Raw genomic sequence first — 72,089 nt, forward strand, 5'->3', positions numbered from 1 at the left:
CAGTAGAAGCTGGACCGTGACGCTTCCCTGCCATGTCCTCTGGGCTCATGAATGGGGCAGCCTTCACGCTGAGCGCTGCCATGCCCCTCAGAGGCTCCTTGAGTGGCAGCCACACTGGGAAATGTAGACCTTTCCCCAGATAGAGAAATGAACAAAACACTTCCTGGTATTTGTCACCTCTTCTTGGCAAAACCATCCCCTGCACACATTCCAAATTAAGGAATCTCAATAGTCTTTTGAAAAAAATATTGTAAATTCACTTGTAAACACTCATCTACCGAACTCCATAAATTACAAAAACAAAAGGCAAGTTTTAAAATATGATTTCTCTTTTCTCCATTTTAAATGGGTTAAAGAGCTGTGATAAAACTCTTGAAAAAGTATAAGAACTTATACTACTCAGCGCCAGGAAGACAAACAATTCAATTGAAAAATGAGCAAAGGACCTGAATAGACACTTCTCCAAAGAGGACATACAGATGGCCAACGGACATATTGAAAGATGCTCAATGTCACTAATCATTAGAGAAATGCAAATTAAAATCACAATGAAATATCACCTCATACTCGCCAGAATGGCTACCAACTAAATCAGTAAACAACAAGCACAGCCGAGGATGTGGAGAAAGGAGAACCTTTTGCATTGTCGGTGGAATGCAGATGGTGCAGCCACTGTGGAAAATAGTATGGAGTTTCCTCAAAAAATTAAAAATGGAAGTCCCTTTTGACTTCGCAATCCCACTTCTGGGAATGTATCTGAAGAAACATAAAACACTAATTTGAAAACATGCATGCACCTCTATGTCCATGGCAGTGTTACTTACAATAGCCAAATCTGAAAACAGCCCAAGTGCCTGTCAGTAGATGAGTGGATAAAAAAAAACTACATGACTCAAAAAGAAGGAAATCTCACCTTCTGTGACAGCATGGATGGACCTCAATATTATTCTGCTAGGTTAAATAAGTCAGTCGGACAAAGATAAATAGCATATGATCTCTCTTATATGTGGAATCTAATGAACAATATAAACTGATGAACAAAATAGAAACAGAGGCATGGACGCTTGGGACAGACTAACAGCTGTCAGAAGGGAGCAGGGATAGGGGTATTGAATGAAAGAAGGTAAAGGAATTAGCCAAAGGACAGGCAGGCATAACTCACACTTACTGACAACAGTGCAGTGAAGGCCAGAGGAAAGGGGTGGGGGCGGGTGCTGGGTGTAGGTGGGCAAAGAGAGGGAAAATGGGACATCTGTAATAGTGTCAACAATAAAAATAAAAGGAAAAAGCCTCTTAAAATAACATCTGAGAAATATAGTCTTTATTATGTCACTGATCAACATGGCCCATAGACATGTTCTTAAAGAATTCTTTACAATATTTATGGCTGAATACCTGTTCTTAGAATATTTATTCTTCATTTCAGGCATGGAATTTGAGGACTGTTTCTCACAAACTAAAATTCAACACCTTTAATCTTGTTCTCTTGAAATGGGCTTAAAATAAAGACCTATCATAATGTATCAGAAATAGTTTGAACTTTTTTATTTTATTCTATTAAAATCAAACCTCTATACTTTTATATTATTTTCATTTTTCAAATCACATCCTATTTTTTTCCTTTCTTCATACAAATAAACAGCCTTTAATCTTTGCCCCCAAATTTAGTACTTGGATATCTTTTTTTTTTTTTTTCACTTTTATTGAAGTTACTGCTTTGAAAACATTGAATAAATCTGACATCAAACTCCTTCAATATATGGTCATATGTTTCCTCTGCCAGAGGCTACAGGCTTATATTAAAATATGGCTTAGGGTGTAGAAATTATTGCTAAGAAAAGTAAGTCATTTCTTTGCAATAAACAGTTGGTCTGAGTCTAAAGAAGACTATGAGAACTATTTTTTTCTATACAATTTTTTTTAATCTGTTTGATATTAAGGACACTCAGAGGAGATGACCCATTAGCCCCTTTCCCTAAGACAAAGGTCATTGCCCCAGCAGGCCAGACAGCTGAAGATCTTAACTCAGGTCGAATTTTGTTTATATAGGCTTCCTTTGGGTAAGTTTTAAGTGTCCCATATAGTCAGTTCAGGGTTATATAGCTTCATAAAAATCCTACAGCTCTAAGGGATCTTGGAAACCATCTAGTGTGCCTGATTTTAGAGGGGAGAGGAGGAAAGCACAGGAAAAAAAGGGGTAGCTTAGGGCCAGGAAACACTTTTGAGTATAGTCAGAACTAAAACCCGGGCCCCTTCCCTCTTAGTTTAGATTTCATTTCATTATATGGTATTTCCCATGGGACACAAATGGAAAGCCTCAGTATCTTCACCCAGAGATGACTATTGAGATGGTATGTGGGCAAAAAATGTAGCAGACCCCCTAGACAACAAACAGTAAGTATCCAGTGGAGGAGGCCAGCAGCGTGGGCACAGTGGGATCCCAGAAACCGCTCAGGAGAAGAAAGGTTGATTTCCTTTCCCATGGAGCTTGGATACATTCTCCATAAGTAACTTTCACCCCTAGGAGGCACTTCCACCATAAAGGGCTGGGGACGGAAAGCTTAATGTGAGGCCATGGTTTCTGGTTTTGTGTGGAAGGATAGCGGGAATTCCATCCTGGCAGGAGGTAGAGGGACTGCTAGTCCTGAAACTACTACTTCAGTACAACAGAGGTGAAGTTGGAGAGTGGCCAAAGATGGCGCCAACAGAGCAGAAATGGTAGCAGTAGCCACAAAGGACAGGAATTAAGTACGTAGGAGTTCAGCAGATTTGCCAAGGTTATAGAACACATGGGATTTGAACCTTAGCACCCTTACTTTTAAGCTAAATAACTCTCCAAGATAAAATGTCAGGAGAAGCAGATAATGAAGAAACAAAAATGGCTGAACTTTCAGAGATCTAGAAAGGAAGGAGCAAGAGTTTCCTGAATTTCTTTGCAAACTCACAGGTCATGGGTTGGCAAACCTATTTTTTTTCTTCTTCTGTCAATTGCCAGATATTAAACATTTTGGGCTTTGTGGGTCTTATGGTGTCTGTCACAATTCTTTTTTTTAATACAAAAGCAGCCATAGACAATACATAAAGGAATGGTTGTGGCTATCTTCCAATAACTTTATTTACAGAAACAGGCAGCAAACTGGAGTTTACTAACCTCCAAAAATACAAGGTCCAGCACAAATAACGCCCCTTTTTTAATTACAAAATCTTTTATTACAATATCATAAGCATGTGATTCTGTAACATAACAATAGCACACTCAAGCACACCATATGACATTTTAGGTGAAATGTTCAGATTAAAACTATAAAATATTACACCCATATTATTATCCTACCAAACACACTCAAGCAGCCTAAACATTTCTTCTGCTAGACCCTGTCAATCCTTGTATATCCAATGGTGAGAGCTGGAAAAAAGAATCAAGAGACTTAAAAAGAAATAGACTTTTCTAATTATTATTGAAGAAACTAATTTTATTTTTACCAGAAGACTTTCAAACACAGTTCCCTTTCTTTATACTATTTTAAAGGTAAAGTTGCAAGTTTACTCCAACATCTTATTTTCTAATCTCAGACTTTTCTTCCAAAAAGCCCTTTCTCCTTTCCAAGTAAAATTGTTTATATCAGAGTTCCCTCTGTTCCTTTTAGCTCCATTGAGTCCCCTTTCCTTGTATGTGTGACCCTACTTAAAGTTAACAGAATCTCAGACTTAAAATTCTAAGTATTACTTTTTTTCTGCTAAGTCTGTAGATTGAAAATGCAAATACAGCAGGTATTATCTAATAATTTTGGTCATCTTAATGATGAATAAATAGTTTGACTAGATTACCTTCAAACTAAGGATCACTTATTTTATTAGTGGAATTCATGACATCTAGTTTCTTTAGAGGGAAGTCTACAAGCAGGTAGCCTGGGTTCAAATCTCAGATCCACCTTTTACAAGTGTGTGACCTTGAGAAATTCATTTCAGCTCTTGGAATCTCAGTTTCCTTACCTGTAAACAGTCATAATAATAGCTAACCCATGGATTTTTTGGGAAAGTGTGTATGTATGATACTTTGTTCTGTGTAGAGTGTTAATGATCAATAAGTGAAAAATTATGATAACAGTAGGATTTATATACTGTTCCATTCACAATGCCTAAAACAATCTCTCCACATTAATGACTAAATACCAAAAATAGATATGCCCTAATGAACTGGTTGAAGACTGTCAGCATTGTTTTTATGTCTTTTTCTCCATTATTCTGGATAGTCTCCTTTGAAGTATTATTTTTAAAAATACTTATTTTATAGATACACTTCCACAGGACTGAAAACAGAATGCCACCAAAATTTTCAAGAGGCAGAGTTGGAATCTCTTGTTAGGTTTACCCCAGAGGTTTTATCTGTTCATTTTGAACATTTTTTTTCAGAGGTTGATCCCCAAACAGCAAACCTATGTAGTAGCTCAAATTCTACTTGCATATTTTTTTACCTGAAACATCACATCTCTCAAAACATACTTTGGCTGAAAAATCAAATTTCCAATTCAAGGTGACTCCTTTATTCAATGTTATTGTAAAGAACTGGCAGGAGTGATAGCTTTCAAAGGTTAAATTTTATAGCCTACCACATGGAACAAATGTTTAGGTTGCCTCAGAATTAACATAAACACATTAATAAATTTTAGAGACTTTCCCAGGGTTTCCACAGATTTCTAAGACCTTAGTAATAATGGACGGATTTTTATAGACAGCTGAGACCTGAGTGGTAATCTGAAAGACAAAGTAAGTTCTATTTTCCTCTTCCCTAAATTGCCAGATATGTAAGCTAAAAAACAAAGTACAGTTCTAAGCAAGACTGAAGAAACCACAAATTTTTCAATAAAAGAAATAATACATTGTGGTCTAAAAAAATCTTCCTCTAGAAGTTTAATTACAGTGTGCATATTGGCTGAGCATAAAGCATTTAGGGAACTGAGTCAATAATGCAATGAAAGCTGGTTAACTATGTTTCAGAAAATTTCAACATCTATGAAAATCTGTCTGTCATTTCCAACACCAGCCTAAACCACAGTTTAGTTTGTTTGAAAATCCCTACAACTATTTTGCACTTTGGGCGATGAGAGAAATTTACAGATTTTTAAAAAATATTGGCAGAGCAGTGTTGATCTAGAAGATAAAATAAAGTAAGATTCCTTGGTCATATGCAGCCCTCATCGACACACATTTTGTTTGGCAGAGTGTCTTGAACTATCTCCCCATTTATAGATGAGAATTGAGGCCCAGAGACTGAAAGGAACCTGTCAGAGGTCCTTGCTGAGTAGTGAGAAGATGGAATTCTAAGCACTTATTTACTATTATCATTTTTAATTAATTAAAAAATCTTTCATTTAACCCCCTCCCAAACATTCACTTAATATTATTTTGTTATTTTCTCCTTGGATAAATACCTTGAATACTCACTTTTAAAAAAATTGTGATAAGAAAAATTAACATGAGCTCTAACCCTTTAAATTTTTAAGTGCATGATACAACATTGTTAACTGTAGACACTGTTTGTACCACAGATCTCTAGAACTAATTTATGTTGTATAACTGAAGTTTCATACTCAGTAAACCACAGTTACCCTATTTATTTTTTTTCCTCAAGCCCTAACCACCACCATTCTCCTCCTTCTATGCGTTTAACTATGCTCGATATCTCCCGTTAGTGGAATTGTGCAGCATTTAGCCTTTTGCGACTGTCTTATTTCACTTAGCATAACGTTTGTCCATGTTGTCACATATGGCAGGATTTCCTTCTTTTTTTTTTAAGGCTCAATAATATTTCATTGTGTGTATCACATTTTCTTTAGCCAGTCACCCACTGATGCACATTGAGGTTGTTTTCCTATCTTGGCTATTGTGAATAATGCAGCAGTGAACATGGAAGTGAAGATATCTCGTTGAGGTTCTCAGTATTGGTTCTTTTGAATATATTCCCAGAAGTGGGATTTCTGCATCATATCATAATTCTAATTTTAATTTTTTGAGGGGCCTCCATGCTGTTTTCCATAGCGGTTGTTTTCCATTTTCCATCTCCACGAGCAGTGTATAGGGGTTCTGATGTCTCCCTGCCAATACTTGTTATCTTTTTTATTTTATAATAGTTATTCTAAAAGGTGTGAGGTAATATCTTATTGTTGTTTTGATTTGCATTTCCCTATTAGTTTGTGATGCTGAACATCTTTTCACATACTTGTTGGCTAACAGTATATCTTCTATGAAAAAAATATTTAAGTCTTTTGCCCATTTTTAATATTTTTTTTTGTTCGTATTTGCCATTGAGTTGCATAAGTTCCTTATCTATTCTGGCTACAGGGTTTGCAAATATTTTCTTCCATTCCATAGCTCTTTCATTTTGCTAATTGTTTATTTTGCTGTGCAGAATCCAAAGGATAAGAATAGAAAGAAGCTTCTTAAATTAGAATTTCCATAAGGTGAAATATTTCATTTCCTTTCCTTTTTATGAACTAGAGTTATAACATGAAAAGCCTGAGATGCTAGTGACCGGTCATCAGTGCATTCTCTCGCTGGGCAGCAAATCCGCATGGGAAGGCCAACCACCACCCAGAGGTTCTTTGGTAAAAGGGCAAGGAAAGTAAGCTAGTAGTTCTAGGGGTTGGGGTCAGTAAACATTTTCTCCTTAGAATAATACAAAAGGAACTTCTGAAAATAAGATCTAAAAAAAAAACAACTGAAATAATAGACAGTAAGTGCTTGTTTCTTTTAGAATTCTTTATTGGATATTGCTGCTACTGTATACTATCAGTTATGATCACGGCTACTACCACCAGGCTACTACTAATTATCAATTATTTTAAGCAGACAGCACAGATGACCTGCACTTCTATTCTTACATTTTATCCTTATAGTTTTAGTGTATTATCTTCCTGGGATTAATAACATAGTAGAAATTGGGAGGAAGAGTCAGCATAGTCCTGGATTTACCATTGGTAAAGGAGACCAAATTGACTCGAATGCATGAAACGTAAGCCTAGCTGAACTCAAGTGTCATGTACACAGTTTGAATGCAAGTACTGAGGGAGTGGAACGCATAAAAACAATTACCTTGGAAGTTGATTTTTAACAGTATCATATTATCATTAGCAGTAAAGGAGCAATTATCACAGTTAATAAAAATCACATTGAAACATATGACAGATAAAGAAAGCACAATGGGAGATATTTAATGAGCTGTATTTCCTGCCAGACTTTATATTGGGTGTTAGATTATTTATAGGACATATGTTCTAGAAAAGCAAATGTTTAAACTGGAAATGAGTGAATCTAAAGACATTTGCTTCTTTGAAGCATGGTGGTAGTATACTGTTTTGATGATTTACATGCCCTAGAAAATATGCTCTATCTTTCATTAAGGTATACGTGGCCTTCTAAATATATTTTTATATTGCATTATTTTATTGTGTAAATAGAAATTTCTATTTGAATTTAAAGTAACCCAATTTCATAGTATTAGTGGTAAGTGTCCCATCACCCCATGACACCTTTCTGACCGCCCGGCCCCACTCTAGCGCCTTGCTTACTTACTTCGCTCGTGCCACCAGCCCTCACCCTCTGGTCTGTGTCCCCCCTCAGACACTCTGTTATCTGTTCCCCCGCACCCCGTTAGCTGTTGCATTTGCTATTTTGCTGTTATCCTCAATTCAACGTTCCCCCATCCTTTGTTCCTACCACTTCCATTCATATATACTATAGTAGAGAGTCCAAGTGGTACTATGATTTAAACTGAGTTTTCAAGTTGAGTTTGGCCAGAGGAAAGACCCAGGTTGGAAGCCCTACTCAATTACTTACCAGGTAAATGACACTACACAGTAAACTTCTCTGGACCTGGGGTTTCTCATATATAAAATGAAGATAATATTAATAATAACTGTTTTGCAGGGCTATTGTGATGAGAAAATTAGAGAAAGTTTACACGTCCCGGGTATCACGCCTCATACAGAGCAGGTGCGCCACACCTGCTAAAGACATTGCTGAAGGAGAAGTCTTTTTATCGGGAAGGCGGGAAGGTCCTGCCTCTCCCCCAGAATCCCTGGTGCTCCACATCTGTCTCAGCTGGCAGCTTGCCCGGTACTCCTCCCTGAGTTATTTTTTATCTACGTTGCAAGTCTCCAGCCCAGGGTTTCTCCAACTCTCCTGTGCATACCTTACCTGGGAAGTGTGGTGAAAAGTATAGTTTCCACTGGCTCTGGAAAGATCCAGAAAGCTGTAGTTTTCCCACAAAATATCTCTAGTTCCAAAACAGCACTGAGGACTTCTATGTTCAAGAGCACCATAATGACCACAGAATCAGCAGTTTCTCTGGCCACATCATTCTGGTCTTGTTGACCACTATGGCAGCAAACTGGTTTTTCCACATTGATCTTGAGACTAAAATGGGTTTAGCATTAAGACTGGTTTCTCTCTCCAGCCCTTCTTCTTTCTCTTGCTTCTGGACTTAGCACTCTAGAAAGGGTTATTTATACTGATATTTTGGTTTGGAATGGGAAGAAAGGGTTTCTAGATAGAATGCTGCTTGTGGGTTTTTTTTGTTTTTCCTGGAAACAAAAATACCCCTTTCTCTTGAGAGAGTGGTTCTCAAAGTGCGTGGCTCCCACTAGCAGAATTGGCATCAGTTGGGCTGTTTGTTTTTTTAGAAATGCAGATTACCAGGCACTGCCTTACTGAATTAAAGCTGTTGTTGGAGCCTAGAAATCTGCAGTTTGTATACTTTTTATTTGGAGATAACTGTAGTTTCACATGCACCTGTAAGAAACAATACAGAGAGACCTCCTGCACCGTTTACTCAGTTTTTCCCAGTGGTAACATCTTGCAAAATTATCATACAATGTCATGATCAGGATGTTGGCATTGATACAAGATATTTCTATCCCCATTAGGGTTCCTCATGCATCCTTTACAGTCGCACACACTTCCTTTCTGCCCTCATCCCCTCCTTAACTCCTGGCAACCACTAAACTGTTTCCAATTCCATCATTTGTCATTTCAAGAATGGTATATAAATGGAATCATACAGTATGTAACCTTTTGCAGTTTTTTCCCACTCAACATGATTCTCTGGGGATTCATCCAGATTGCTGCAGCATTAATTCATTTCTTTTTATTGCTGAGTAAGAGTCACAATATGAATGGATCACAGTTTATTTAACTGTTCACCCATTAAGAACATCTGGGTTTTCTTTTTTGACTATTACAAATAAAGCTAATATAAAGATGTATGGACAGGTTTTTGTATGAGTACACATCTTCATTTCTCTGATAAATAGCCAAGGATACAGTTGTTGGCTTATGGTAGTTGCATATTAAATTTTTAAAGGAATTTCCAAACTAATTTCCAAGGTGACTATATCATTTTGTATTCTTATTATATGTAACTAACTTAGAATCTATTGGCATCATTTTAACCATTTAAATGAAATATAAAAATCTTACCTCCCTTTATGTTCTTTTACTCTCTTTAATTATAATTGTTGTATTTTTTCTACATACCCTTAGAACCACATCTATAACACAGACGATATGATTTTTGCTTCAATCATCAAACATAATTTAGAAAATTTGAGATGAGCAGGAAAGCCTATTGTATTTATTCATAATTTTGCTTACCTTGTTCTTTCTCCCTTCCAATGTTCCAAGGTTCTTTCTTTTATCAATTTCTTTCTTTTTTAGAGATAGATCTCCCTTTGGCTGTCCTTTGTAGGTCTGTTTGAAACAAATTAGTTTTCTGTCATCTAAGAATGTGTTCATTTCCTCTTAATTATTGAAGGATATTTTCTCTGGGTATAAGATCCTGAGTTGATATTTTGGTTTTTTAACCACTGAAAAATATTGTGTTACTTCTTCCTGACACCCAGATTTCTACAGAGAAATTTGCAGTTATTTGAATTGTTTTATCCCCATAGGTAAGGTGTCATTTCCCCTCCCAGCTGCTAGCAAGATATTTTCTTCAGCTCTTGTTTTCAGAAATTTAATTATGATGTATCTCAGTATGAATGTCTGTGGGTTTATCTTGTTTGGAATTCTTGCCAAATTTGAGAAAGTTTCTGCTATTATATTTTGGGGTACTTTTTTAAGCTCCTTCATGTTTCTTCTCTCCTCTGGGACTCCAGGGACACAAAAGTGATCTTTTCATCTGTTTCCATATTCTTCAGGCTCTGTTCCTTTATTTTCTCCCTCTTTCCCTCCTCTTTCTCTCTTTCTTCCCTCCTTTTTCTTTCCCTTCTTCCTACCTTCCTTTCACTTTCCTGTTCTTGTTCAGACTGGGTAATTTCTATTGCCCTGTCTTCTGTTCACTGATTTTTCCTTCTGTCCTTTCCTTTCTACTATTGATCCCTTCCACTGAACTCTTTAATTTCAGTTATTATAGTCCCCACTTCTATAATTTCTACTTGGTTCTTCTTTGTATCTTCTGTTATTTTACTGGGACTTTCTATTACTTTGCTGAGGCTGAGGCATTTGTAGGGGCCGCATGTCACGTTGTTGCTGACAGGTGGGAATGGAAGGTCGGGTTCCCTGCTTGGTCTCCACTGACACTCTCAGGAGGGGTCTTCTTACTTCTGGGAAGATGTGGGAATCTGAGCTCCTCACACGGTCTCCTCCAACACTGTGGTGAGGATGGTCTCATTACTGCTGGGTAGTGGTGAAAGTCCTGACTCCACTAGGCCTCCTCTGATAAGACTGCAGGCTAAGGAAGAACCTCTTTACTGCTGGATGGTGACAGCAGTCAGGATCTCCACACAACATCTGCAGTCATGGGGTGGGAGCTCATTCCTGGCTGGAGGGGAAGGAAGTCCTGGCTCCCTGATGGACCTCCTTTAATACCACCCAGCAGGGGGCTTGCTGCAGTTCATTACAACCTCACTAGGATGGAAGGCCAGGCTCCCCACTCAGCCTTTGCTGGCCTGGGTGAAGGTGTGGCCACAATTTTTTTCCCTGTGGTATTTTGCTGGAGTAAAACTATTATTTTCTAAAAGTTTCTGTCTGACTTCTGAGTCCTTCTGTGGAAATTTTTTTTGTCTGGTTGCTGGTTTCTTTCCATCCATGTCTGGGTTATGTGAGGGAAAAAGAAAACTCAGGAACTCACCACTGTGTCCTTCCCTGGGTCTCAAGATTCTAGTCAGTTGGCCTTCTTCTCTCTACCTTCCAGAGTGTGCACGTGTCTGTGGGGTGTGTGTGTGTGTGCATGTGTGTGTATTTCTGTGGGAAGGTGGGAGGAATAGGGGAAAGTGTGTTGGTTCCATCATCTTTGAAGCAGACATCACCCAGTCCATATTTTAATAAATCTTCCAGGTGACTGTGATGCATACTAACATTCTGAGGAATTGGTACCACCTTTTTTGTTTCCATACCTTCCTTTTTTCTACCACAGCTGTGAGGCAAAGAAATGAGCATCTGTGTATAACATGAAAACTTTTGGGTCACTGTTACTATCTTAGTAGAAAAAGCCTTTCCTTATCCGTAAATCCTTTTACAACTCCCTGCTGAGCGTGGGCCTAATAGCACTTTAAGCTGAAGGGTTTGAAATAGTTTCAGAGGTGAGCAGAGGGATCAAAGTGGGCTCCAGGGCCCCAGTTTAGGCAGAGAACGCAGTCCAGAGTGGCCTATGAACCTTGACTGGTGTGGCTCAGTTAGTTGGGCATCATGCTGTAAAGTGTAACATTGCTGGTTTGATTTTTGGTCGGGACACATGTCTGGTCTGCGGGCCCAGACCCAGGTTGGGGTGCATGTGGAAGGCAACTGGTCAATGTTTCTCTCCCTCTTTTTTCTCCCTCCATCCCCCCATAAAAATCAAAAATAAAAATATATTTAAAAAAAAAGTGGCCTTTGAGTGCAATGCCCTAGGCCAGATTTTGTGGTTCATACTGAATATGGGAAAACAGGCAGAAAATGTGGTTTTGATTTGAAAATTATTCATAAATGTGGCTGAACCTTCTCAAAAACAAAGGGAGAATGCAACAGTCATTCCCACCACAGGCATGCTTCCCCATTCGCCTTTCCTTCCCAGGAAAGGTAGGTTGGATATTAGCAGCAACTGGGAGTCCGCTGCGGAAGCTGTCTAGTTGGAACAATGGTACAGGAGATGGAAAAGACAGCCTTAATCATTGCCTTGATCATTCAGTCATTTCAAGAAGATATTTATTGATATAATTAGATCAATAAGATTGCCTTAGCAATATTTTTTTCCAGTTTACAATGCAATAGCTATTATTGGAATTTTCTAATAATACTGTGTATGGAGTCCCTTTCTTTTTTAAAGACTAATCATTAAGATATTCCTTTGCTGTTGACATACTATCATATCTTCCCTAACAGATGAAGAAATTGAGGAAGAGAGGTAAAGAGATTTATCATCAACAATTATTTGCTAAAGTCTATTTAAAATAACTGTGCACAAAATGATGTTCATAGGACTTTATATACATGAGTCCATTGTTAGGTCTTTAATCCTTGTCATAAACTATTATTACTGTTACCCTAATTTTCAATGTGGTCTCATTGATACCGATGGGGTTATAATGTGTGGAGAAGACTGAGAGATGACACTGAGAGGCCAATGCCATTGAAAGGAGAATTTATTACTTATGTTTCCCAGAGATGAGGGCTTGCCATGCCACACGCAGCTCCAGGGGAAGCGCCGGACTTGGGCAGGAAGCAGAAGCAGGAGCGAGAGGAAAGCCTAAAACAGAGCATTTACTGGGGTTCCACGGGAAAGTCAGGAAGGCAGAGTAAACAATTTAAGATTAGCAAGTTTGAATAATTTCAGTGGGTTTTGGGCTATAGCGGTGGACTCTTGTCTGGCCCTGGGACGCATTAAGGGAGGGGACATAGTGGCCTGGTGTGTGTTAGATAAAGAGGGTGGTTGGGGGTATAGACTCAGTATTGGTTGGTTTGCATACGAAAGGCGTGCTCCCAAGTAAGTTGTTTATTATCTTTAGAAATTAACTAGCCTTGAAAGAAACAATCTCTCCCCAGGTCTGTAAGGCCTCCCAGTATGTCAAAACATGATTAACGCAAATGTGCACACTGAGACATGGAGAGTTTAAAGGACTGGTCCAAGGTCACACAGCTGGGACGTGGCAGAGTCTAGATGTGAATCAGCTCCTGCTACCTCTGAAGATCCCTCACAACTTCAGCTTCAGGATTGTTCCCTGGTTCTTTTCATTATGCCACACCCCTTTAATGATCTCAGGCATGAATGGCTGATGGGATATGAAAATAGAAGTCCTTTAAAAGAGTATGAAGATAAGAGCAAAACTCTTGAACTTAGACATTGGAAGACAAAGCTAATAGAACAGGGATCATTTAGCCTGGTGAAGACCAGGGAGTGGGGTTGACGTAGTTTGTGAAGGAGAGTGATAGACTGAATTGTGAGGAGCTGGGGTTTTTCCTCACCTTCACACAAAGGACTCAGGACAGAAATGAAAAGTTTTCTAGGAACATTGATTATAAAACAGCGATGGATTGCCAGTTAAGGGCACAAATCTACTTCTCAGGAAAATGTTCTTCACCTTCCTCCACTGCATCGGTGCTTATCTACTGTTCTTATTTTTCACAATTACTACAATAATTAAAGAGCACAATGATCTTGAATCATATCTTTAAAACCTTTTGTTTTTATAGTCATGTGCTACTTAATCGTGGGGATATGTTTGAGAAATGCATTTATGACGATACCATCATATGGGAACATCACAGGGTACACTTACATAAATCTGGATGGTAAGATCTCCTACACACCTAGGCTGTGTAGTACATCCTATTGCTCCTAGGCTGCAAACCTGTATAGCATGTTACTGTACAAAACAAGATTAAATCAAGCACAATAGGAAATTATGCAATCAAGAAACATGGTAAACACAAGGTATATGAGGCTACTGCCTGTGTAACAGAGCATACTACTTTAAAGCAAAATTTTTTGATATGTAGAAAGAATCCATTCTAAAATAATAATTAAGAAGTATAGTATAGTGAATACATAAAGCAGCAACATAGTTGCTTATTATGATCATCAAGTATAATGTGCTGTATATAATTATATTGCTCTACTTTTATACAACTAGCATTGCAGCAGGTTTGTTTACACCAATGTCACTACAAACAAAGGAGCAATGTGTTTGATTCATGATACTACTAAGGCTACAATGTCACTAGGTGATAGGAATTTTCAACTCTATTATAATGTTGTGGGACTACTGTGGTATATATGAGATCCGTCATTGACTGAAACCTTGTTATGTGGTGCATGACTGTATATTATTTTACCCTAAGTATTTGTCTTCTCACATGTGTGAAGGGTTTGGATTTTATTCTACTAAACTCATTCTAAATAATTTTTAATAAGATTCCAAATTTCCAACCATTGAGATAGTGAGAAATTCATTATCAGACCTAGGGTATGGTTTTGAGTGGGTGTGGCCAAGGTCCTACATTTCCAAGGTCACAGAAGGGAAGAGAGTTTCTTGTCTTCAATATGCTAATTACAAAGGAATTTATTATTCAGATTTTCATGATCAATACAAAAGCAGGAGATTCTGTTTCTTTTTCTTTTTTTCATTTTTTAAATTTATTTACTTTTTAAATACATTTGTCTCTGCCTCCTCCCCACCTCTTTCCCTTGCCCCCTCCCACCTTCCCTCCCTCAGCTCTTCCCCTTTGGTTTTGTCCATGAGTCCTTGCTATATGTTCCTTGACTTTCCCCTTCCCTTCCCTTTCCCCGCCCCCCCCCCCCCCCCCCGCCACCAGCAACACTGAAAGGAAAAGAAATCAACAGAGACAAGAGGGAAGGAGATTCTGTTTCTGTATGGTCCTTTTAAACCTGGGTGGCTCGGCTATACCTGCACCAAGCCTCAGCACAGAGGTGGCAGTCTCGGTGCCCAGGGCACAGGCTCTCAAGGTATGTGACCCTACTGGCAAAGGGGGGAGGGTTGGTCCTGCTACTGCATCAAGTACTGCCTTCCTCTTCTCTGGTTTGCAGAACCTCCCCTATTGAAGATATGAAATCGTTCTTCCAGCTTTCCACTCCAAAGAACCTTCTTTCCTTTCTTCTTCCTCTCATTCATTTCCTGAATCAATTTAGGCTTTTAAAAACAAGTCAATAAGATGGGCTGTCTCTGAGTATCTACCTTTGGCTTTGGAACTCAAGTTCAGTGAACCCTAAAACCTCCTTGATTTTAATGAGAAAAAAAATACAGTGAGAACAAAATGTAAATTAGTATCTCAATAATCCACTCTACCATCATATTCATAAACTCAGAGAAAGCTTGTATATTCCACATAAACAAGGTGCTGCAAATCTTTTCTTAGTGAGACTTAAACCTAAAATTCCCATCTGTCATCAACCTGCTGCCTCCAATAAAGGGCTTTGTAACTGCTAGACACCAGCTGGTCATTTCTCTTATTATTCAATGCAAATATGTTATACAAAGGGAGTGTAACATGAAATAACATTTCAAAATATAATGCCACATTAGAAAAAAAATTCTAAATACCAACAGAATGCAGTTTTTGGCCATGGGACTAGACACAGCTTGTTGGAACTCATTTTGTTTGTTATAACTAAGCCACTGTGGAATGATTTCTTCTTTTCCAATGTGTAATGGTTCATTTCATGCATGGAACAACTGTAATGAAAACAGTGCTTTACTAAGTCTTTGCCTCTTGGCTTTAAATGGCAATTGAAATAACATTACTCAGATTTCAGTTGTCCCCCATCTTTACCCCTGGTGCTTCGGTGGTGGTATCTATCTAAAATTCTTTGTCTCACATAGAAATACATGAGAAGCTGAGAAAAATCAATTTTAATGAAAGTATGGATGAGACAGAAACAGATAGTATTCCAAAGAACTCAGAGATTTTAGAAAGCTTTTAAACAGAAGCAAAAACCATCATGAAAAACATCAATAAAGGAATTAAACCCTTGGGAGGCAGCCACAATATATAGTTGTAGGCAAGTGATTAAAGGTGTTAATAAATTTACATCTTATTATGGGGGACAGTCAGGGTTAGATGATACGGCCAACCACTTAGCTAGGCGTTTGAAAATAAAATAGATGGCTTCAACACTACTGAAAGCGGGGGTGGTGGGCAGTTCTGTTGCGTGGGCCCTGGGGCAATACAGGAATATTCAGGTGGAGGCAGCTGCTAACTCTCCACCTGGGATTTTTCTTCTTTGTCTTCATGAAAGCCAAGTCACTGAAACCATGACTTTTCAAAGTATCCAGAAATACAGGTCAATAGCAGCAAATACAGAAGAGCACTGTTCCCTGCCACTATTCTTTCTTTCTCCACCACTGCGGCCATTCCTGAGGTGACTATGATCTATTATGTCACTGTAACAGTTTTCAATCGCCTCTCCCTCACTTCAATTTAAAACATTCCTGCAAGATCCATCCATCTAAAATGCAAATCTGAACCTGTCAATCTGTTTTATGACTCCTGGTTGCCTACAGAGTAAAATCCAAGTTTTTAGAATGTGTTTTTGTTTTATTCTCTTTTTTACTCTAATTTGTTTTATATCTGCATCTGGCCCCCTGTTTTATTTTGAAAAACTCACCAGTATGTGCTAGGGATGGAATGCAATGCAGGACCTCTCTCTGATAGTTTTCCAAAAGATTTTTATCTTTCTCTGCGACCCAGGGTCCATTTTTGTTGCTTGCAGAACAACTCGGATCTGCAGGGACAACAAATCCTTTCATGGTTTGTTACTTGTTTTTTCTCTTCAGTTGTTTCTTGTCACTCAGCTCTGTGCCTAACCCTGTCCTCCTGGTCTACTTGTAGCCTAGTGACTGCCTTGTACTCTCCCTGTTCCAGGCATTTGTACATGATATCCCATTCTCCTGGAACACACTTCCCTGGGCATAATCATACGCATTCTTCAGCTTTGGGAAACTTTTGATGCTACTCAAACAATGGTATATCTTCTCTTACAGGGCAGTATTCTTTCTACTCTATCAACACACAAGCCACCTGCTAACCTTGTTGAGTTATCCTTTTACTGAGAGTTCAATGAGGATATGGGCTTTTTACTTTTAAAAACTGTATTCATTCATTCATTCATTTAATATTTTTACTACTATTTCTCCAGTACCTAGTTCCTCAAAGTAGGACATAGAAAAGATGTTAATTATTCCTCTACAAGTAGGTTGTCAAATTAATTTAGTTTTAAGCAACCTAAACATGCACATTTTCTTTTTTTATAGTAATGTAGACTTGAATGTTATGTGCAAGAATGAGGCTTTCTACATTTCAATTAATTTCATATCATCTTTAGAACGTTTGTCTACTATAAATAATGTCTTATTATTACTTAAGAGTTTTCTTTAAATAAATTCATTTTTATTAAAATAAGTTTATTTTAGGGCAGAGAAGGGGGTGGAAGTCACACTGACCTCCTCCCAGGACCAACCTGGAATTACAACTAAATTTTGGAGAAACCACCTGGAACAAACAACTGAACAATGGTGAGAGAGGAGCCTTATAACCTCAGAGAGACAGAAGAATCATCTTTAGCACAACCTAACTGGGAAAGGAGTGTGGTAGAGACTGAGATAGTGGGTGGGGCGCCCATGGGTGGCAGCGCCAGAAGGATACTGAAATGGCCAGTTGGGTCCCCGTGAGAAGAGCAGGGCATAAACCGTAAGCGGAGATCTCCAGTCTACAGCACCAGAGCCCAAAAAGTACACAGAAAACAGCCAGCTGCAAAAAGTGGCAGGGTTGCTCTCTGCCAGAGATGGGTGGCTGGAGATGAAAAGAGCCATGTAAAGGGCCAATGCATAAATTTTTATTTGCCACTTACCCTGGGCTTTGGCAAAGGCAGGGGCAGAGTGGACTAGAGACGCCAGAAGAGAGACTGGGGAAGGAGGCTTTGGGGAGAGAACTGAGAGAGTAGCTGGAGGGATCCCCGTGCTGACTCATCCCCCATACAGCAGAAGCCATCTGGCTCAAGCAGACCACTTCCCTGAGCAGTAGCAGCGTGAGAGGACCCAATAACCCTGCCCCCAGGAGGACTCTGCCCCACTCTGTGGTGTCTCTAAGCTGGCCTTCTGAGTGCAGAGTGACTAGATTAACAACTGAAGGAGACAGCCATAAACAGTAGATTCCTGGAAGTCTCAAACAGACTGCCTAAGGTCAGACAGGGTCAACAGCTGACATCATTAGAGGCAGATCCAGAAAGAAAAAAAAAATAGTGGTCACCTACCATAGAAGTGCACACCACAAAATCAGGTCGTCAAGACAGATCAATTTAAGAAGCAGAAGCCAAAAAGAAGAGTATCACAAATAATGGGAAGACAAAGAAACACCCCCCAGTTGAAGGGAAAGGAGGAATATCCAGAAGGAAAACTAAATGAAATAGAGGCAAGTAAACTATCAGGTATTGAGTTCAAAGCAATGGTTCTAAGGAAGCTCAATGAACTCAGTGAGCTCAGAGAGAGTTACAAAAGACTACAGGGAAACTATGAGGAACTTACTGCAAATTATATCAGCATGAAAAAGGACATAGAAACTATCAATAAGAGGCCAGAGGAAATGAAGAATACAGTTTCTGAACTGAAGAACACAGTAGAAGGAATCAAAAGCAGGCTAGATGAAGCAGAGGATTGAATCAGTGAGCTGGAAGATAAGGTAGAAAAAAGCTCCCAGAAAGATAAAGAAAATGAAAAAAGACTCCAAAAGAATGAAGAGGCATTGAGGGAAATGCAGGACAACCTGAAATGTAATAATATCCATATAATAGGGATACCAGAAGGAGGAGAAGTGGAGGAAGGGATTGAGAACCTGTTTCAGAAAGTAATGATGGAAAACTTCCCTAATTGGAGGAGAGAAAAAGTCACACAAGTCCAGGAAGCACAGAAGGTCCCATTCAAGAAGAACCCATTGAGGCCCACTCCAAGACACGTCACAATTAAAATGGCAAATGTCAAAGACAAACAGAGAATCCTAAAGGCAGCAAGGGAGAAAGAGGTAGTAACATATAAAGGAGCCCCAATATGGCTAGCATCTGACTTCTCAACAGAAACACTACAAGCCAGAAGGGAATGGCAAGAAATATTCCAAGTAATGAATAGCAAAGGCCTGCAACCAAGACTGCTCTACCCAGCAAGGCTCTCAAAGTGGAAGGTGAAATAAGGAGTTTCCCAGACAAAAGAAGGCTAAAAGAATACACCTCCACCAAACCAGCATTGCAAAATATGTTAAAGGGACTGCTTTAAGAAGATGAAGAAAAAGAGTCTATGAATACCCAGTTCCTTTCAGTCACCAATATTTGATATTATCAATCTTTTTAATACTTATTAATCGGATTATGACAATGATGTGTTATTTTAATTGTTACTTTATTATTTGTTGATACTAAACTTGTTTTTGTATATTTCTTGGCTATTTCTATTTAAATGACTTTTTGGTATTTTTTATCTCTTTTTTGCTGAAATGTTTGTAGAACTTTTTCCCTAAAGAAACCCCAAACTATTAACCTTTTTTGAGATGTGTTGCAAATACTTTCCTATTCTATTACTTGTCCTTTAACTTTTTTTATATGTATATTACTATATAGTCTTAAATGTTTAATATGGTCACTGTCAATATTTTATAGTTTCTGGGTTTGCATATATTATTTCAGGGTAAGGAAAATATTATTTTATGTTTTCTTCTAAAACTCCTTAGGTTTTACATATTAATTTTCAACTCACCTCAATATTTTTGTATAATGTGTGAAAAAGGACTCTACATTTGTTTTATTTCAAGTAATAGTGGTCCATGCACTTTATTTGTTGAATAAGCCTTATTTTCCCCATTGATTTGAAATATCAATTTAATCATATATTACATTGTTAGATATATACATTTGTTTCTAGAATGCTCATTTTATTTCATTGATCTACTTGATTATTTCTGTGCTGGTGTCATATTGTTTTAATTGCTGAGCCTTTATAACAGATTTAAATTTTTTGATATTTTATAATGGATCTTGACATTTAAAAAAATAAATAAATCTGCATTTAAAAAGAAAAGAAAGAAAGAAGGAACTCCTATCCTTTGCGACAACATGAATGGAACTGGAGAACATTATGCTAAGTGAAAAGAAGCCTGTCGGTGAAAGACAAATACTTTATGATCTCACCTATAAGTGGAATCTATTCAACAAAATAAGATAACCAACAAAATAAACCACAGACAAGGAAACATGGAGCAGACTGAAAGTGACCAGAGGGGATGGGGAAGGAGGACCATGGTGGAAAGAAGGGGAAGGGACTAAACAAAGAACATGTATGAATGACCCATGGACATGGACAACAGAGTGGGAATTGACTGTGGGAGAGGGGGGCAGGGTGGAATGGGTGGAGGAGGACAAAGGGCAAAAAATTGAGACAACTGTAATAGAATAAACGTGACTCAAATATAAAAATAAAAAAATAAAATAAGTTTATTTTAAAAGGCAACTTTATGCCACTACTGTTAAGTGAAAAGCAGCATTTTGCCATCAGCAGAAGATGCAGATTAATGCAAATTATAAGCAATACATAAATGTTAAAGTTTAATGCAAAATTGTTAATATTAAAAATGTGTGCATACTTTGAAATTTGTCTTGTGTTCTGTGGTGTACATGCCACACTTGAGAACCAATGTGTTATACTCTATGAAACATGGATAGTCTCATTTTGAGCTAATCTTTGCCCTGCATACTTCACAAGGCTGTTAAGGTAAACATGAGATAAAGTTAAGCTCTTCTTATAATCTGTAAAGTTCTATCCAAGGGTGGGTGGTTATTAGTTTTATTTTATTTCTATTGGGGAAAGTAAGCAGACAAAGGAATAAGATCATGAAGAATTCTGTGTGAAGAGTCATATTTCATTCATACAGTTGCTTGTGAAAAACTCACTCAGTTTGTCAGACTTTCCAGAAAATGCCAAAATTCAAAGCAATTGCAGGAAGTTGTTTTTCATGACACTTATTCATTATCAAAGTGACTTTTAAGATTGCAAAATTGGAAATGTTTTATCATAAACTGAGTCATAATTTCAGGCTCAGGAAGTGTGTTATTTGGAAAGAAAAGTTATTAATACATTAACTCTACCACAAATATAAATCTTTATTTAAAGGCAGAGTAAATATGCACACAAAGTAAAAGTTCACAAAAATATACATAATACTTTTAAAAAACAAACCCTAAATGATTCTATTACAAAGGCATTTCATTCCCATTTTTCTTATTTCTATGTCTAGTTTTGAATGCCCTTATTAAGAATATGGCGGGAGTTAGTCTCTCCTGTGTATACATGTTATTAAACATTTGTGTGTTCTCTCCTGTTAAAAAATAAAAATAAAAAACATGATGAACATCCACAAACCCACTGTCCTGATCAAGAACTAGAATGTTAGCCATACCTTATATCTACCTATATGCTTTCCCTTATTCTGCTTCTTCCTCCTTCCCTACACATAGCTGCCAGCTTGAATTTTATGCTTATCATTCCTTTTTCAGTAGCTTCCTCCTTCTCATGGTTTTATGGTATATTTATATCTAAACAATACATTAATTTACTTTAATTTGGAAAATTATAACAAAGGGAATTAGGCTGTATGTAGTCTTCTGGGAATTGTTTTTTGTACTGTGTCACAAAGACATTCAGAAAACAATGTCTAATGAATATTTTTTTAAAAACCACATATAATATTGATATAGTATTGTGTCACAAAGACATTCAGAAAACAATGTCTAATGAATATTTTTTTAAAAACCACAAAGTAAAAAATTAAAATCCACAACCATTTCAAAAACAGGAGTCCACTAAACAAAATAGTTTACCAGAAACCACGCAAACTCCCAGTCACCTTCATTCTCAATAGGCAGAAGCAGCTGCTTTTTCTTGAAATGTTTGTATTTCTCTCTTTCTGTCTCTGTCTTCAAAGTAGCATTTGAAAGTTTCTTACTCATTACACCCACCCCAACCTTGGCTGGCGAGCTCTGGAAAAAATTAGAAAACAAATGACAACTAGAACTAAGATTTTGTACTGAAATCCATTTTCTTATCTTCTATGTCATTTTTCTGTTAGTTCCTCCAAGTCATTTTCACAGGATGCCACTCTCTCTCATTGCATCAAGAACTCTGTCTGGAAACTAAAGCAGGGAGTTGACCCTTCCTTCAAGAAAGTTTAACCTAGAGCATCTTAGTATTCAGTGTTTATTTAAAACACATTTGTTGAACAGGTACTAGGTATTTTGTACTTGGCTAGATAACAAGACTGTGGAAACAAATAAGGCATGGTCCACAATCTGGTGGAGAAAATGGATTTCCAAGCAAATAATTTATTTAAAAAATAATCAATTTAATTTTTGAAATCATGATATATTTGTAGGTTTTAAAATCCAAAAAATATAAAAATAAAAAATGTGCCTTCCGCCATTGTGCAGTTCACAAGCACTCTTTAATACGTGAGTAGTGTTATTAATTTCTTGCGTATCCTTCTGAAGATTTTAGCACAAATACAAATATAAATGTGAATATATATTTAACACTTCCCTTTTTTTCACAAATGGTAGATTATTTCACACACTGCTTTATACTTTAAAGTTTTTCACTTTTTAATAAATCTAGTGATTTTATTAAAATTTAAAGTAAATTTAATGATCTTTCTATATCAATATCTAAATATCTTATTAATTATTTTATAGAGGTGCAAAGTTTCTATTGTGTTGATATCCTGTAATTCATTTTATTAACCACACAAACCCCTAATCACCTTGATTCTCAAGAGACAAACATTTACACTTTTTTTCCAGTCTTTTTCTATAACAAATAATGCCTTAATAAAGAGCTTTGTACATATGCCATTTCATCATCTTATATGAATAAAATCTAGGATAAATTTAAAGCAGTGGGATTGTTTAGTCAATGACCTTGTACTTTTGATAGACATAGACAGATTGTCATGCTCTGAAGTTACGCCAGTTTCCACACTTACTAGAAATATATGGAGGTGCCAACATCCTCACATCATTGTCAACACAATTTGTTCATTAAAATTTGAATTTTTGCTGATTGGGTGGGTGAAAAAGGGTGTGGTGTTAATTTGTAAAACCTTTATTACGAATGAAATTAAACATTTTTTTTTTTTTTTGGTGCCAGTGTTAATGTAAGAAGGGTAAAGGATTTACTTGAACTAAATACAATAGAAACAACAGAAAGGAAGCAACTTACCATCTCTCCTGGAGGGGGCCTCAATTTAAGCACAAACCTCAGCAGTTTGTATTGGAGTCTTTCTCAGAATCCCTTACCTATTGAGTCACGATGAAAGAATGCCAAGGACATGTTTTCCCATCTTTTTCCTTTCTGCCCCATCTTACTTGATCTTTAAAAATATACCCCATCCTCAGTTCCTGGATTGCTACCAGTATTTTCAAAAAGTTTGATTTTCATTCAGCTCCTCTGAGCTCATGCTTGTTACCATTCAGATAGTTTGGCGATGTTTTCACTACTGCTTATCTTTCCTATGGACTTTTAAAGTTCTAATGCAATATTACACGTTTAATTCTTACAAATACAACTACAAAAATTTCTAACTTGTGTAGCATTTTAGAGTTTACAAAGTGCCTTAAGGTATATTATCTCATTTAAGGCACTTACCAACTCTGTAATTTACTCTTGAGATATTGCCTCCAATTTAACCCAGAGAAATTAAGTTACTCGCTGGTAGTCTTATAGCTAGCTGCACAGGCGTCACGTTGGAACCCACATCCACCGATTCAGGCTTCGAATCCAGTACATTGTCTGTGTAGACTCAAGGTAGTTGACTGTGACAAAACAGTCCTTGGTTGTCCTATGCCTGTCTGGTTCCTGCCTCCACGGAGAGGGCATTAGCCGCCAGCTCTCACCACGATTGCCCTCCCCAGCCCTCACTTGCATCAGCTATTCTCTGGGCCTAGCTGTCAGAACACACATTCCAGCCAGAGTGACTTTAGAGACTTCATAGACGAGCTGGTGCAGAATCGATTCGGAATTTTTCCAGCCTCTTCCTGACTTGGTCTTTGTACAAGGTTTGTCTCTAAGTCAGAAGGACTGACTCACCTTACCTGTTCAATTAGGATGTTAGTTCTTTGGTCTAAAATAAATTAACACAGCCCGGAAAGAAAACTTCTATCCCTTTGGTATCCTTCATCACCATCCTTTGAAGTGTTTTTGAAGGGAGCAGTTGAGTCAGACCTTTCTGTGGAATTGTCAGTCTGAATCATTGGAGGTCCAGACCTAAACAGCATATGCGGGAGAGCCAGCGCGCACGCTCTTTTCCTCTGCCTCAGTCTTTCATCTTCAGCACAGAAAGCTGTGTGCAGTTTCCCTCTTTGCACAAGGGCACTAGTTTTTATTTTGGTTTTGACCTCTATAGCATCAACTGATAATTTCATAAAAGATTCTGATTCAGTTGAATGAAGAAATCTTGAACTACATCAGGTGCAGAGAGTGTGGCCTTCTCCCCATTATTATTCTTTTTTGGCTTTGTAACTATTCCTATTCTGATAATATTAGTGATTTGCATGCAATGAGCTCTTTTGGCCACATTCCTGTGGAGATTTAAGAAACAAATCCAGCTGAGTAATGAGTCCTGCCTCGTATGATGCTTTTTCCCTTTCTTTTATTTGAGCCGCCTTGTGTAAAACCAAGAAGGAAACACTTTGCGTTGATTAACTCCTTCAGGTAACAAGCTGACCTTAGATTCAACAGGCATGGAAGGTGATAAAGACACAGAAATGATTTTAGAGAAAGTTCACGAAGAAAGCACAATCAGGGAGATCAATCTAAAAAAAAAAAAGCTATTAAACTTAATGCCTCTCAAACAATTAATGCACTTTCATTTAATAACAATTTCATTTCTTACCATGCTCACCTTCAGTTTCTCTGTTTTCGCCTTTTCCACCACAAAGTCAGCTTAGTTACTTTTCCATATTCTATCCCCTCTTACATCTGGATTTTTAGAGCTGAATAAATATCTGATATTCAGCAGAAGCTATTTGTTGAATCAATGATTGAATGGATCTGAGGTCAATACATCCTTACCTGGCTCTGGTTACTCTCCTACCTCTTTCACTTGAGTATCTTCTCTGTCCTATGCTTTTCACCATTTTGTTTCTGCTCTGTTGGTTCTTCCTTTTCAACATTTAAAATGACTCAGGTCTCTCTTATATTGAAAAAAAATGTGGGAAGAAATTTTGTCAATCTAATGCCTCCTGTATTGTCATTCTTATTCTGCTCTCTTTACAGTTAGACTTCATGAAATGCCTATCTGTGTTTACTGTCTTCCTTTTCTCACAATTTTCTCAATTCATTGCAATATTGCTTCTGTACCTTAAAGAGTCCTAGTGAACTCAATTGACCCCTTCCCAATGCTTATTGAACTGATTCTTTTAGTAGCATTTACCGCTATTACTCATTCCTTACATAGTGGTTAGCTAACTATATACTTTACAGTGTTCCTCCCAATATTTCCAGTACCCACCTGGCACCGTGCATGGTTATTACGATATTATTGACTATATTCCCTATGCTGTATTTTACATTCCTGTGACCATTTTGTAACTCACTCCTTCTTGAAACACTCCTTTACAATAGCTTCATGACCCAATGTTCTCCTACTTGTTTTTTCTCCTCCTTCGAAATCTCTCCATCTGTTTCTTAGATTTTGTGTCTTCAGACATTGGTGTTCCTCAGGGGCACCCTACAGCTTCTCCCCAGGCATCTTCTCTTACTCTCCGGGCCTCCATGATCTCCCTCTCGGAGGGCTCGCTGAAGTTCTCAGACCTATTTATAGAACTGAATAGAATATGACTGGAAATCTGTACCCGGATGCCTTTCAACACTTCACTCTCTAAATGCTCAAAACGTCTGTCGTATTTCCAGAATTTTTTTTACTCTCCCTTATTTCTCATTTTTATTGAATGATATTGTCATCCTTCCAGTGGTCTAATCCCAACCAGAAACAAAGATATCATCCATACTTTTTCTTCATCCTCACCCTTCTGCCAAATCACAAGATTTTTTTTTCATTTAAACATTTAAAAGGTATTTTCTTTCAGCTCCCACTAGCTTTGCCCTTATACAGGCCACCATCCCTCTTTACATTCATTATTAAGACTTTCTCCAAATGTTCCATGCAAACTTGCAGGCCTTCATTCCATTTTCTTACACAGTGAGATTGATCTTTCTGTGATGTAAGGTTAATTTCATCCCTTTCTACTTAAAGTCTCCCATTCCTCTTTGTATTAAGTCAAAATGCCTTAGTATGTCAGACAACATCCTGCAGAAGTCTCACATACTGTCACTTTATATCTTGCACTCTGTGCTTCAGACATACTCATTTTCAGGTCCCGGCTTATCTGTTACTTCCTCCAGAAACTCTTTCCTGGTTATCAGAGACTGAATTAAGAGTCCTTATTGTGTTTTCCCATAGCATACTAATATTACCTTTTTAGTGTATTGTACTTTGTTTTTTATTCATAATTTCTATGAAGTAAAAGTTCCTTGAGGCCAGAGATCACTTTTATTTTTCTCATCACTATGTCCAAAGGATATTTTCTGGTGTATACTACTCATTTACTATCTATAAGACCCGCGCCCTCCAAAAAAAAAGAGTCTCTCTAAATCATTTGAATGTAAGTCATGCAATTCAATAAAAGGTTGTAAAACAATACTGTATATAAAATGATCAAGGTTGTCCTCCAATATCTTATTTCTTTTCTCTTTCTTATTTGGCAATTAGGAAATCTTTACTTAGAGCTGTGGAGTGTGTCACCTTAGTTTTATAATTACTTCAATTTTTGTACAAAAATCTATTACTATTTCATGTCAATAGAAGCATAGAATTTCATGACTGCAATTGTCTTATCTGTAGTTCAATGCTCTGTGAAAGTACTGGAATTATATTTCTGGAAAAAATTGAAGTCTATTGAGAATAAGTAGAATGTACGAGTCATAGGGTAGTCATTCCATAGAGTAACACTTGGATTGGTTCTTGAATTTTGCAGTTGGAAATTCAGTCAATTATTAGATGACTTCACAAAAGGAAATAATGAGGATTGTTATTAGCAGTAATAAAACTATCATTGGATGGGTGCATTTAGACTATTTACTAAACACATGAATGCACATGAAGATTCAATTCAATTAGTATTTACTGAGAATTACAAACCCAGTGTCAGCTAATATAGCCATTCAAACCATGCAAAGCATATAGAAAAATGCTGTGTTAAATAATACTTTTGGGTTATATTCCTACTTTAACGTTTAAAAATTGAAGACAAAAATGATGCATGCCTCATAAACAAAGGATAACATATATACAAACCTTTTTTTTAGTTATTTTATTTGATCCTCACAACAAGCCTGAAAGACCTGAGTAGATATTACCGTTTTCACCTTATATATGAGGTAATTGAGGCAAAGTCTATTTACTTATCTGTTTATTCATCACCTATTCACCTATACCCTCACAGATCCCCATTCCTCCATCATTTAGTTTATGTTATGGAGCAGTGTGCAAGCAGGTTGGGGACAAAAGGGAGAAGGAAAGAGAGAAAGAATGAGAGAGAAAGTAGAGAAGAGCAAGCAAAAAATAGGGATAAAAATGCACAGCTCTTGGGAAACAACAAATATCCTAAGGTCACGCACTCATTTTCCCTTTCCAGTTCTCATTTAAATATGCTCACCTGCATCTTCATTTCTTGTCCTTAAGGGCCACAAGTTCAGTGGAGACGTACAAGCTACCCTCTCTCCATATTCCCCAGGCTGGATATGGTTAATAAGAACTCAGCTTCTTTCTCACCTACTTGGACGTGCTTTCTCAAATTTCAGAGCCTGGAAAGCCAAATTCTTCATTTCTAGACTCTTCTGCAGCTAACTCTGGATACCAGTTAGATACACAGATGTAGGTTTGGAAGCTGGTAGACATGGAAGAGGTGGATACCATCATCCTTCTGTTGTCTTCCTGCCTCCTAAGATTGAGAGCCATGAGTGTTGAGAGTAGTGTGGTGCTGCGTGTGGAGGTCACTCTGAGTTCCTCTAGTCACTAACTTCCCAGGTGTTGATAGACAGCTTGAGGTGTTAGCGAGATCAAAGCTACATCTTTAAATTCTTGTACTCCATGGTCCTACTGCAGTCTCTTCGTTATAGCCCCCCTCATCCATATAATGATTTTAGAGACATTTAATTCTTGTATTAAATCTCTTTCTGTTAAAAATACCTATAGAGATTTCTATTTTCTCTACAGAGCTCCAGACAACACACAAACTTTTATTTAAGTTAGAGAATTTCTGTGTTTCCAACCACATTTGTCCTGGCTGAGACAGGGAATATTTCAAGAAAATACTATTAAAGGAGAGAAAGTTCTCAGAAGAACATATGTTCTAGTGACGTGGGGGTTTATGATGGTTATAATGATAAAACTTAGGATTGAATACAGATCTTCTGACCCTGGATTCCAGAGTTTTTTACTTATACCATATTATAAATTTTCCAAAGCAGTTAGAATATTACTTTAGTACCTGGCAAAAAGTAGGAAATCAGCATGTGGTTTTCCAATTGGGTTGAATTTTCAACATCTCACAGGATATATTTAAAGTATAAGCACAGGAATCACTATGTGAAAACCATTTCATTTTTTTGGAAACAAGTGAAGAAAATCTTTTACATTTAGAAATGCAGAGTAAAAGTAAGAAAAAATAGAAATGTAAGATTTTAAATATTAAAAGGTAGGGTAATTTCTCTGTTACAATTAAAAGATAAGTTTTGATTGTGAAATAAAACAATTCAGTTTTCAAAGATTTAAAATTCATGAAAATGTCGTTATGAAAAGTACTTCTGATTCTTAGTTTTTATTTAAATTCTTTCTCATATTAGAGTTGAGTGAATTGTTCAGCAAAACTCCCATTATTTCAGAGCCATATAGCTGAACAGCTAACATGGTCCTAATGAATGTTGCCTAAGGTCACAAGAATGACAACAGACACTGTAGAATAAGGCAGAATTGCTTTGTACCCAGTTAACCATATTTTGTTGATATTTTATATAATTGAGAGCCCTAAATATAAGACCTATGATAAATTTTATATAACATTTGTATGCAGTAAATTTTGGATAATAAGTATATATACTATTATATTGATTTTAATATCATTTAACATCAATATGAAAACACACCTTAGATTATCTAAATCCACCAAATATTGTTGTTCAGTCATTACAGAGGTGAATATTATTTAAATTCATTGTTTCATTAGAGTTTTATAATAAAGCATGTGCCATGAAAACTGTAAACTCTATAGCTTTATGACATTTATCATCACTTAATAGATTTATGTTTGCAAGTTTATCTGGGGAAAAATATTTATTCTTTCCTAGGTATATTACAATTGCAATTTGAATACCCACATAGGATGATTACAAGGCAGTGAGTATTATGCTTGCCTTTTATTGCACTGGGTGGACTATTATCAATAATCTAGCCAGCTATAACCAAAAGAACATAGCAAACTATTTCATTTGTGTGGGTGAGATGCTGGTTTGACAAGGGGGGCAAAATGAAAGTTAACATATTGAGCTGTGAGATCAATACCCTGCTTTGTTCTTACCAAAATAACGGCAACCAGGCTTTTATTTCTCCCTTCACTTCCAAGCTCTGGCAAGATATATGGATATCCTTCTCTGAGAAGCTTAACTACCCAAAAGAAAAACATTGCAGATTCTTAAATCTAGGGCTGTCTAATAAAAAATTCAGTTGGTCATTTGATCAGCCTAGAGTGAAATGTACCTGTTAATACAGTTAATAAGTTGTATTTATGCTGACATATTTCTTAATTAGCTTTTCAGAATGTCATTGTTAAGAATAAATAGCCAAAAATCACCTGATATTTGAGGAAAAGATACACTTTATAAAAAATATACACTAAAATAAGTAAATATGAACTCAGAAAAAGAAGTTAAAAGTATATGGAACATACAGATTTTTAAAGAAAATAAAATCAATGTACTCAGAAAGATGAAAGAAGGTATTATAATAATCACACAATACTGTATTCATAAATTTCCAGACCATTAGTCATGAAGATCCTAAACCTTTTTTCAAATAAAATAAAAAAGCCACATATAAAATATTAAGAATAAAAATGATTTCAGACTTTTTACAAATCAGATGCTGCAAAACAATGGAACAATAGCTTTAATTATGAGTTAAAATTATTGCCAATCTAGAGTTCTGTACTCAGGCAATCTATCAGTCTAGAGTGGAGATAGAATAAAGATATTTTAAGACAAACATCATCTCAAAAATTTGTCTCATGTATTGTCCTAAGAAAACTTCCGAAGGATGTGCTCCACCAAAATAAGGGAGGTAAAGAAAAGCGGTATACAGGATGCAAGAGAAAAGAAAGGCATAGGGAATTCTCAGCATAAGGACAGATAATTGGGCCTAAAGAGCAAGTATTAAAGATTATAACAAAAGTATGGAGTTCTCTTATGGATTCTTCCATAAAAAGAAAAAAGGACCTATAGAGTACCTAATAGGTTTGACTATGTGGAAATATTGTGTTCAGAGACATTTATAAAGTTATTGAATGGAGTGGAAAAACTTAGTTATAAGTTCAAAGAAAACTAAGAAAATGAAAAAAAAGCAATTTATCTTCAAGAATAACAAAATGTTTCAGTAAAAAATAAAATAAAAATATTTTACTTGGTACAACAGTGAACAATATTCATATAGTCATAATAAGAAAAGTACATACTTGTAATTTTTAAAGCTTTATTAGAAAAATGTCAAACATATATAAAATTAGAAAGTGGTGTAGTAAACCTCTACATACTTTTCACTCAACTTCAACAATCATGAGTTCTGTAAAAATTACCACTCCTTTAAAAAATATTCACATTACTATCATTCCATTTCCTCAAATCAACAATAATTTCTTAATATCATTCGCTGCCCATTTAGTGTGTACATTTCTTCATTTTTCCTTTTTTTCTACAATAGTTTTGTTTGAATCAGGATCCAAACGATCATTTACTGCAACTTGGGTTTTCCCTACATTTGCTACATTTCTTCCTGTCTTGCAATTAAAAAAAAAGAAAAAGAAAACAGATGATTTTTTTTCTATAGAGTATCTCACTGTTTAAATTTTTCTGATTGCATCCCATGGCATTCTTGAACATAACTGAAATATGTCAACTGAGTTTGAATCTATGCACTCATAATGATACCTGAGGAAGTGCATTATTTATGATAATCTTGCTTTTTAAAAAGTCAAACCTGAATCTGATTGAGCCAAAATTCTACTTATAAATATATAAAGTAAAGTAAGTAAGGGAGAAAGGAAAATTTTAATTTAACAAAAAATTATGATAAAACCACATAGACATATAAAAAATGTACAACATCACTAAACATCAGAGAGATGCAAACTAAAACCACAATGAGATATCACCTCACACCTGTCAGAATGGCCATCCTTAATAAATCAGCAAACGACAACTTTTGGCAAGGATGCAGAGAAAAGGGAACCCTAGTGCACTGTTGGTGGGAATGCAGACTGGTGCAGCCACCGTGGAAAACAGTACGGAGTTGCCTCAAAAAATTAAAAATGAAACTCCCTCTAGACCCAGTGATCTCACTTCTGGGAATATATCCTATGGATCCCGAAACACCAATTTGGAAGAATATATGCATCCCTATGTTCATAGCAGTGTTATTTACAATAGCCAAGATCTGGAAACACCCTAAGTGCCCATCAGTAGATGAGTGGATACAAGAACTGAGGTACATTTACACAGCAGCAAAAAAGAATATTTTACCTTTTGTGACAGCAGTGATGGACCTGGAGACTATTATGCCAAGAGAAATAAGCCAGTCAGTAAAAGACAAATGCCATATGATCTCACTTACATGTGGAATCTAATGGACTAAAATAAACTAATGAACAAAATAGAAACCGAAGCATAGATATATGGGACGGACTGACAACCGTTGGGGGTGGGGGTTTTCTTTTTCTCTTTTCCTATTTAGACCTATTCCAAACCTCTTCAGACCCTCAGACACTTCAGGACAGAATCAGAAAGAAACTCTGAAGCATCATTTTTTTGGAGAGGTTCACAGGAGAATGCTATTCCTTTCTACTTTTTACTTAGTACTTTGACTTGAACTGATTAAGTTGGAGGTGGGGAGAGTGGGCAGGGATTTCTCTAAACAAACGTCATATTTCATATTTGCTCTCCCTAGGCCAGCAGAAAGGTAAAATGGTCACACAGCTGTAAACTTTATTTTTAATATCTTTCCCAATTACTTCCTCATGAGCGTTCTCTCCAGAATTAGCAGAGAGATCCTTGGAAATAGTTATTACTTCACATCAATCCCTTTTTAATCAACTTGTGAGGCAGAATTAAACATTCATCTACATAGAATCAAAACTACTCATTTAGTATCATAGCAATTCCTAACTTCTATCAATTTTCTTATAGAAATTCCCTCTTTTTCTTTCTGAGCTATTTAAACACTCAGAACAGTCCCCTTTATTACCCTCAAAAATATAAAATAATTACATCAAATAAAGATATGTGTAAAAGGTCTTCTGCAACATGGGAAGCTGTTAAGAGATGTAAGCTAGTATTTTTTCTTCTCAAGTGCATACAATAGCACAGGGAGAAAAGTCTGCTTGTTCATGTACTTTCCATGGCCTACACAGAGGTTCATAGAGATCGCGGGACAATCTGTGTATTGGGAAATTTGTTAAAGATTAGGTGATTTTTAAAAAATAATGTACTGCTACTAATTTTGTATTACTTATATCAGTTTTGTATGTTACCAATCTTTTGAAAAGTCAGTAGAAAAAAATAGTCCAAATATGTGAGTTAGTCGTAGATGTCATAAAGTAATGAGTTACATCAGTGAAATTTGATAAAGAGCAGGATTTTTTAGCAGACTATAACTTCAGTAAAATCATTATGATCAAAGAGCCAATAAAGAATGGTAGTAAGTGGATGGAATGTGGTTAGGTGAATTTCTCTCTTTCTTTTTGTTATCAGGTACATTTCAAGTTCTTTTACATATATGGTTCCTGTTTACCTGTCATTTAAGAAGTTGAGCTATAATTATTTTTCATACCAAATGTAAATTTTATTTCTGTAAATTTTACGTTTTTGGCGATCTGACTTTTATTTTTAAAGCTCAAAAGTGTTCTTGTTTTATTTAAAAGACATTTACAGAACTTCTCTGCTTCTCTGAAAATGTAACCCTGTTCCTGTCACTTGGCTTAATGCTCCACACATGTTTTCTCACTTAAACTTTGCCTCATTTGGCTGTGGTTATTTTATGTAGCCTTTGAAACCATCTCTAATGGAAAAATACAGCTGTGAGCAAGATTTCCTAAAATGTACATGGAATTAATTTTCCAGGCATTTCATGCAAGGACTCTGATATATCTGAAGGAGAGATTTTGCCAAAAGGAGTTTTAATGCAACCAAATGAGAGAGGAAAACAGCCAGAAAGAGGTTAAGAAAGCAAGCAAAGCCCTAATGCAGAAAGGAGACAAGAAAAGGCAAAGAAAAGAAGAGGAGAAAATGAAAACGTGAACAATGAAGCAAGAAAGGAAAAAGCAAACAACATCCTGTGGGAGGGAAAGAGGAATGGAAGAAGAGGGGAAGAAAGATAAGAATTGGAGGTGTGGGGAATCTTGCTAGAAGGAAATTAATGTCTCCTAGTAATTTCTATTCATTTGCTTAAAGTGCTCAATATCTCAGACTCTGTCACTAAAAAATTATTTTACATCAGGTCAGTGAATTTTACAGTCTATGAATTTAAATAATTCCAGTTAAAAGGATACCTTATGCAAAAGTAACCAATATTTTAAATATCACTGTTGAGATTTTTGTTTCCATAAACAACCTCCCCCAGCCACATATTGTGTTTTTATTGACACTGTGTGGTTAAAAACTGAAACTACAATTTTGAACGTACTAATGCACAGCAGGTGAGCTTTTTATGCCATGGGCTTGTAAAAATATAGAATTGTGTAGCTAACTTCAGCCTGCAAACATAAAGATTTTATTTTGTTGATTCTTACTATATTATTTTTTCACTGATTATTTACTCTAAGCTCTCAAGATAGATGAAGAAAATCACAGAAGAAACAAAATGTATTTTTAATATGCACGTGGGGGTTCAGTGATGTATTTTGCAGTATTGTTCCCAGAGAGCACATAAACTTCAAATGTATATGTAACACATTTTCCATAGTATAAAATATTTAACCTCTTAATATAATGCAAAGCAATTAATAATTTGTAACTATGTGCGACCACAGGGTTCATTTATGTAAGTTTATCATCACTGTACATATACTCTGCTAATATGAAAGGTTTTACAAATGACTAAATAAGCACCATTTCTTGGGTGCAGTATGAGTAGCATGAATAAAAAAATTACCTTATGTGAATGAATACTACAGACTAGCTTCAAGAAGAATTATTTTAGTATTAAAGGATTATTCATATGAAACAGAGAATAAAGTGAACAGTGTTACATGACCTGTTTAATGGTAGGCAAGCACAAAATACTGGATTTCCCAAATCCGCCAAGTCACTTAAAAAAAAGCATCATAAAACCCTGGAAAAAAAGGATGAGGAAAAAAAACTTCATATTTTACCAAAATGCAACAGTATATGTCAAATGTAAAAACATGTTTCTATTATACATGCATTGCAGTTGAAATATATTTTTATAATTCTAATCTAATTAAATTATCATAAAACATAATAATTTGTCATTATATACAGTTCAAAAAAATTTAGAGATCCTGAAATTAGTTTGATGATTTTGTATAAAATAATCAGGTAAAAAACACAAGATTTCCTCTTCCTCATGTCTCGAAACTTTACTCTGTAATTATTTCCGTAGGGGTTTGCATGTTTTGTTTGTTTGTTTGACTAGTGTTTTGTGTGGTTTCATTGTTTAGAAAACTCTGGCTTTCCTAAAACAAAGTAATCTGTATAATCTTACCACAATGTGTGAAACATTCAGGGACATAGCTGACACTCCTAAGGAATGATAACCGATACTACGGGAAGAATTTGTATTGGAACCTTAGAAAACATCAGTGTACTAAACGTTATGTAGAATTCTTTTTAATTTTATTTTTACTTGGTAGAGAGAGTCAGTAAAAGAGCCACTGCTGAGTTTCTTTTTTTCCGTTTTATGGAGTTCTAGTTGACATGTAACATTGTATTAGTTTAAGGTGTTTATGGCCCTTGGAATCACAGAACTGATTGGCCAGACATTCTGGATAGTTTGTGACAATGTGAGATAGTGGAGGAAACACTTAATTGAAGGATAGGCTCAGGGCTTTCATTCTACTTCTGCCATGTTGGTTAATTAGTTATTTTAGGAAAAGCAAGAACAGAAAGACTTTTTCCCCCTTAAAAATAGGGTACATACTAAGAAAAAAAGCCCAGGAAGACAACTGCTCTTATTAGAACTGTATTTAATTTTCACTAGCCAATGGCAAGATCAATAATAGTAAAATGTACATTATAACTGGAAAAGGAAAAACAACATTTGTCTTTTAATTGTTGTTCAATTACAGTTGTCCCCATTTCCCCCCCATCACTCTCCCCTGCCCTACCCACCCCCCATCACATCTGAATGCCTACAGCAATGGGCTTCCTTCTGACCACCCTCTGGATTTTTTTTCGTGGTACTTGCCACATGGTGTAGTAGCAACTTCACTTGTTTGCTCTTTCAATTATTAATTCATTCTGTCATTTAACTTAAAATCCTTACAATGGTGTACAAGGTCTACATGATGTGCCCCTTCTTTACCTCTCTGACTTCCTCTACACCCTGCTTCCTCTGATGCTGGCCCAGGAGGGTACTAGTTACTCTGATGTGCCAGGTATACTTCTGACATACTCCCTTAGCTCTAGCTGTTCTCTCTTCCTGGGATTTTTCACCACCAAACATCTACTAGGCTCCCTTTCTCACCTTCTTCAAGTGCTTGCTCGAATGTTACCTTCTCTATGAAGCCTCATTTGACATCTGAGTTAACAGTGCTCACTGCCTTCTCTTACTATACTTCTTGTTTACTGCTTCCCTCTCACTCTTCTTGTATGTAAATCACATGAAAATGGGGATTTTTGTCTAACACAGTGTGTCTGGCTCATAGGAAGCCAGTATTTTCAAATATTTGTGGAATGCTTGAAGTTGCCAAGTAGGTATTGAGTATCTACACTTTTTCAGGATTCGTGCTTAGCACTAAGAATAAAATGAAGACAAGACACAGTCTGCACCCCGCAAAAGTTTATGTGCTAGAATTCCCAGGACACTCACCACAGATTCTGTTTCAGTAAATTTAGTGGAACCTAGACATTTGCAGCTCTGCCAGCTACACCAGATGTTTCAGATGTACCCTGTGTCCTCATGGCTGTCATGAAGCTGTTTTGTCACTGGATTTCTGACACTTAACACAATGCCTGAACCATAATGAATGTTGAATAAGTCCCTCAGTGATGAAAAGCAACATTTTGGTAAATAAAATGTCCTTTCTGCTTTCCAGAACCTCATAGCATAGAGTAAATTTTTACTGGGTAATGGCCGCCCCCCACCCATTCTTTCCCCAAAAGCAATGCTACCACTATGAATTGAACACTCTACACACAAAACATTCAAAGGATAAAACAAAGAATTGTGTGAATATGGAAATTTAGGGGTGGAAACACACGTCAGAAACATTCAGCTAAGGTTTATACTTCCTTGACCTTGAAAGCCTTTTTAAAATTGATATTAATTTATCTTTATATATTATTTAAGATATCAACCAATGAAGTGTTTAGTGAATGGGAGAGTGATGACTGTTTTGATAGCATGCCCCATTTACAAGGAGGGTCGGGCAGTGCTGATGGTCCTGAAGACGCAAGTCGTCAGTGGACAGGCTGTTATCACCATATTCACAATAGACATATGTGTCATGACCAGATTCATATCTCCCTACAATAAATGTGCAGGTGAGACTCGCTTTGACTGACTGACAACAAATGCTTGAGTTGTCACCAACTGAGAACTTAAATTTCCCCTCTTGTCATTTGATACCTGGTCCAGGAATTGCATTGATTGGCTTCAAAGGGACTTTGGCTATACTTTGGAAAGGGAAAGGTTTCAAGTGCCACAATAAAGTTTAACTACAATACAACTTGTTATAGCATAGAATTCAGAATGAAGTCTGTATTCATTATTGGGAGTAAAAGAAAAGCCTTATTACGTAGCACATTCATTTAGAATATGGTTGATGAACATGAAATGCTGTCCAAGACCAAAATCTCATAAGAATAGTATTATTAGCTAGACTCTGAGACACACAACCATTCTCAGACAAAAAGTTAAAATAGGTAAAATTTATTTTCAGTGGACCCAGTGTTCTCTTATGTATACCTCTCTATCCATTCTTTTCCTACTTTGGACATCCAGGACTCTCATCTCTCTCTCCCTGTCTTCTAATAAATCCTATTTTCTGGAAAGAGGCTTATTATCAATAAGGGATGCCTCACTGTGAGCTTTCCAATGGGTTGCTTATTCCAAGCATAACTTACCCCAAGCGTATTCACCCTGTAGAGTGTATCTCCAATTGTGGAGTTAAATGAATTTTGATACCAGGGTTTGGAAACAATGTAGGTTTTTTTATTTTTAAATAAAGATTTTATTTATTTATTTTTAGAGAAGAGAAGGGAAGGAGAAAGAGAGGGAAATATCAATGTATGGTTGCCTTTCAAGAACCACCTACTGGGGGCCTGGCCTGCAACCCAGGCATATGCTGTGACTGGGAATTGAACCAGTGACTCTTTGGTTTACAGGCTGACAGTCCACTGAGCCACACCAGCCAGGGCACAATGCAGGTTTTGAAGAGTATGGATAAACTGATTATTGAGTATCTGTTATGTAACAGGCCCTGTGCTAGACATTTGGTATCCATTACCCCATTTAGTTATTGTAAAGAGTCCTATGAGGTGGGTAATATTACACCTTTTTTACAGATTAGAAAACTGAGACTTACAGTTTAATTTATTTGCCCAAACTCATGGGATTCAGCCCAGGTCTTTTCTGACTTCAGAAACTCACAAGCTCCTGCCTTTCCACATCCCACACAGCCACAGAGGCATGAGGATGCAGTGGCGTATACTGATGGGAAGTAGGAGAGAAATTAAAGAGGAAAGAATTAAAGAGGAAAAGGGAATGAAAGAAATACATTACTTGGTTATGCATACCTTTAAGCAAATTTATGAAGCTGAAGTTATTAGAGCATTTGGAAATAATACTCTTCATAATGTTTCAAAACGACATCTAGAATTTATGGTGGAAAAAAATGAATATTTACCATGTATTAAGTATCTACTCTGGGCCTGCACTATTCATATCCCCTCTCTAATCCTGATAATAATGATTGTATTGTTATATTCATTTTGTCTTTTCAACTCACTGATTCCTTTTTCAGCCGTATCCATCCTACTTTTTTCTTATCCATTGCGGACTTTATTTCAGCTATTGTATTTGGGATAACTAATATTTCTACTTTATTCCTTTTAATAATCTCTTGCTTATTTCACATTGCTAATATCATCTTTTACCTCCTTCAATACATTTGTTTTGGTTATTTTAAAGTTTTGGTTGTTCTGTTCTAATACATGTGCTTCAGATAGCATATACTGTTAAGCTGTTGGATTTCTTGTAGGTAATTACATTTCTTAGGTGTTGAGCTATTTTAGCCTGTGAGAACATGTGCTTGAGGCTCACAGCTACTCTGGCAGGTAGGATGTATTAGAGAAGGGCCAAGAGGCAGGGTGAAACATAAGATACAGGTGAAAACTTCAGTTACTTTGGTAACTCCTACGTATTGATACATTTTTTTAAGAAAAATCTTTTAAGGCAAAGTCTACCACTACACAATTATTAGAATGCCTAAAATAATTTAAAAAATTAATGACAATACCAAGTACTGTTGAAGATGCAGAGAATCTAGATTTTTCATACATTCCTGTATGGTATCCAAAGAGTACAGCTGCTTTGGAAGATAGTTTGTAAGCTTCTTATCAAGTTAAACATACACTTAACATTTTACCCAGCAATCCCCCAGGAGAATTAAAAACTTATTTCACAAGAAATTCGATACACAAATACTTATGGCAGCCTAATTGATAATTGCACCAAACTTGATATAACTCAGATGTTCTTCAACCAGAGCATGGACAAACAAACTGCTGTATATAAATACAGCAACACAGTGGAATGCTACTCAGAAACACAAAGGAATATATTACTGATATAACACAGATGGATCTCAAATGAATTATGCTATGTGAAAGAAACCAGATGAAAAGTTCATGTACTGTATGGTTGCATGTGTATTTCACTCTTTAAAAAAGGTAAAACTGTGATGGTTGTCAGAGGTTGAGGGTGGGCAAAAGGTCAGACTACCAAGGGCAACCTGAGGGAACTTTGGGGTGGGTGGGTCAAAGCTCATTGAAACATACACCAGAAAGTGAATGTGTATGTGAGCTAAAAATAAATGCAAATTTTTACAAAACAAATTTACATTATTTGGATAATTCCCTTTCATTCTGACTTTCCAGACAATAAAAATGGAATAAAAAAAAACTTGAAATATTTTGTTTAAAGTCTAAGAAACAGTCTCATGGTTTTGCTACAGAGTCACACCTGAACTATTTTCATTGGACTTATTTTAAATGTTTAATAAGCACTAGAGTCTGAAGAAAAACGTTTCCAGCTTTACTATTTTTTATGTTGTGCCAAATCTTGCTTCCATGTGTGTGCATGTATGTGTGTGTGTGTGTGTGTGTGTGTGTGTTTTAAGACCATTTTTTTTTTTAAACAAGTTCCTTTTGAAGAGTAAAACTTTCAGTTCCATTAATGGATTCTCTCCTTCCCTTAGCTTATTAAACCTGATGTAGATGAATGAGTTCAAATGCAGGTGGCCACCAAAAAAAAAAAAAAAAAGACTAAATCTCGAGGTCAATTCCTGCTCAGGGTTGGCTGTCCCTTTATTTAAAATTACAGATGGAAAATGCTAAGGTGATCTCATGCTCATAAAGGTGGATAGGTGTTCTCTGACACAGGTGTTATAAAAGAATTCAGACAATCAGAGAACTGTTGAAAATACAGCTGTCCCCTTTAGTGTGCACAGGTGTCTGAGTACATATTAAAACTCTCAGGGCTTGTTTGCAGTAATTTGCTTGAAATGATGGATGAACAAACACATTTAGAATTGTGAGTTCTAATAAACATGCTGAAATGGCCATTCAAATCCTCCCAAGAAAAAAATCCTCCCCTAACCTCTATACCTCCATTGCTTTGAATAGTGCCTGGTAATTATTTAGTGTCCAATAAATAAAGTAAATAATTGAAGAATGAATAAAATAAAACTTTCTAAGCCTACTAAATTTGTGAATTTACTCAGATTCATCATTTTTTGTGTGTGTGTATCTTCTATAGTATGGAAGTAATACCTTACATACTCAATACTTCACTGGGCATTTGGAATAAAAAATAAATCAGTAGCTAATATTTAAGTGTGCTGAATAACACAGCAGTTTTAAAATAGCATATTGAATCTGTGGTGAGAATTAGAACATAATGAAAGATTGTCTCCTTCTTTGAGTTTTTCATTTTATTTAAATGTATTTTCATAAATTTTGAAAAAGGTATTTTTACTTTGAGTCTCAATGAATCCAACAAGTTAGCCTTATAGGATCAGTTGATAAGCCATAACATATTCCGAAAAAGAAAAGAAAAAGAAAGAAAGGAATAGGGCACCATCAGATCCTGAGCATTTTATTTCACGGCACTCAAACTTTCCTTGGTAATAGAATCCCTCTTTCAACTTGGGTGGGAGGTAGAGAGTGGAAGAAATAAAAGGCAGACAGAGAATAATAACTTAATTATTTTATAAATGTCTATGTCTAAGCAGTTATCCTTGTGGTGAATATTTCTCAACATTCTGATCCACCCACTGTCTATCCACTACTTGATTTTTTTCCTTTTGAGGGTAAGTTAGCTGATTACTTGAAATATCCCCAGTGCTACAGTCCTAAAGAAAAAGAAAAAGAGAAAGAGAAACCACAGTGTACCTTGGGATGAATCCACTTCAGAGCGGGATGGCTGCCATGACCACGAGACATGTTTTAGTATGGGCTTTGTCTTGGGCTAGTATAGCTGGGAAGAGGAGAGAGTTGAATATTATTTAGAATTTTCACACCATCGGTATATGCTACTGCTTCTCTCTTGTTTGCATAATCTTACCTGAGAAATTAGAAAATCAATAATGTCTTTTATTTTCCAATTTGTAGATTAAGTTTGGAGTAATTGGGACCTGCAGTTAGAACATTGATGGTGATGACAATGATAGAAACAGTAGCTCTCCTTTCTTGAGTACTTACTGTAAGCCATATTAACTAGCATAATATACGTATTATATAATGTATAACCAAAAGTTGCACAAGTCAGGTATAAGAATGAGTCTTCCGAAACTCTGTATGTTGGCCTTATGGCCAGGTCACAGTCATTATGAACATAGCAGATGCAAGGGCCTTTCACCCGTACCTCACTACAGTCACCCAACCCGTCCACGCTTGGTGTGCCAGGGACCTATAGCCTCAAAAGTCAAAGCAAAACTGTCACAGAAGCCTTATTTGAGAGATGTTTCATGCTATGGTGACTATAGAAGAATCCAGATGGTTCTTAAACACTATAGTTATCCAAAATATTCAGAAAACCTTGTCAAATAAATCACATGAATTTACCTACTATTCAATCCTACTGATTCTTCCAGCTTCCTCCTACAGGTAGGGGACATTCTCAAAAGGAACCCAACTTAATGCAAGGGCAGTGATGACCCTCTTGCTAGACCTCAGCATAGAGGTCTAGGTTTTGGTGCAAAACCTAGCATAGGTTTTGTTTTCAATCCTCTTTTGCAGGGCGAGGCTTAGAGATTAAAAGGATAGTCAGAAAAGTAGAAGAGTAGAAAGACTAGGAGAGAAAAAGCGTGGTAATTTCCATAGGCCTCATATTCCTTTAAAATATAGTCCTCTAAATTAGGAATTCTTACTATCTTTTATTTATAGTGCTCAAGGAACAGCACGTTTGTTGAATTATGCCAGTTCTGAATTATGCAGTAGCCACTTTTGAAGATTTGGGGTTTTCTGGGTATTTGCTTCTCTTAGTTGCCAACTTGTAGATATTACTCTATCACTTAGGGCTTTTCATTGAATCTAAAAGAAATAAAAAGTGAATATAAATTCAACTTGTTTGGGAAATTAATAAAAAATACAGTTCTCTCACATTCTTTGTCTACTTTGGAGTTTTGTTGTTTTGTTTTTTGTTTTTTGGTGGGAAGGTGATATATAGACAATTCATAATTTTTTTTAAGTTTTAATTTTTGAAAAAGTTACCTTAAGTTTGGTTCAAAAAGCATTTTTTTTGTGGGTGCTTAATATAAAGGTCTGGTATAAAAAGGTGAACAAGCAGTGGTTCCAGCTTCTGGAGAGGTAAATAATCTGACATTTGGTGTGAACTAGAGTTTGATGGTCATTTCTTTCCATATGCCATATTTCTAGGTTTCTCTTTTTTTAATTAGAAGCAATTTGTGATTGTTAACTGGACATTTGAGCTTTAGTATTGAGTTCAGAGTGAATTTTTAAAAAGAAAATATAATTTTGTTCCTTTTTTATTCATTAAAAACTTTCCAAGTCCTACTGTCCTTTAAACTTCCAAGACTTCAGAGTAAACTCTTGAATAGATGCTTTCTCATCCCTTAAGGAGCCTCTGTGTTGGCGCCTATCAGAAACCTATTATTTACTTGTCTGCATTTTTTTATTCCGATGTTACCTCTTGTTAAAGAAAGATTTCACATCTTTTATCTTTGTATTCTCAGCACCTAATTGGCATTCAACTTAATGTTAGTTGAATGAAAGATGGAATAAATACTGAAAACATAACACATGGATTATGGAAAGTCAGCCAAAGTAGAGTGTTGTTGATGTGAGTGAGCTATATGGGTACATATAAGTGGTAATAGATGAGGCAGAAGTATTTTTGTTTTGGCAAGCTTTTTGGAAAATACTTTCTAGGGGTGTAGGATACTTTGAAAATACTGTCTTACATACTAAGTTGAAATATTAGTCATTGGGGAATAGACTAATAGTCTGTGGTTAGACTGAGAATGTTCATAGCCCATTAGAAATGCATTGGAAGGCACATGTTACATTTATTTTCCTGTCAAATAAATTCTAGCAATTTTTTTGGCAAGAGTATTATTGGCAATTCCTAAGTAGACAAATTCAGATATTTAGAGGTATTGGACTATAACATAGCTACATTTAATTGTCATTAGTACACACATGCAACTAAAATAATATCTACTATTATGCTCAATTGTATTTGGACAGTGTTAGTTTATATATAAAATATTTTACCAGTATAAAATATGTATTTAAAATAGAAAGTACTTTAAAATCTGTTTTAAAATGACAGAACTATGTAGATTTGTGGACAGAATCTTCATTTAAATTTGTGTTGGTAGGGCCTATAGGGGGAGCTTTCACACCCAATGTCAATCCTCAAGCTCAAAAGGAAGAACTCTTTTTTCATAATAGTTGTCCCAACTTCCTGCTCTTCTCTGTCAGAGAGTTGTCACTCCCTTGTTTCTGGGAACATATGTGGTTTGCCAGTAGAACTCATGTCTTGAATTGCAGTTCTTTGTTGTTCCCAAATAAATCCATTTTTGCTGGAGGAATATCTGGCTGTCTATTTGTTTAAGGTCAACAGAGCAAACCAAGAAAGTAGAATGTTACACAAATGGTATGACTTAGTAGTTGCTTAAGTGGTACCTTTTGCAAGTGTTTGATTTTATTAAAATTCACTTATTTGTTACTGGATGCTTATTTACACAACAATTATTACATTAGTGTAATTTAAAGACCAAACTACAAATTTTTAGAAGGGTACAAAGAATTTCGAATAAACATTTGTGCTTTTTTATTTTGTCCTGCAGAAACTCTTACCAGTTGTTTAAGAAACAACTGTTTTTGTCCTGAGAAAACTTAACAGTTGTTTGCAAGATAGTTGTGAAACCAGCAGCTGGTTCTTAGTTATTAGAAAATTTTAAAAAAAGATTTGTAGTGGGGTACTTCACAAGAAACAAGATAGGCTCACTGAAACTCACAAAGTAAAACTAGAAAAAAGAAGATGGAAAAGGTAATTGAATGCCTCAATTCAAGTGTTACTAAGAATCAGATATTTGCTCTAGAGCAATGGATCAAATACTGCTAAACATTGTTATCTTTCAGTCATCGTCCTTGATTTTTTTCCAAAAGAAAAGCTCTAGGATATTTTTTCAAATATAACAAAAATTTATGATGAATTTTCTAGAGAAGATATTTAGTGGAAAATTTTCAACTTTGAAGATATTTGGAAATCACAAGAAGAACCAAAGACAGTATTTAAATTTCTAGACTCATAGTGAATGGTGAATTTTATGAATCCCTGTCAAACTTGTCATTTTCATCCATCACTATCCACTGTTTCAAAGTCTCTATTGATCGTTTAGCAGCAGTATTTCCAGAAATGAGAAAGAAGCCCAAGAACGATTCCTTTATTTTAATTTTATCATCTTCAATATGGACATATCTTTTTATTTTGCACATTTGTTCAGCCTGGGAAACATTGAGGGTGTTATTTGGGGGAGGGTAGTACAGAAGCTGGTTCAAGATCCACTCACTCTCTTAACAGGAAGGAGGCGCGACTCTAGGAGTAAAAGACAGGTAGTCTGTGGTCCTTTGTGAACTGTACCTGCAGGTAAATAAACTAATGGTATTTGCTAGGAGAATAAGGTCTGATGAGCAGGATGTCTCCAGTTAACGGATTACTTACAATAAATATATCCATATTCTATGAGGCATGATTCCCTAGAGAATTTCACTGAAACTATGTACCACATTCTGAGGTATAAATGGAAATATTTCCTAAGTCAAATATTTTTTTTGGCAGTATGAGGAATCCCATAAAATCTCATGGAGACATTGTCTGTTTCTCTTGAGTTTAGTGTGGAAAAGGTGGACACACGGAGACACATGAGAGGCTCCAGACCTCTCTGCTCTCTTAATTGTCTCTGTCCTTAAAGCTGTTAGTACGGTTATTATTCAGTTAAGTCTCTGAGTCTTGAGAATGGGGTTGACAATCTACCTTTTGTCTTGTCTCAGCTATCACAAATAATTCATATATATTTAGTAGCCACTATATTTTTTTGATATGATTTTTTCTAGAAGATGATTTTTGGAGACAAATATGCTATTTTTCCTTTCAGAAGAAATAACATGTTTAATTTTAACAAAATGTTCCTTCAAAATTGGGTTGTAATTTAAGAATAATTCTCCCAACTCCAAAAAGTTCCTTTGTTTGTAGATGACATCTTCTCTATGACCACAGAAAGGAAGGTGTTGTGTAGCTAAAAACATAATTATGTCAAAAGATGATGCAATTGTCTCCCCATTTTTTCTCTTTTTATCCATTTCTATATGATAGGTTTTAGCAGCAAGTTTTAAAAACATCTCAGTACCATTGCTGATGTCTTCTACATTTCTAAGTAGCAGAAATTTTCATATGTTTTAAGTTTTGGGATTTTTGGAATAAATTTCCACTATGTTGTAAAGCTAGTTCTAAGCTTGTTGTTTTAAAGCTAGTTTGATGCTAGTTCTTCTAGGTTCGGTCTCAGTATCTCCAGTCTGCAGAAAAAAGGAAACACATTTTTGATTTTGAATAAAGTTTTGAACTTTTGTTTTTGGCCATTTGATAAAGATTTATAAAAGCATGAAGCTTTCATGTGTCAATCAACTCCTTTGCTTTCTTTTTATTTCTTTTCATTGAACTGGAAAGGTTCATCTTATTCTGAAGAGATTCATTTCTTCTCTTATTCAAATTTATTATCAAATCATCTGGAGCCAGGACTAGCCAAGTAACAATATCATAATAAATTAGTTGTATTCTTAATTTTTGGTTCTGTATCAAATCTTGGTTTAGTCTATTCTAGTCTCTCTCTCTCTCTGTATTTGAATCTCTCAACATTATCTCTCTCTCCCTCTCTCTCTATTTATTTATCTATCATCTATCTATCTATCTATCTATCTATCTATCATCTATCTAATCATCATCTATCATCTATCTATGAAAGTGATTCTTGCCAAAACTTTATTTTCTTTCTCTTCCTCATTCTCAGAGCTTGTAAAAGAAGACTTTTAGCTCTGCCTTATTTAAATTTTGTGTTGTTTTAGCATAGGTACTTTAAATACATAAATTTGCATTTTGACAGAATTTTTGTTAACTATACATAATGGTGAAGGATATAATAATGTTGCAGTAATGGCTAGTATTCTTACTGATTTTCTGAGGAATATTAAATAATTAATCTCAAGTTCTTACTTGACCTTACGAATAATAATTCTCTGAATCTTTGCAGAAATCATTCTGATGGAAACATTTCTTTAGGTGTGCCACGTTTTGGAGCTTTGAGGAAAAATGATCTATTTATTTTGGTCTTACCTCATTAGTGTAAAATCCTGCAAAATGAAGGTATAATCGTGAAAAGACTTAACCAGACAAGCTGGCATGCTCATTATGAAATTGTGCATGTAGTTTAGGTACTTTTTGAAAAGTTAACCTGTCGACCTTTGAAGTACTGTGTAATCTGAAAGGAAATATGGATCCAAGCAGATTGGCTTATATTTTGCCCTTTGATGAATGGGATTTTTCTTTTCTGAGTAATCTTTTTGTCTTGTTTGAAGCTTTAGATGAAGTTAACCAAACACAAATGTATTAACAATCACCCAGAATCAGACTTAAACAATGTACAGTGAAACACCAGGTTTTAGAGTGGTTCCTTGAAGATGAGCACCCAGATATTGAGGAGTCATCCGTGCAACCACAAAGTGTAAGAAAGTGGATATTTATATAGAGAAATGAATCAAACATGAAGAATAATGCCAGGAGATATGACAAAAGATGATGGGCTTTCACTGTCAAAAATTTTAAGAAGCAGTATTTGAATACCTCAATTATTTTCACCAAGAACTGAACACTCATTCTAAATCAATGAATCAAATAATATGAAGGTTCATTTCTTTCAGTCATTTTCTCTTATTTTTGCAGTAGGAAAGTTCCAGAAGATTTTACCAAATGTTGTAAAAATTTATTATGAACATTGTCATGAAGATAAGTTGAATTTTTCAAGTGTAGCCAGATATTTAAAAACTGATAAAAAGACAAAGACAGGGATAGAATTGAAATTTCTGAAATGTATAGTGAATGGGATTTTTACGAATCAGTGCCAAATTTCTCATTATGCCCAGGTCATGGAAAGAATGTAAAGGAAGGGAGAGAATAGAACTGAGAAATGTATAGGAGTTGGGCTCAATAGGATTTGGATATGGGGAACATGAGATCTAATATGACTCTTCCTTCCTGACTTGGGTGATTGAATTAATGTTAAAAACATTGTCTGAGAGAGTATCGAATATACAAGCTGGTCAAGGGCATGAAGGACGTAGTGACCGAAGATGAATTTCTTGTGAGTTGTTACAGTAGAAAAGTGCACTATGCAAATGAGCCTAAGATCCTAGAGTGTAGAAGAGAGGACTAGGCTACAGGTTTGGATATTGGATCGTCATGGAAAAGTGGAAGGTGAACCCACAAAAGTGTATGAGTTCACTGAACAGCAAGAAGAGGGACATGTGTGGGACCCAGAGGAAAGGGAATATTTATGGGGTGGGAGGAACAACATTCAGTAAAGACCATGTTTAATCAGATGCCAAAGTAAGAAGTAGCCAAAACTGATCAAGTGCCACAAAGAAGACAGAAAAGTGACACTGAGGTTACTGCAGAACTGAATGGGATGAGGATGTAGAGACATCAAGTGGCCCTTTTCTTGAAGAACTTAGCTCAACCGGAAGGAGAGAATAATAATTATAGTAAGAGATAGTTTTGGTCAGGGATAGATTTAATTATCTTTTAATGGAAAAATAACTTTATTTTCTGATTATGAAAGGAGTAAATGTTTCTTGTAAATGATCCAAAAAGGTCTACATTAAAATGTGAAAAGTGTTGATTGGTCTAACATCTAGTAACAGTGTTATGATTACTGGGAACCACCCCCTCCATTTCATTTGGGTAGCTCTTTGAATTTCTAAAGTAACTTAACAAAAGAGGCAGAAAAATGTTTGTTAAAGAGGAGGTTTTAGATGTCATTTCTAAGTCAAATTTGACTCAAGAAAAGAGACCTTATACAAAGTTTACAAAAGCACAAATAACATAATGTTCAACTTCCACCTCCCAGTAACTGCCATGCTCTATCACCCAAATCAATAATAAGAGAGTCAGTAGGAAACACCGTCCAGTGGTCTTGTCTCAAGACTTATGTCTGGACGTGTATTGGAATTAATTCCTACCTGGGAAATATAAGAAATATTAGGAATCTCCAAAGTCCTTTGATAAGTCAAAAAGTACACAAAGCCAACATGCAGAAACAAAAAGAACTTCCAATACAAAACACTCTGAGTATAATTATGAAGAAACATCAAACCTAAATTAAGAAAGTCTACAAGGTAACTGAGGAGTACTCTTCAAAAATGTCAATGTCATGAAAGACAAGAAAAGACTAGAGCTGTCCCAGATACTTACCATGTGGATAATAATACAATTCAAGATATTCTTGGGCTTTAAAGAACATTATTGGGACAAATGAAGAGAGCTGAAAAGGGTCTGTAGATTAGATTACAAGGTATATCAATGTTAATATTTTGATAAGTATGCTGTGGATACATAAGAGATTTTTATCTAGGGTTTGTTGTGATCACTCTTTGTGTGTAGACTGGACCCTCACCCAGCATCCTGTCATTGAGATTTGTGATGACAAACACACTTAAAGATGGTACTTAAGGTTTATTATTTATGCAATTGCTGTATTTTGGGAAAGCAGGGCAAGCTTCCCAAGCAAGTCCAAGAGAGCAAGGGTAGGAGACTGGCTCAGGATTTTCACTGTGGTTTAGGGGGTGCGGCTGAGGGTTCTACACCCCGGGCAGGGCTTTGAAGGTCTGGACTTCCCGATGGCACCAAAGGAAAGCCTTTCTCATCACAGTGCTCTGAGGGACAAGAGGGGAATGAGGTTAAAAGCTGTCAGCAGTCAAACATCAGAAAATGGAGTTAGATTCTTTATCACAAGTTTAAAGGGGTAGCATGTCTGCAGCTTACTCTTAAACAGATCATATATATAATATATATTCAGAGAGGGAGAAATAAAGTGCATGTACAATGTTAACATTTGGAGAACCTGGATAAAGGATATATGCAGTTTTCTGTACTATTTTTTGCAACTTTTCTGTGTCTGACATTATATCAAAATAAATAGGTTTTTGTTTTTTTGAAGTAAGGGAACACTAGGCCATTTAAAACTTCTTTCTTGAGAAGAAAATGTCAGATTCCTAGTAGAGAAAAAGCAGCAAGAAAGCAAAGAAAGCATTCTAGGAATTTTTTTCTCTTCTGAGTAAATTTCCAATTCTATTTTAATGATAGACATCCTCATGATTACCAATAGACTACAGTAATAGACTACATTTTGGTATATATCCTTCTCACTATTTTTCTATGCCTTTATGCACATGTAGCCAAAATGTAAAATATGTATGTTTTTTAATTCAAGAGCGCCTCTTTGGAAAGTTATCCCAAGTAAAATCTGTAAATATAGAAACATATATTGTCAGTGTATTTATCACAGTATTGCTTATAGAAACAGAGGGTAAAAAAGCATAGGAATAATCCAAATGTCCTCACAAGAGAAATATAATGAGTTCCTCTGTCTGAATGTTAGCTAAAAGAAGTAGAGATTGCAATTAAAATACAATACATGTGCATTTTCAGAATATAACTTGAACTGAAGTATTCAGTACTTACTTTAAAGAAAGTGAATCTAGTGGTCATCAGTTGTTTCAATTTATCCAGCATCAATTCTCCAGTCTTTGGTTAACGACACTTTCAAATGGTTTTGAGAAACTACCAGTCCACCAATGGATATGGTCTTGAAGAGCATTTCAAGGAAGGCACTGCTCACCCTGACCAAGAGGTGGACATGTTCTGTGTTCCTAAGATCCTTTAATCAGTTTCTCTCTCTCTCTCTCTCTCTCTCTCTCTCTCTCTCTCTCACACACACACACACACACACACGCACACTATTCAGAACACATTCATTCATCCAATATAATAGTACCCTAAAGAGAAGAGAATATCTACCTGTTTTCTTCTCTAGATTAATAAAGAGATTCTGGTCCTGACTTAAAAAAACCCCAAAAAACAAACCAGATTGGTTTTTCATCTTTCTTTTGATTTTGTGAGCTATCTGATCTCTATGCAATAATTTCTTTATTCCTTCATTTATGCTTTATTAGTTATGGTCCATTTCTGTAGATTGCAATCAAAGAAAGCTAACAGATACAGAGAATGAACAAATTAATGAATAAATGAACTACCAAATACTAAAGAAGGAAACATCAAGGATAACTAAAAAGTATGTGATACATTACAATGTAATCATAAAGGCAAGATAAAAAAATAAATAGAGGGAACACTAATAAATTTGAGAAATAATGGAATCTAGCTGGCATTTCCCCAGTCTCTTAACTTATGAAGCTTCCTTTAAAGGCCTTTGGTTTTTATGAAGTTAGAATGAGATTTTCTGGCAGAAGCTCATTTGCCAATTTAATTAGTAATTAGTAATCCCAAAGGTTAATGTAGAATTGCAATTAATTTTATTTAAGCTAGCTATTCTGTAAAGTACAAAACCAATGCATATATCCAGAAAACAATCATTAGCTTAACTATTCTAGCCAAGTGAAATATTAAATAGCTATAGCATTTAAAAACTTGAAATAATATTTGGAGTCTCACATTTATTTTATTCTATTCATATTTTTCCTCAGAGAAAGGTGGAAAAGTGCTTATTTTTCAAGATGCTTTAACCTTCTTTCCTCACTAGATTTCCACAGTACAATTAGAGCATAATATTTAGAGTTTAGAGGGAGAATTGCAGAAAGCAATAAATTCTAATTGAAGTCCACTCTCACCAATGGTACCATTTTACACAATACAGGTGGCACTTTTTCCCAATTTTTAAATGGTTTTAGGGTAGATAACTTTTGCTGAAAGATTTAGCATTACATTTAGGTTTACATCAGAGTCATAATTTTAGAGAATGTCAAAGCTAAGAGTTTAGAGATAAAATGTGTAGGCCAAACACACTTGTGGTTAGCAAATTACTAGTTGGATATGTGGGCAGAATTATGGTATCTAAAATGCAATATATCCTCTAATTATCACACAATTCCTGGTTGAAAGTGTATGTGAAAGTAGGTCCAGTTTCAACTGAAGAATCTTGTCATGAACGCTAATCAGTAATGAAGGGGCCAGCTTGGAGTACCGCCCTTGTAGACACCTTCTGAGATAGGGCTTAGGGAAAGTGAAGAGCAGTAGTCGTTCCTGGAACTTATTTCTGTCTCCTCTTACACGCATACTGGCAGAGGGGCTCCTAATTTGCATGGTCATGCTTTTTACTCTCCTGGTTGCATTTCAACAGGCCCTAGAGAAAAATATCTGAGTCCAGTCTCTGGCTGGCCTTTGTGCTAGGCTTCCACTAAGCATTCTCTTAGGAACGTAACCATTTGAAAAATCAAAGTACATTTAAATGATTATACTCTGCTACCTAAAATATTTCTGTAACCACAAAGCTCAAGCTATTGACTGTAAAAGATGATGCATCTTTTTTTATGGCTTTGAAATGAGTACAGTTACTTTTCAGTCTGAAATCATCATGAACTGCCATATTTATGTTGCAGAATATGAGGTAGATTTTGAAAAAGGAATTATCCTGTGGAGAAAGGATTTTCTAGGTTCAATTTTAGAGGTGTTTCTCTTATATTTGACATGGGTAACTCTAATCATAATTTAATGCTAACCAGCCATGGTAAGTGTCTATCTACTTATCAGATAATTGTGTGTGTGGTGCATGTGTGCAAAGCCATAAACAGAATACAGAACCAATGAATTGCCATACTTTTCTTGAAAATATTTATGGCTCTCATTTATTGAACTCTTGCTGTGAATATATCATCTAGTTTGGTACTCATTTGATACTTACTTTCATCTTCCCCTCAGACTTGAAATGAAACTGGTGTATTTGTGACCCCATGCATTCACTGCATGGTTCAAAATCTCTAAGATCACTCCGGTTATGCAATCCAAATGTAGACTCCTGACTAACCCTCATAGCCTATCTTTTTTTTTTTGGAGAACACTAGGGCTGAAGGAAAACTTTAGCTTTGTGCCAACCCCTTCAAAATTCACATGGCCAGGATTTCTAACTACCGCTCATATTATTCCATATTCCAAGAAATCAAAAGAAAACATGAATTGAGACAACTATAATAAAATAAACATAATCTAAAAATAAAAAAACTAAAAAACAAAGCAAAACATGAGCCCTCTAAACTTAAGCACTTAAAAAAAAATCAGAGACAAATTTAGCATCTTCTAACACTAACTGAAATACATATATTTTAATTGGGCCATCAATATTCACCGATGCCATCTTTACCTTTACCTAAGCATAGCCACTATTCATTCTCATCTCATATCATTTTTTCATGCATTAACAAATATTTGTCAAATATCTACTATGTTTTTACCAATGCAGGGGATTTATCAGTGAAAACTAAGCATACAAAAATTACTGCTTTCAGGTAAATCATGCATTTCATTTGTCACTTAGCTTAAGAATACCTAAAAATATTGAATTTTAATTAAGATACTTTCTTAAAATATAAATGGTCTTTAAATAATATGAAAATTATAAAGTGTATTATAAGAGTTTATCTTTAGGCGATAACCATAATTAACTTCCCGCAAGTGCTGTTCATGAATTATACAGACACATACACATGAGTGCATGCTCACAAAATGTAAAATAATAAAAGATCCTATTGCAATATAATCTATTAAAATGGAGAAAGAAATAAAATTGAAGAAGGAGAATTGTTTTAATATATATGTATATTGGATGAAGGTCAATATATGGCTTTCTCATCTTTGGTACTGAAACTGCTTAAGTCATTTTTATCTCATTTTTGAAAAGAAAGGGAGACAAATGTTATTTTGATAGACAAAATAACAGTTGGGAGAGTAGAAAAATTACATGATGAGTAGGAGCCAAAGAGGGAATGGAAAAGACATGATTCATCAAATTATGTTCAAATCCAGCCAAAAGTTAACCTCATTAGCCACAAACCCAGGGGCTGGCGATTGCCCCAAGACTAATTAAACAGCCTAGAATGGTATCTGGAACATCGTAGGTCCTCAATAAATATTTACAGAATAAGCAAATGGATAGTTAAATAAATTTTCACTTATTTATTGAATTAATGTTTATTGAACACCTATCGTGTGCCTAGAGGTGTTCTAAACAAAACAAAAAATCCTGACCTCATGGAGTTCACATTCTAGTAAAGGGAAGTAGACAATAAAATTAAAAATATAAGTTAATCATAAAGCATGTTAGATGGTTATTAAGAGAGTAAAATGAAACAGGGACAGTTTGTGGGAAGTGTTTGTAATTTCAAGTAGGGAGGTCAGAAAAGTCTTGTTAGAAGAATTCCAAGGAAGTCAGTATGCTAAAGCTACTGAGCAATAGCAGCAGAAGAAACTGTGGGAGATGAGATCAGAGAGAGACCAGATCTTGGAGGCTTTAAGTCATTCCATTGACTCTAGCTCTTACTAAAAGAAAACACCATTGAAGGGTTTTGAGCAGGGACTGATATGATTTAACTTATGTTTCATAGGATCACTCTGGCTGCTATGCTGGGAATAAAAACAAGGGACTGAAAAAGGGAGAAACAGGAAAGCCACCGCTAAGGCGGCTTGTCAGGTGGTAACAGTGGGGATGGTAAGAAGGCACCAGATCTTGGATATATTTTCAAAGATGATATATTGGTAATGGGATGTGGGAGAAAGAATAACTCCTGGATTTTGGTCTATAACTGTAGTGTGGAGTTGCCATTGCCTGGGCAGGCTTTGGTGGGCTGGGAATCAGGTGTCTGGTTTTAGACATGTTAAGCTGAAGATGTCATTAGACACGTAAGCACTAATGTGTGATTGGCAGCTGCATTTGTGTGTCTGAGGTTCTGGAAAGAGGTGTGGGCTGAAGTCACACATTTGTAAGTCATTACTGTTATTTGAAGCCATGAAACTGACTAAGATCCTCAAAGATTTGAGTATTGATAGCAAAGAGGAGATCTAAGAACTAAGACCTGAAACACCTTAGCCTTAAAAAACCCATGTGATAAGAAGGAATGAGCAAAAAAGATACAGAAGAAACAGCCAGTGAATTAGAGAAAAAACCCAAGACTGCAGTGCCCTGAAAGCCAAGTAAAAGAAATGGTTTTCATTCCCCCATCTGGGACATGTAGGTGTTGATTCTTGAAGTTTATTCATTCTTCCAATGAACAAATGTGAGCAGTTATTTTGGCCAGGCACTGGGCTAGCTATTGTCGATAGAGAGACAAATAATACCCCCGAATCCCATGTCAATGAGGAAAGATGTGAATAGATGGTCACAAAGCAATGGAAAAGTCCTATGATAGAAATATACATAGACTGCGTCTGGAATTCAGAGAAGGGGCATCTAAATAAGATGGCTGGACTTCAGGTCTTGACTCAAGAGAAGATTCCAGCTAAATGAGGGAAGTAGAAAGAGAAGGTCCTGAGATTAATTCCTCTCCCTCTTATATGTTTCTTTTGGATGAGTATGTTACTTTATTGGTTTTTTTTTTTTGTTTTATTTAGTTGATGATATATTTCTTTTCTGAATTTTTATGTTTGACTTTTACTTTATTCTATTCCATTCAGTTTACACAACTGTCTTTTGGGTTATTTTATGACTATGATACGTTCTTTATTTTGACCCATTTTCATACCTGAAAAATATTTTCATACTCTCTTCTAAACTTGTTTTTATAAAATAATTCTTCCTCAGGAGCTCTATTATAGTGTAGTCCATAGTTATGTTATAATACAACAGTTCTAAGACTAAAACATTTAGGTAATCCCAAGAAATGTGGTCATTTCTACAAGTATGTTAAGAGACCAGATTTCAAAAGTTTAGAAATAGAAACAATATCAGTGGAGAAAACATCAAATATCACAGTTCTCTCTTCTCATATCCATTTTCTCAAAATCGACCATAAGGCACTAGCCAGATCTATAGTACGGACAAATGTATGGTTCCTATATTTGGTGAATTCAGTTCTAATTTGCCCTGTGATTTTGTTTGTTGTTTTGTTTTTGCTTTTCTTAAAACATTTTTTATTGTTTATGCTATTACAGTTGTTCCAATTTTTCTTCCTTCGACTCCTTCCCCCAGCTTGCCCCCTATTCCCACAGTCAGTCCCCACACCGTTGTTCATGTCCATGGGTCATGCCTATACATTTTCATCTAATCCCTTCACCTTCTTTCAACCAGTCTCCACCTCCAGCTTCCCCTCCTACTGCTATCAGTCTGTTGGATATTTCTGTGCCTCTGGTTGCTTTAAATACATTTTGCAGAAAAACCTCCTACCAATAGGTGGCGTTTGGACTCTAGAAAAATATCAAATACAGGTACATCTTGACCCAGGAAATAGTACACGTTGAGTCATATAATTTCCTCATTTTCACATAACTTGCCAAGACATTATCTAATATGTGGCTAGTGCCATCACTGTTTTTCATAACAGCCTGGAAAGCATTAACATATCTTGCAACAGAAATAAAATGCTGGGGTAAATATTCTTATAACAGCTCTTTACATTAATAACTTATTCATGATGTTCTTCTAAACAACTTCATTTTCAACAGGAAGATGGGAAAAGGATGATCTAACATTTGAAATTAAAAATACACTAACAAGCTGCTTTAATATGATTTTATGTGAAGCAATTTAGATTAAAGAGATCTACTGGTCAACCATAGAAAAAAAACATAACACTCTAAAAAGCCTAAAGTTACTGTACTACCAACTCTATATATTGAAATTCTCTCCAAAGATATACAATGAATAACTTATTTGTGAAGTTTCTGTGTTCTTTCAAGATTAAAGAAAAGTAATGGCATTACAGAGAGCTACAACAATGGTATTTAGAAATGACTGGAATGACTAAAGAAGATAAATGCAGCTGGGAGTGGCAGTTCATGCGGATATAAATTAAGTTAGTAAATCAAATCTATTGTGTGAGTGTTATTTAAGCAATGCAACCATAAAAATATAGTTTTACTCACTGTAATATTTTACAGAGAACAACAAAATAGTGATATTTAGCTGATCGACCTGTTGTTTAACAGAAATATTTTACTGCATAGAGAAGGCAGTTGATTTATTGTAAAATCACTGAATAAATCAAGGAGTAGATTCTTAAACTTTCTTCCACATACCGACATGTTGCTCTGAGTTAATTTACCAACTTCCACATAAACTAAATGTTTGGAGATACTTTTGAGGTAGCAAGTCACTTCTGGCCTTTGACAGGAGAGATTCTAATGTGTTTTGCTTTCCTTGGGGGGAGGAGGAGTTGATTATAAGAAGACTTAACTATAGTATATGTTCATATTGCATTATTATTTACTGAATGTAATATGTTATTTTCCAGTTTATAGAATGTTATAAAACATTAATAGTTAGAGATAGAATTTGCTTATAAAACAGGCAAACTGGACATGGGTTTAGATCAGTTGGTGCACCCAAAACATAACTCTTCTGTCTGTATTAGTTAGGACTCCTTTGGTTGCACCTAACACAGATAACTCTAGTTAATTTAATCTAAAAGAGGAATTGGTTAGAATCATGATTTGTAGAAATTACTTGTGGTACAAACACGGATATCTCTTTCTGAAGGGGTTCCCTATTCTGTGAATTGGGCTTCCTCCATCCAAAGGGGTCATATTTATTTCCAAAAGCCAAATAGAGAAAAAGTTAAGGAGTCTGGTCCATTCTGTATCATGCCCTGTATCACTGTGCCAAGTGTCACAATGAAAAAGTGACAACTTAGGTCAGTTGCCCATCTGACAACTGAAGCACCTTTGCCTAGTGCACCATCCCTGGTGATCCAGCTCCCTCTGCATGCAGCATGCCTCCAAACTTGAACCCTTCAGGTAAGAATGTTTTTTGTCAGAAACTGTCCCACCTGGCTTCAGGGACTGTAGCCTCGCTGACAGGCGAGAGGGCCCCAAGGCTGAAGCTATGCAAGGAGGCCTTGGGAAAATAGGCCACTGAGGAGACAAAACCTGCCCCCCTGGCAGGGGTGCAGCCCCTGCCTCCCTCACATCATCCTGCTTGACCCTGGAGGATGGCTGGTTAGTCAATGAGGGGTAAGACCCCTCGATGGCAGGGGCAACCTAAGACAGGCACAGTTGCATGGGGGTCCTCAGGGAAGGACTTAGGGGACATGGAGAAGGGGCAAAACCCCTCAGCTTTGTCATGGCTGGAGTCCTCATTCTATCTGAATGAAGTCTACTTATCTCTTGGCTGCTCTGCTCCATCCACCTGGCTCAGGCTTGAAACAGTACTAGAAGCAGGAACAGCCCTAATCTGAGTCAGGCAGTTCCCAGGGACAATCAGGCTTGGAAAAAGAATGCATTAAATCCTATGAAATTTACTTTGCTAAGAATGCTCTCGAGTTAATGAGTACTGAAGTTTGGGGTTGAGCATAGAATGTGATCAGTTTCCCAGGTTTCAGGGCCAAATGGGTGCCACCCTGTCCACTGACCTGAGGCAAATCTCTCTGTTCCTTCAATCATAGCCTTTTGACATTGATTTATGAGCTTTGCATCCATGTTGTATACCCCTGTGCATATTGTTCTCAATAAAAGCCACTTCAAAAGAAAGGCTCAGGACATTCTCCACTAGAGGATATTGCCACCCCCTTTTCCTGGCAGACCAAGAAGTGTTTGGAAGGACTTATTTATTTTCTTCCATCGGTGGTGATGGGGAGGGTACTCTGTGTGGGATGTGGTATCCCCATCAGTTTTTAATTTAGGCTCAAATATTCAGCTATTACTCCCAGGCAAAGCTGCATGCTGGAATGTATAGGTCTAGGGGAACATCCAGCTTTGCAAAGTGCTGGGCAGAATGTCATTCTTTGTAAACACAAAGTTGACACTTCCCTGGGCAGTAGAATACACCCTTTCTTCCTACTTGGTAAGCTCCATTTGGGGGATCTTTGAAATCCTTTCCTCCCAGTGTACCTTATGAGAAACCATCACAAGCCATCAGAAAGGCTCTAGTTATAGAGTTAATTTCAAAAGCAAAGAAACTACAATCTCAAGACTTCCATAAGACACCTTGCCTCTCAGCCTGCTTTTAGGTGGAGCTCGGCTCCACATAGTAAGGGCCAGCACTTAGGAGTTTCAGCCTTAATTGGAACACAGATTTTTTTGTCTTTCTATTCAGGGCTTTAGGAATCTTGTCATCTTACATTTTCATAATTAAGAAGTAGTACTCAAGTGTTTTTTGAGAAAGTCAGAAAAAAAATCTGCTGCCAAGTGACTTTTTATGTCTACATAGATAAAGCAGTTATGATGGGCAGCGTATCTTATTTAAAATCAAACAAACAAATATGTGAATGTATTTCTGCTTTCTCAAATGCCTTTCTACTAATGGATAGAGGGTTGATTTATGGGACCCAGAGCCAGAGACACCGCCGGGCCTCTAACCAGGCACTTGGAATGACATCAAAACTCTTTTCATGTTTTCCACCTTCTCTGCAGACCAGGATTTTCTATTTAATCTATGAGATCTAGTTACTGGCATCTGATTTTTAATGTTTCTGTCTACCTACCTCCTAAAATGAATTCCATCTTGGTCCTAGTCCTGCATTCCTAAGTAATGGACTATGATTAATCCAGCTTTGGTGAGTTGCCCATTTGGGTTCCAATCATTAAGGTCAAAAGGGCAAGGACATGTAGTATTTAATGGTTTCCAGTCATTCACAACTTTTAATTAAGGGACAGATTCAATCCCCAGGGCTATCATGTTCAACCATTCAGGTTGTACCCTCATACAAGAGCATCACATCAGAATATTCTGCACATCAGAATACTCTGCACATCACAAATATCTTTTATATATTGTAGTAATGTCAGTATTTTTATTTTAACTGTTGACTTCAAAGATTAACTATTTCTATATTTATATCGACAGTTTTCTGATGGTGACAGAGTCTTGTTCCATAAGAATGAATACATTATGACTGCTTTATGACCAATGGGGATAAGATGCGTTATTCTAAGACATATTAGATATTATAAACTTATATAGACATATACATATAATGTTATGCCACATTAACTTATGAAAGAGGAGCAAGTTTGATCACTGAAAGACTTTTTGATCTGACCATACCTAAAATATGCTTTGATGCTAAACAAGATGCTGTTTTTATGACTTGTGTATTTAGTAATCAGCAAATATCTAATTTTATTTTATTTTTTTTTAAGATTTTATTTGTTTTTTAGAGAGAGGAGAAAGAGAAAGAGAGGGAGAGAAACATCGACGTGTGAGAAAACATTGATCAGTTGCCTAGGTTGGGACCTGACCTGCAACCCATGCATGTGCCCTGGCTGGCACTCAACCCACTGAGCCACACAAGCCAGGGCACAAATATCTACTTTTAAATGTTCCCTATTAATATTATTACATAGCTCATTTGATATTCTACATTTTAGGTCATTAAATTTGCCATTTATTTACTGAAACAGTGGTATTATTGAGTTCCTGATTTAAATGTACAAATATTTTCATTATGATAAGAATCAATACACAATAAACAATATCCATGTGGTATCAATAATCTCTAAAGTAAGTATAGTGTACAAAATAAACAACTATTGATTATTTGTTACTATAAAAAACTTGCCAATACAAAAATTAACTCCTAAAATAATTAGCTACTTATTACATAAATATATTTGAAATTATTTTAAATGATAAATGCTAAACTGTTAGATATTCCAAAAAAATATTTTTAAATGATGACCAACCTCAAACAGAAAGCTATTATAAAAGCAAACAAAACTATTAAAATTATTCAATAAAATTTAGGAGAGGAAAAGGGAGAAAAAAATGAAAAGTACTTCAGAGTACCTAATGTATGCAGAGTATGGCCAGGGGTAGGATATAGAAGAAACATGGATAAATTTACTGTAAGCTCCATGAAAGCCATTACTACAGAATGTCAAGAAAAATCAGGAACAAAAAATCACAAAGAACATATTACATCAAGCATACAGTCTGCTGATCCAGGTACATATATGGCCTGTATAAGTAATAAATTTTAGTTTTCTAAAAGATGGTATTAATATGACATTTTCAGAAGTTTATTCTGAAAACAAATTTTTCAAAATGGTGACAAACCATTGCATCCTGTTTAGTTCATTATCTCTGATGATTATGTAATTTTTAAAAACACTTTTAACTCTGAAGATGTAAAAATCAGCTGAAGATTGAGGCTATTGTACAATTATTGGCAGCACTCATGACATTTTTGTAAACATAATCAAAGTGAAATACTCTAAAAATAGTAGTATTTTTAGTTGAAATCGGTTTTATGGATATAATTATCAATAATACAATGAAGTCATCATATGCTAATGATAAAAATATTGATGTGCCTTTTTGAACTCATAATACATAATTCAGTTTTTGGCAAGCTAAGGCGCATCATTTAGAACATCATCCAAGAAACTTCGTGCACAATTATGGGAATTTTCATTTAGTAGAAACCAAAGCCAAATTTGAAAGTATTATGGCAGAATTTCCATGCACAATATAAACATTAACAATAAATAATATTGCACATTTTAGAAGATGAATTACAAACCCAGATTTTGGAAAAGGACTTTAAATAAATAAATTTAAAAATATATTATGTTAAAAATAAGAATAGATAAGCCAAAAAATTTTTAGAAGTTTGGGATTCTGAAGTATTTCAGTTTGAAAACATGGAAAACAATTATTTGCTACAAAAAATCCTTAAAAAATTCTAAGACACTCTAAGTTTTTTATTCTGTGACAAACAACGAAGCAAAAATCTCTTACTTTTGCTTAGGTTTTCTTTTTTAAAAAAATCTTTTTAAACATTATCCAAGGGTCATTTAAGTAGTATTCTTTGGCTTAAATGACATAATGAAATGAAAACACATTTAACAAACACAAATTTAAAACCATTGAAGAATCCACAATGAAAAATTCAAGTCATTTCCATTTGGCCATGAAAACTCAATTAGATGCAGTGTGTGCTCTTACAGAAACTGTTGGTGATATTAATAAAGATGTAAATTACAGAACACAAGCCAAAAGCATTTCAAAATTATCTTTTTATATTTATTTTCTAAGTAATAATTTGGCTCAATATATTAAGTGAAATGATGCATAAACCAAAATTTAATATACATAATGTCCTTGAAAGCATCTAAGTGATTCAGAATTTAAAAACAATAGAAATGATGGTACTTATGAAGTCTATATCATTGATGCTAAAAATTTGTATCTTTACATTGATACAGATTTTTCCAACATAGAAAATACTAGTAAAAGGAACTTATTTGGACCTCAGACCCCATTATCAGTTCACAATTGAAAATGAAATTTCAAAATCAATTTATTTTAATTTTATATACAATATTATTTTGGAAAATAGATTTATGATTATTAAAATTTCATGGCTTTTAAAATATTTTTATGACATTATTTTGAAGAATTATGATGAAACTAATAAAAAAATAGTGACTCTGAGAAAGAGTGAGTGCTCTGCTGTGGTTTCTGCCTGGCGGGACAGTGGAAATCTGATCAAACACATTGAGATCAAGTCTGTAGGAAGAGGCCTTTGGATTATCTGTCAAAGAACAACTGAGCAATTAGTTTAAAACATTTAGGATTTACTTATATAGAAGGAAACACAAAAGTAGTATAGAGCTCATAAGACCAAAAGCCACAAAGATTCACTAGAAAAAGTAATGGGTTGGCTTAAATAAAATCTAGGCTTGTGAGTTCAGAATTGGTTGATTGTAGTAAAGCTTGGTGTAGACCAACTGTTAAACCTCAAATCCATTTGTTTATTTTTTTAAAAAAAGAATGTTACAAGAAAGACTGTTAAATCCAGGAACCATTTCTGTACAGAAATAGTACAAGTGAGCAATGGAGCAGTCGTAAGGTCTTATTTCCTATGAAAGTAAAACATATAATTATTTTATAGTAAATTATATCTTGTAACTTTATTTCTAATTATTGTGATTAAAATTTTTTAGTTTTTTATGATTTTGTTTATTGCTTCAACTTTTTAAATTTGCATGTCATTTTATATTTGTTTAACTTATATAATATATTAAAATATAATAACGTTCAAAATTCTAACTTAAGTTCAAGGGAACCTCTTCTAATTCACATTTAAAGCACTATCTTGGTCCTGCTGATTGATATATTCTCTATAGAAAATAGACTAGAAGTTTTTAAGAATTTTCATGAAAACAATCTAAATGTCTATTGAGGGATGAGTGGATAAAGAAGATGTGGTATATATACACAACAGAACACTATTCAGAATAGAATCTTGTCATTCACTATTATATGGATGAACCTTGAGCTAATTATGTTAGTTAATAACTCAGACAATAACTCGCTTATATGTGGAATATAAAAACAAAATAAAGACAGAATTAAACAAGTTTATAAATACAGAGAATGGATTGGTGGTTGCCAGAGGGAAGAGTGGTGGGTTTTAGATGAAAAAAGTGAAGGGAGTCATAAGGTACAGCCTTCTAGTTGTAAAATAAGTCATGGGGATGTAATGTACAACATGGTGACTATAGTTAATAATACCATATTGCACACTTGAAAGTCTGAGTTGTCTAAGAGAGTTTTCTTAGATGATGGAAATATTCTGTATCTGCACTGTCCAATATGATAGTGATTGGCTATGGTTGGCTATTGAACACTTGAGTTTATTTATTTAATTTTATTTAAAAAATTTTTTAATAAAGTATTTTTAAAATATTTTTTTAAATTTATTTTTAGAGAGAGGGGAAAGGAAGGAGAAAGAGAGGGAGAGAAACATCAATGTGCGGTTGCCTCTCATGATCCCCCTACTGGTGACCTGACCTGCAACCCAGACATGTGTCCTACAGTGGGAATTGAACCAGTGACCCTTTGGTTTGCAGGCCGGTGCTCAATCCACTGAGCCACACCAGCCAGGGCTATTTATTTAATTTTAATTAATTTAAATTTAAATAGTCACATGTAGCTAGTGTTTTTCATAATGGATAGTGTAGCTCTAAGCTACCCAGTGGCTAGGGGATTGGGACATTTCTCCAGGGAGGAGAAATTAAAACTTTATAGAGTAAGTTTACAGGAAAACATTTTCACTCTGTTGCCTTTTATCTCACTCAAAGACAGCACATTAAACAATGAGTAGTAATGGCATTTTAAACATCTTGAATGAATGGTGATGGATATTATGAAATTAAAGTTGAATTGACTTTGACCCTGAGATGCTACTGCTGCTTGATTACCATGGTAGCCGTGAAGATGAAGAGAAAGAAAAAATGCCCTTGGGTGGTCGCAGAGCAGAGCAGAGCAGTTGGGCCTTTCACACATGCGCTCTATTGGGCCAATTTCCTAGCCAGCCTATTTATATAATTGTCTGTATAACATTTCAGTTTATTGAATTTATTTTCTTTAGTCTTTTGATTAAAGAAAAACAAAACAAAGTAAAATATAAATTATCTTTGTCAAAGCCTCACTGTATATCTTCCCAAGATTGTAGTGAACCATCTAGTAACTAACAGCTTGTTCCTGGCACATAGGAGGCATTCAATAAATATTGGTTGAATACGTTCAAGATTAAATTTTACTCCTGAAGAGAGTTCAGTTTTTATTGTGATATCCTCATTTTTAAGTTGAGACCAAAGCATTCTTGCTTTCAGAATCACCTTTGTTTGAAGTTTTCAAACATCTTTATACTTTCAGCGTTGTTGGAAGGTGCGACTGAGATTGGCTGGACTCCCCACCAAAGGGTTAAACCTGGTGTTTGATAATGTCAGTTACTCAAGGTCATTGACTCCTTGAACCAAATATTTTATGAGGTTGTTAAAATTTTTTATCATTTGTCAGAATAAAACTTGAAAAGTCAGTTATAATCTCATTGTAAAATTTCTATAAGTCACATCAAGGGTGAGTTATTTCATTTTTGCCATTGACATATTATTGTTATAAGGCAAGACATTTGTATAGCTATTGCTTGTTTCCTTTGATGTAAATTGGGATTACATTTGGCATCTGGTACAGTAGTAGCTCTTGAATGCTGGGCCATATTCTGAGGACAAGCTTGTTAAGCACAGGGATGTTGGAAAAAGTCTGCTTCCTGCTTCCTTGCTGGTCTATGTCATCTGTGATGAGCCCTCCTGTAAGCGAGTTTTCTCTGTTACTTGTCCCTGCAACTGTCTCTGTTTCCCATCTCTGCTCTGCCACATATGGCTGCCTTAGCCCTTTGCTCACCCAAGGCTTCTTTTAGCTCTAATCTTTCAGGGTACATGGAACCAACAGTATCTCGTAGGAGAGTTCTCATGTGACACAAATCTTTGCTGAAATTTCTATGTTTACTTCACAAGATTTTATTCTTCAAAAGTAGAATGAGAAAAAAAGAGGGAAAAAGAAACAGAAAAGAAGGAGGGAGAGAGGGAGATAACTTCCTCCCCAGCTAATGCTGAGCAACAGCCTAAGCTCCTTGCAGCCCCAGTGAAAAACAACAGGGTGACTCATTAAATCTCAGTGTGCTTAAATTTTGTATAAGAGAAATTTATCATGGGTGAAGGATTGCTATAGGTATTCATAACTGCTACAGGTCTAACAAAATGATTCCCACATAGCATTTGTCAAATACTTGTGGATTAACCAGAAGGCAAGTAGAGCATCTTCCCTACAACCAGCATTCATAAGAATCCAAAGTTTCATTTTTTTTACATGAATGTTCATATTAGTTTTATTTTTTAAATTATATTTAATTTATTATGTTATTACAATTGTCCTGATTTTTCTGTTTTTGCACACCCTCCACCCAGAATGCCCCAATTCTTCAGGCAATGCCCCCACCATTGTTCCTGTCCATGGGTCATGCATATAAGTCCTTTGGCTACTCCATTTCCTATACTGTACTTTATATCCCCCTGGTATTCTGTAACTACCTCTTTTACTTCTTAATCCCCTCACCTCTTCACTCATTCCTCCACACTCCCCTCCCATCTGGCAACCATCAAAATGCTCTCCATATCTATTCTGTTCTTTTTGTTTGCTTAGTTTGTTTTTTAGATTCAATTGTTGACAGATATGTATTTATAGTCATTGTATTGTTCATAGTATTGATCTTCTTGTTTTTCTTAAATAAGTCCCTTTAATATTTCATATAATAATGGTTTGGTGATGATGAACTCCTTTAGTTTTTCTTGTCTAGGAAGATGTTTATCTGCCCACGGATTCTAAATAATAGCTTTGCTGGGTAGAGCAGTCTTGGCTGTAGGTCCCTGCTTTTCATGACTTTGAATATTTCTTGCAAACCCCTTCTAGCCTGCAAAGTTTCTTTGGAGAAATCAGCTGACAGTCTAATGGGAACCACCCTGTAGGTAACTAACTGCTTTCTCTTGCTGCTTTGAAGATTCTCTCTTTATCTTTAACCTTTGGCATTTTAATTATGATGTGTCTGCAAATGGGCCTCTTTGCATCCATTTTGTGCCGGAGTCCCTGTCCTTCCTGGACTTGCATGCCTATTTCCTTCACTAAATTAGGGAAGTTTTCTTTCATTATTTTTTCAAATAGATTTCCAATTTCTTGCTCTTTTTCTTCTCCTTCTGGCACTCCTATGATGTGAATGATAGGTTGCTTGAAGTTGTCCTAGAGGCTGCTTAACTATCCTCATTTTTTTGGATTCTTTTTCCTTCTTGTTGTCCCGATTGGTTGTTTTTTGCTTCCTTATATACCAAATCTTAATTTGATTCTTGACCTCATCCCCTCTACTGTTGTTTCCTTGTAAGTTGTTATTTATTTCAATTAGTATATCCTTCCTTTCTTTTTTTTAAAGATTGTATTTATTTATTTTTAGAGAGGGGGAAAGAAGGGAGAAAGAGTGGGAGAGAAACATCAATGTGTTGTTGCCTCTCATACACCCACTACTGGGGACCTGGCTTGAAACCCAGGCATGTTCCCTGACTGGGAATTGAACATGTGACCTTTTGGATCCCAGGCAGGCACTCAATCCACTGAGCCACACCAGCCAGGGCTATCCTTCATTTCTGACTGGATCTTTTGTATGCTGCTGTGGTCCTCATTAAGTTCCTTGAGCAAACTTATAACTGGTGCTTTGAACTCTGCATCTGATATATTGCTTATCTCCATTTCATTTAGTTCTTTTCCTGGAGTTCTGATATGTTCTTTCATTTGGGCCATGTTTCTTTGTCTCCTCATTTTGGCAGCCTCTCTGTGTTTGTTTCTATGTATTACGTAGGACTTCTGTGACTCCCTGTCTTGGTAGCATGGCCTAATGCAGTAGTTGTCCTATAGGGTCCAATGGCACAGCCTATCCTATCACCCAAGCTGTGTACTCCAGGTGCACCTTTCATGTGTGTTGAATACACCCTACTCTTGTAGTTTGGCCTTGATTAGTGTTGGCAGGTCAATGGGAGGGATTTAACCAGGCCAGTCAGATGCAAAGACTGGCTATGACCACTGACCACCAACTTCTGCCCTCCATGGAGGATCATATGTGCAGGGGCAGGGTGGTGGTGCACCCGCATGGCCTGTAATTATCCACTGGGTGTGCAGGTTCTGGAGTTTCTTGAGTGGTAAAGGCCAAGGTCAGCTCATCACCTGTGTTCTGCCTGGGGCCAACCTGCATGAGCTATAAAGCAATCTGAGACAGCTGCTACTTGTGCTGGGCTTGGAGATTCCTGGGTAAAGTCAAGCTGTGAATCTAGGCTGATTGCTGCTAGTGCCAGGCCTGAGGCTACTTAGAAAGAGGTATGGGAGCTGGGGGCCTACTGAGGCTGGCTGTTGCTTGTTTGAGAGGATACAGGAAATGGTGAAGCATGAGCCAAGACCAGCCATTCATAAGGAAAAGTCATGATTAACATTTTGGGTGGGCCTGTAAGTTTGGAGGGATGGGATCTCAGGGGAGCTCCAGGGTGGGGCAAACAGTGTTAGCCAGGTTGATGGAGTCTCAGATATGAACCTGCTTGCCCATTCTGTGGCTCTGTTGGAGGAGGGCTCAGAAAAGGGACAATGGCCTCTGCCTGCCTTTCTGTCTCAGAGAAAGCTGTCTTCCAGCTCCCTCCTTGATGCCATTCATGCCTTTTAAGCTGCTACTCTGGTGCTGGAGCTCAGAGCGAGTGAGTTTAAGTCTGTGTGTGGTTTCTTTATGGGGAACTGCTTGGGATTCCAGATGTTTCTTCCAAATCAATCCCTGCTGTTTTTGCAGCCAGAAGTTATAGGGACTTATCGTCCTGGCACTGAAACTCTGGGATAGGGGGCCTGGTGTAGGGCTGGAACTCCTTGCTCCTGAAATATCCCTCGAGAACATTTATCCACTATACATGGTTGTGGGACCAGCCCATTTTGTGTCTCGCCCTCCTACCAATTTCGATGGATGTGGTTTCTTTAATACTGTAGTTGTCAGACTTCCATTCAACTTGATTTCTGATGGTTCTGAGTGATGGATGTTCTATATTTTAGTTGTACTTTTGATATGTTTGTGTGAAGAGATGACTAATGTTTACCTCTGCCTCTATCTTGACCAGAAGTCCCCATAGTTTCATTTTTATCTCTCAAACTGTATAAAATTTCAGTAAAATATTATCCTATTAACTGATTTTCTAATGTAGTTTAGATAAATCTGGGAGATAAAATAGTATGGAATGAGAGAAGAGAAGGTGGGTACAACCAGAAAAATAGCACTTAATCTCATTGTAATAAGATATTTATTCTAGCTGAAAATGGCATGTTCATGCTCACACATCACCAATTTTAAAAACATAAGAAAATCAAGTCTTTCTAAATGAGTGATTTGAAAACAGCACTTGGAAAGGAGGCTGCAAAATTCTTGATAAACATTTTTTATTGAATGAAAGTTTATGTTTTGTCTATAAAAGCTCAAAAGTAGTTGGTGGTTTATCAAAATTTCAAGTTAGTTTATATTGTCCCAGGTGTTCTGATTTACTGTTTCTTTAACTAAAGGCCTATAAAGGAACAGGCAGTGATTTAGTTTGCACTTCTAACTCTTCAGTGTTTGTGAAAAAACTCTATAAGGCACACTGATTCTTTTTCTTCTTGCCTACACAATGCACACCCATTGTGAATACACATATATCCTCAGTGGAATTTGACAGAAACAGTCATGATATATAGAAATTATTCTGAGGCCCAATAATTCCAGCTAACTAAAACACACACACACACACACACACACACACACACACACACACACACACACACACATTCCCCCCTACCCAAGGAAGTCTAGATTGGAGATCTGCATTTGCATCAGATGTAAAGTGTTTGATTGAACAATAGAACAATGAAATTCAGTCTGTACTTCTAAAGTAATCACATAATTAAGTTTCCTGATTATTTGTAAAAATTGTCTTACCATAGAGTTCTCTGCCATTTTCAGTCATTCACTCATTGCCTTTGTCTCTTCCTCTGAGTTCTTTCCAGAAAGTGGAGTCTGAGACAAAAATTTATGTGCAAATAATTTATTTTGGAGAACGATCCCAGGAAATAGCACAGGAAGATCAGGGTAAGATGTGACCCCGACCTGAAGGTGTGTTCTCAAATGGCTCACCATTGTGGGCAGCTGGAACTCGATGCCACAGGGTCTTTTTTGATAAGCCATATAGTTTTTGCCTTAGAATTGTCCACTGGAGAAAGGAAGCATTTATTTATCACCCTCTATCCTTCACTGGTCCATGGCTGCCCCTTCGAAGCTCAGGGACTAATGAGAAATGACACATATTACAGCAGAAGCAGGTTGCTGTCAGGTTATATCTTTGCAAAACCGGCTGCCACAGAAATGGCTGGATTAAACAGTGGGCTGAGAGGTGTCCAACACATTCATTTAGCATCTACTGAGATGACACAAAAGAGACTATAGAAAGAACAAACACAAACAGGCCATTACAAAAACACGTAGAGTGTTAGGGGCATAACAGGGATAAGAGGAAGCAATTAACCTTCAGCATTAGGTTGTGTCTTACATGTGCTCTTGGACCTTGGCTGTAAAAAATCAGGGTAATAATGGTGGAGTCAAGATCAGAGAGAAGCACAAACTAGCAGGGATATTGTTTCCTGACAGCAAAGGGAGTCCTTGTGCATAAGCCTGGAATACATTTGCAAAGAGGAAAAGTAAGACCGTAGCAGCAGGGCTGGGTTTAAACTGAGGACGGGAGTCGTGGGAGCGAGCTGGGGGCAGCTGGCACTCCTATGAAATACTAAGGAGGAAAAAATGGTGAAAAAATTTTTTAAAAGATTTTGCTGTCAACGAATTGAAAGCATATTTGGTGTTTTCAAGAAACTTTGATGGATATTGTTTGTTTTCCCTTTTAGTTGAACAACTGAAAAAAATAATTTTCCCATTGTAATTCTGTACAGGGAGAAGTCCTAAATTGAGCGCAGGAAGAATGGGAATGAAATAATTAGACCAGACGTTAAGCCACCAGGTCACTTCTGTGTTTGGTTCCTTTGAAAGTATTGACAGCTGGGCTGCTGTGCCATGTTTTCTGTATATGCCTTTAGGAGTAAACACCTTATTCCTCCCCAGGCGCTGGCACTGCTGCTGAAGATGATCCTCCCTTTAAGCTCCTTTCTTTCAGGATTGCCTCAGTTCCGAGGGCCGCCTTACCCAGTCATGGCCCTTTACCGCAGTGGCCCAGGTCCGATGATTGATCAACGTGGGGGTAAAGGCCGAGTTCTGTCACCCAAATGGGGACAAATCTAAAGGGTCATCACAGTTTTGAAGCTTTCTATAGAGTTGGTTGGCTGAGTCCTCAGTTGAGATGGCATCACAATTCAAGTTCTCCTGCAGTTCCTAGTGTTGTAACTTGCTATTAGTACTGTCAATACATGGAATACATATTAATTTTTCTTAAACATATTTTTTGGCGTTGTTCTCCCTCGATGTGCTATAATAACCATTAATTTAATAGTAAAATAAATCAAAATTTCTTCCTGTTTTTCATTTTCTCCTTTATTTAGAATCACCCTGTTCCTGACCAGATCTCCACCGGCTTCCAAAGTCAGCCCCTGTCCCAGCCAATGCATCACCTCACTGCCTCTTGCACATGCCGCGCTCACCAGCGTCTGTGCTCTTGCTCACAAGCTCTCTCTTCCTTCGTGCCTTTCCCTCGACCCAGATTTCTTCCTCTGTTGCAATTCTGCTCACTCTTTATGGTCCACTTCACATTCTGCTCCTCTGTGATTCCTTTTCTGATTCTACTTTCCTTGATTTATTTATTTTTTATTATTTTATCTTATTTTATTATTTTACTTTTTATTCCCATCCTAAGGTCTATGCTTTGCCAATTTCTTTCCTTGAGATACTGTCCCTGCACCAGCACATGGCTGTCTCCTCCATTCTAGGTTGCTATTCCAATGCGACCTTTTTAGAGAACTTTTTCCTGTATTCCCTGTCCATTCTCTACCTTGTTTATATTTCTTCACATAACTTATCTGCATATAAAATTATATATTTGTTTATTTACTCCTTTACGGGAACATAAACTCTATAGAGCATGGACTTATACTTTGTGTTTGTTTATTTTGTTCAAACTTGTACCCTCAGCACCCAGAATAGCATGTGTGTGGTTGTTACTCTGCTGCATGGCAAATGGATGAGATAATCTCCCTCAGCTTCCATTGCCTAGGCTCTCTTTCACAGAAATGAGAAAAGTGAAGTTGATGGACATATGGTAGTAATATTTGTAAAAAGAAACCCGGTCTAAAGAAAAAAAACTCTATGTGATAATTATTAAGAAAAAGAGAAATACGTAGGTAATACATTTAGTTCATGTAGTTATCAAGATATAAAAGAATATTGAGGAGGTGGAAGGGCATAAAAAAGAAAAACGTTGATTCAGGGAAAAGAGTACATTTTAGCTATTTGTGGCCTATTGTGGTTCCATATGAATTTTAGGATTGTTTTTTATAATTTTTATGGAAATGCCATTGGAACTTTGATAGAGATTGCATAAATTTGTACATTGCTTTGGTGGTATGGGTATTTTAACAAAATTAATTTTCCTAATTCATGAACATTGGATAGCTTTCTATTTATTTGTGTATTCTTTAATTTTTCATCAATGTTTTATTGATGAAATAAATAGCTTTTAGTGTACAGATCTTTCATCTCCTAGTTAAATTTATTCCTATATTATTATTATATTATTAAGTGGGATTATTTTCATAATATTTTTTGGTCTAGTTCATTGTTAGTGTTTAGAACCATAACTGATGTTTGAACAGTGATTCTAGTTAATGGTTCTGTGTCGTATAATCAAAACTTGCTGACAGAGTCCATCATAATTGTTCTCATCCCACACACAAAAAAAGTAATTACATGAAGTGATGGATATGTTAATTAGCCTAATTGTGGTAATCGTTTCATAATGTGTATGTATATCAAAACATTATTTGTACATTGTAAGTATATATACTTTTAATTTATCAATTATACCCCAATAAAGCCAGGATAAAGGGAAGAAAATAAAAACCACATTTAATTTTTTTCACTATTTTCCTTAATATGTGATTTTTCATGAATCCTGATTTTTCAAGGTGGGCTATGATCTGACTCCTCATTCTTGTTAAGCCT

The sequence above is a fragment of the Pteronotus mesoamericanus genome, unplaced genomic scaffold (genome assembly GCF_021234165.1).
Source record: "Pteronotus mesoamericanus isolate MK-2021 breed Mesoamerican mustached bat unplaced genomic scaffold, CSHL_Meso_final contig_56, whole genome shotgun sequence".
In the NCBI taxonomy this organism is placed as follows: Eukaryota; Metazoa; Chordata; class Mammalia; order Chiroptera; family Mormoopidae; genus Pteronotus; species Pteronotus mesoamericanus.